The sequence below is a fragment of the Osmerus eperlanus genome, chromosome 9, assembly GCF_963692335.1.
Source record: "Osmerus eperlanus chromosome 9, fOsmEpe2.1, whole genome shotgun sequence".
Classification (NCBI taxonomy): Eukaryota; Metazoa; Chordata; class Actinopteri; order Osmeriformes; family Osmeridae; genus Osmerus; species Osmerus eperlanus.
This window is the reverse complement of record NC_085026.1, coordinates 16,816,126-16,884,903: the sequence shown is the minus strand read 5'-3', so window position 1 is coordinate 16,884,903 and position 68,778 is coordinate 16,816,126. Positions and strand designations below refer to the sequence as shown.

Sequence of the window (68,778 nt, the reverse complement as noted above, 5' to 3'; positions counted from 1 at the left end):
ATTATGGTGCTGGAATTTCTGCAGCATCAGGAGGCCTCCTCTCTTATCAGTTTAATGCACCATGACAGCACAAACTACACAGCTCTAATGTCTCTCGAGCTCCGTGTCACCTGGCACGAGCTGCAGCTTTCTACCTGCCGTCACGAGCATTCATCATCCTTCATTGCCGTCTCGATTTCACTCAACAAAAAAAATCTACATTACCTCCCCGTACCCCAACTGTGTACTTTGGCCCACAACATAAAAAGAAATCCAAGCTAACACAGGGCCAAAACATCAGTGTCTCAGCGACGCAGAGCGCTCCCATTACTAAACAGGCAAAATATCAAGTCGACGGGGTAGCGGCGCGGGCGCCAAGAGTCTTTGTGATAGCAGAGCGCGGGCACCCACACCAGTCTTCCCATAATCCCCGTCATTTCCACACTCCACATTCCTAGACAACAGCGTTCCCGCGGGGCTACGCTCCAGCCTCTCTGGGGCGCATCACACCTAAAGAGATTAGGACAGGGAGACGGAGACCGGGAGAATTGGGAAGGGTGTTCAGCTGGCACTATCTGAGCAGGCATCCTTCACCGTCGCTAAACGCTGTGGAGAAGGGGCTGGACGTTTTTTCAAAGGCTCCGGTCGCTTGGCAGCGACAAAAGCAGCAGGGCTACTCATGGCTCTTTCTCCTGGGTTCTCCTCTCGCTTTTCATTTTTGCTAAATTCAGTTTCATTCCCCCCCCCCCCCCCCCCCCCCCACACACATACACAGCCTGTATGCAGGGGCTGCACTAACCCACTGAGCAGAGTTTTCATGCTCCAAGACCACATTTTCTGTATCAAACCTGTGATCTCTCCTCTTAAACTCTCTAAAACTGCACACACAGTCACTTGAAACTGCAGAAACTGTATGTGGTCAAAAGGTAGAATATGGAATTCCTGTGTCAGGCAATGTATTAAACACTCATACAACTGTTATCCCACAACCACACTGAAGTGTAAGGTCATGCAGGGTTATCCTAGCTGTTTAGTCTATACATTGTTTCTCAGAGCAGGTTCGGAAACTGAAGCTCTTTTAAGCCAAAAACGTTTATCTGCACTGCAGAAAAAAGGAATCTGATCATGTTTATAAAAGGTGTAGGAGCCATTTGTAAGTGGCATTTCCCCTACACACATCAAAATCTAGGTTTTGTCATCTATGGTTTAGTGAGTGAAGACCCTATTTGTAGGCCAGTAAGTATGTCTGGTTACAATACACATTCATTTTCGCATATTACTGCATTAGTTGATCACTGTAGTGACGTTGTATAAATAAAAACTTCAGACAATTTAATTCTACAGTTACATCTAAAAGTTAACATACGCCATCGTCAAATGCATGCATAATTCATACCAGTAGTAAACTGCAACTGTATTAAGGAATCTAACTTCCTGCCAACCTCTCACCACTGTAACTACAGTAGAATAGTAGCGCTGCAGCCTGATTGGCTGCCTGGAGGTAAACATCAGGACCACATGTCATGGTTAGCCATGCTAAGCTAGCTACCAACCTGAGTCTCCGCCGGGGACAGCCCTCTGAACGCAGGGCAGGTACAGCGCCGCGACACCGGCAACAGTGGCGCCTGTCAGCATCCATTCGCTCTGGATCGACGACATTGTAGTAGCTTGCTAGAGGGAAACAACTTCATTCATTCATTGCAAATGCTACACACATAGCCAAGCTAACGTTAGCTAAATGATGACAACCCGCGGGAAAAGTAGTAGTATACTTGTTAGCTAGCTAGCTGCCAGCTATAACTTGCAACATGCAACTAAAGTGCCGTTTTTTGCTAGCTAACGTTAGCTTGCTAACATTGGCTGGCTAGCAGTAGCTGCATGATCAGATGGGTAACATTAACCGGCAAGATATTCATATCAGCTAACTAGCTATCTATAACTATGACACAAACCAGGCAGAGAGCTATCCTTGCTGAAACCTAGAACATGGTCGGAAAGCAGTCAAATTGGTCGGAAGTCCTTCACAGTGTAGCTGCGTTTCTCTTCATGCTGCAGTATCAGTGCCTGCTGTTGCTAGTTATATAATGATTAGGTAAACAGTTACAACTACCTAGCAGTGTTAGCTAACTGACAGATGTTGAATTGATGCGGTTTTCACAAATGCAACATTAACTCACTCACTGTGTTGATTTAGACTAGAGACCCCTGCAACACGCACACGGACGCGCGTCATTCATACTAGTAATGCAAAGCAAGCAAGCGTCCGCGAAGTTCTGCTGTATTATTCGTGATTTTTAATGTTGCTGTCCATCCGCTGTTTCTTAGTTAAAGAAGACTGGGATACAATATTTTTACTTCCTGGTTTGGTCAAGGGACAGGCTGTGACATTCAACAGGAGCTTTTGGAAATGTGTGTTTAGGCACGAGAGTAGGCTACGTGCTCTCCAAACAATGTCACCCCCTGTTCAACAATCCAAGCAACAACAACAACAAAAAAATGCATTTCAGGAGACGTAGACAAATACATAGACAACCTATTTACACGTTATTTTTGTTAAAAAAAAAAAAGTTTAACGTATTTACAGGTTGATAAACTATTGATAGCTTAATATACGTAGCCATTATGCACTGTATGCACAATATGTCTAATACAAATGGATCATCACTCTTAGGAGTATGCCTTTTTCAACTTTAATCATATTTAATAATTTATCCACGCAAAACTATTACTTTATTTTTTCCATTCAACAAGTTTTAACCTGGGGGAACAGGGACAAGAGAAAGAAAAGAGCGCTAACTGGACAAACCGCCTGTCTCTAAGGTGCCTCTCGCTATCCGTGTTAGAGGTCTAACCTGCGTTTGTGTGTAATCACACACTCAAAGCTGGGAGTCTATTCTCTGAGAATCAGTGGCGGATACAAAATGCATTACAAGGGAGCCAATACACAGGGGCAGCTTAAGAATGTTGACAAACCAGGTAAACCTTTACTCAAACATCGCTGTTCGCCTTATCGGATTTAGAGCCTTTTGAAAAAACCTCCACGCTACAGTCACCACAGCCCTCCATAAAAGCTGCCAGGGTTTTGAAGTATGACTGAAGCACTTTATTTGTCTCTGGGTCCTAATAGCTGTGTTGATACAGTCAGACTGGAAAAGACTACAATAGCCTACATTCTGTAACGATGGTTTCTCTGAAAACTGTCTTGTCCTTGTAAATTCGGTATGACTTTCAGCTTCTTGTCATTTGTTTTCTGTGTAGTGGAGATCATTTGTTACAGTCCTTACTTCTAAACTGTTATAAATGGTATGGTTCAAATGCCTGCTAATGCATTGGATGCCACAGGGTGTGAATAAAACAAGGTGTACAAGCACCTTTCAGTGTTTCACGTGTGTCCAAATTCACAAGTTGAAGCGTTACCCTATTTGGAATTGACCAGTTACTGATAATAATCCCAACCTAACATAAATGAATCTGATCCCTCAGTAAATTGAGCTCTTGGAGAGGTAGAGTGGTGTCAGCACCCAGTGAACTCAGAGATGGTTCTCTAATCCCCACCACCCTCACTGTCTAATCAGTCTTAAACACGCACACAAAGAGACACCCGTCCAACACACACACTCACAGACACCCATCCAACACACACACACCAGCACTCACCCTTGCTTTCGGCTCAGCCATCTCTTCAGTGTGATGTCACTATTAATCCATGCTTGGTTATCCGCTGGGCTGCAGTGCTGGCAGGGGGATATGGTGGTGGAGGGGGGAGGAGGGAGAGTGTGGCAGGGGGATATGGTGGGGGAGAGGAAGAGAAGGTTTGGTGGAGGAGGGTTGGGGAGGAGGGGGGGTTGGGGGAGGAGGGGGGGGGGAGAGGGTTGGGGGAGGAGGGGGGAGGGTTGGGGGAGGAGGGGGGGGGAAGAGGGTTGGGGGAGGAGGGGGGAGGGTAGGGGGAGGAGGGGGGGTAGGGGGAGGAGGGGGGAGGGTAGGGGGAGGAGGGGAGGGGAGGGGAGGCGTTCCAACTGCTCAGGCACGCCAGAAAGCCTCCGTCCACATTACCATTACAAATCCCAGCACACAGAGTAGCAGGAGTCTCCCAGCAGCAGCATTGACTCTGTACTCACCACAGATGGAGTTCAGCAAGCACACAAATTCCACATCTCTCTCCAAACAAGAGGTTTAGAGATATCGTCTAAAGGCGGTCATATCATGATGTAGAATGATATATTGTTGTACATATACAGTATGTAAATACTGTGTCAAGTATTGAATGTTATGGAGACTACCTAATCTTGGAACACAGTAACAAACTGATCCACCACGAACGACCTCTGTAAATGTTCCTGGCTGCACCCAAACTCTTAATAGGAGAGCTAGAGACTTGGCTGATATTAACATGCATGACGGCTCTCATCATAGACATGCAGGAGTAGCATGCGTGTGTGGTGTTCCACATCAGCAGCACAGAGAAGTCATCACAGAGTCTCTGGGATTAAGCAGCGTTGCACGCCCCCTGAAAATGCTCGACGTTATATTGACAGCTTGTCCAAAGATAGGAATTACCAACATGGGCGAGGCCCTGGTTCCATATGGTAGCGAGCTATTAGCAAACATTAGTGGTCTGTAATAGCAGTGGTATTAAATTCACTAATTTGGTAGATGCCTGTGTGTGTGTGTGTGTGTGTGGTGTGTGGTGTGTGGTGTGTGTGTGTGTGTAGGGAGAGTTCATGTGTCGCAGCTCAGGGGATTTGTAGTAGGAAGTGATAAATAAAAGGTTGTAAATGGTGGTGATGGAGGTGATGGTGGTGATGGAGGTGATGGAGGTGATGGAGGTGATGGTGGTGATGGAGGTGATGGAGGTGATGGAGGTGATGGTGGTGATGGAGGTGATGGAGGTGATGGTGGTGATGGTGGTGATGGAGGTGATGGTGGTGATGGAGGTGAGGGAGGTGATGGAGGTGATGGAGGTGATGGAGGTGATGGTGGTGATGGTGGTGATGGAGGTGAGGTCCCTCAGAGCTTGACTGTTCTCTCAGTCTGCCCCCTCCACCGAACTCTGTCACAAACCTTATTAACAATGGAATTAGTCTCCTATCAACCCCTGCAGATTTAGCTTGTTGTGACATAGTGGTTATCAGGACACACTACGGGTGCAACACTCCAAGGCAAGCGCCACACACCAACTCTCAGACGCGTGGCGACTCATGAAGATGTATTTGATCCAACGTTCCTCTCCGTCTTTGTCAATCACACATATCTGTTTTAATCTCACCGTAAGCATGCCTCAAATGAGGTGTAATCCATTTAAGCCTCTTTGAAATAGGCTTCACACTTACATCCATATTAGAATTGTTCATCCTCCCACCATACAGACGCACACAGACTGAACCACACTGTCCACGTGTGCAGCCGGCGTTCACACACAGAGACCCACTGATTACAAACACAAGCAAGGACAAGGTCTCCTTCTTCACCTTCTGGTAGTGGGTGCTAGCCCAGAATACTGACAGAGGTAGGTGGAGAAATATTACTTCACAAGCCTGTAGCAAGCTTACATTCAAGAGTGTGATAATATCAGAATATTGTAAACACTCCTTAAAGAGGGGTTTGTAGTGTGAATGGATCTCAACACAGCTGGCAGCAAAACCACACTATATTCACATAAAGCTCTCATCCTGTTGTGGATAAACTCAGTGGCCTGTCATGTTGAAGGGAGACATATGCCAGCCGGTCTTGTGCCCCTTGATTACAGGGATGTTAGACCAGAACCAGCAGTCGTGTCTTTGTACTTTGTGGCTCATCAAATTCTCATAAAACTAGATGAATGGCAAGGATAAAACAAATCATAATCAACATTTTGCACAATAAAACATAATGGGGTTGGGAATGCAGGGGACCACAAAGGGAGCCCTTGTTTCAATTGCCCAGAGCAGTTCACCTAGTTGCGACCAATTAAAATGAGAGGATTCAATTTTGAAAAACACCAGGAACCTAAAGATAAATCTTGTATCTCAGTTTGCAGTGAAGGCCACTCCCTTACGTGGTTTCTATCATGTTTGATGCCATTTCTGGAAAACAGCTGGCTACTGACAGAGTTAGCCCAAACTGCTCTCTACTGTAGCACTCTGATCCTAAAACAGAGCGGGGGAGGGAGGGGAGGGAGAGTAAAGGCAGGATGGTGTTATAATGTGATGGGAAATACAGAGCTAACAGGAGGAGGGAGAAAAAGAGGCAGGAGGGAGGGAGGGGAGGGAGAGTAAAGGCAGGATGGTGTTATAATGTGATGGGAAATACAGAGCTAACAGGAGGAGGGAGAAAAAGAGGCAGGAGGGAGGGAGGGGAGGGAGAGTAAAGGCAGGATGGTGTTATAATGTGATGGGAAATACAGAGCTAACAGGAGGAGGGAGAAAAAGAGGCAGGAGGGAGGGAGGGGAGGGAGAGTAAAGGCAGGATGGTGTTATAATGTGATGGGAAATACAGAGCTAACAGGAGGAGGGAGAAAAAGAGGCAGCGTATCACAGCATGGATTCCATGTGGGAGCAATCCACTTACTTAAACTGATAAAGATTTAATTAACACAAGACTCTGCAATTACTCCGTAATTAAAGTAATTTGTCCCCTTGTTTGGATGAGGATGCTGTTCCCACAGAGGGGAGAGGTAAAGGGGGAGGAGGGGGGAGGGGGGAGGAGGGGGGAGGGAGGGGGGTATGGAGCGTAGGATGATAGAGAAACAAGTGATCCAGGAGCGTGTCTAACAAGTTTGACCTTTTTTGTCTGTGCTTTATTAAGTACATTTTTTTTTTTTTTTTTATGGGGTTCGTTGTTGTGGACCATCTGCAAGCCTATGGCAGGCCTGTTCTTTACATGTTGTACTGAACTTTTTAAAGCAATAATGATTTAGTCTTATTGAAAGCTACTCCTTTTATAATTCCGAATGATAGGCTTTTTATTTTCTTAGTAAAATGTAACCGTCCATATGACTGACTTTTTCCGAATTATTTGCAATTCCGTTTTTGAGTTTGCTTTTCCTGCACAGTGGTGCTCAGGTGGTCGGAGAAGAATGAGCTGTAAACTTTCGACCAACCCGTTTGACCCTTTTGTGTAAACGCGGGACACCAGTTATGACAGAAAATGGTGGGGTTAATTAATGAGATGTTTGCCGTGGCAAACAGTGACTAATTGCACAAGACAGATATCGCTAGGAATTAATAACATTTATCCAACGCTTGCCACGATCCCCTACCGGTTCAATTTGCTGGGAGATTAAAACGACTGCCAAGTTTACTAAATTAAAAAGCAGGGAAACAAACGTGCGTCTTGTTGTGTTTGTGCGTGAGGAAATGAGGGCGCGTGTGTTGTTACTTCATTTACGCAAAGGGGGAGAAAACACTATCTCTTATTTACAGACGACAATCTGCATATCATTTGCCTCGGTCGCACGCTGGGTTGAGAGGTAAATATCACAGCCGCCTACTCGCAAGAATAAGGTGTCCTATTGATAGCTTGGCGCGCAGCCCCCAGCCACCTGTGGCATTTCGCCTGCCAGTTCACCGGGTCTTGGACAGACAAGAGATGAGGAGACACAAACAGAAATCAGGGTTACACACCATTCTGACACAGTTAGATTGCGTCTCCTGCCAGGATAATAAGGTTTAGCCAGGAATTCAACAAGACAACAACACATTGCACACGATGCCCAGCATACAAGCACCCCATGGTAGGCCGTTCATCAACCATTTACGATCACAGAGAATTAATGATAATTGTGCTCAATCTTGGGTCTCCTTTAGATGTACCACAGTTACATTGTGTTAATGGTTGGGCACCAAACATTCTAAATACAAATACACACACTCCTCTTGACAATGCTCTCTCACAAACTTTCTTTGTAATCTCTTCTCTTATAAACGGAGAAACGACGTCAGAAAGCATCCTGTCAGATTTTTCAGAGAGGTGTGTCATCTCGGTAACTCGTTCTATCTCCTTCCCGTGAGTCTGTCTGTATCTCTCCCTGGCTGATAGGAGACTTACCCTTCCTCTCCACGGCTTTTATCCAGACACGGGCCACGATGAAGGCAGACAGGCATCCTGCTTGAGACTGTCAGCCGGATGAAGGAATCACAGACAATGTCTCCGTTTCCCTCTTAGTGTGTTTGTGGTGTAGAGTTGATGGACACCTCAAACACTGCAGACCGGAGAACCTCGACAGACTTGGCGTTAAGTAGCGTTTTCCCAGCGTCTTTCATGGGTTGTATATCCACCTTGATGGGAAATATAATTAAGCGCGTTTTCTTTGAAAATGACTGCTTTATAACAACAGCTTCAGATTCAGCTTACACAGGCCTACGTGTAAGAGCCATGGTTCTCAGAATTGGCAAATGTAACCGAATTTGGGTATTTAGCTCAAAAACTGAAAGTTAATTTCATGCTTTAGTCATTCCCAATTATCAGTTCATGTAATTTCAGTGGTCTTGAATTTATTTTTTCTGTAAATGTACAAAAGTCCATAAAAATGGCTACTTTGTACATTAAGTAAACTGGCTCTGGTAAGTCATTGTCAGTTTTATTAATTTGCATAACCCTGCCCCACATAAAGCAGGGAAGCCAACCAGTGATCTCCAAATTAGCATGCTGTCACCTTCAGTGTCTCCTCTGTCATTCAGAAAAACAGGCGCAGGAGCAGACACATGAACTTCCTCACGTCAACCGGAGAAATGTTAATTAGGTACCATGGCATCCCACTGCTCCTTCCTTCTCCAACTGCCTAACTGACATGTTATGTATTTAAATCCTTTCATGTTCCCTTATTTTAGAGGAGATGAAGTCACATATGGATGATGGAAAATGTCATCATCATTGTACAAAATACCCACAAGCATACATAATTATTCTACAGTCAAAAAATAAACGGTACATCCGCGTGACTTGGACCCACCCACCATTTTACCAGGATTGCTTGTTGTAAAAAAAAAAAAAAAATAGGCCTACGTATTATTTACTTTGCATATTGAGAAACAATAAGCTATAATTTATATGTTATGGCATTAATGACATCATAAGAGTGATCCAGTTAATCAAATCAAATAGTGTGTATAAATATCTCAAGCCCAAAGGCTTCAATACATTTCAGCCATGCTCGTGCCACGTGCAGATCAATTAAATGAAGTAATAGGCACAGCAGTCATACATCCGTTTATATCCACAATTGTTATTTTTCATTGATAAAATGCAATTTTCTCTCCATGTTGTTTGTCATATAAGATAATTATTGGGGATCTGGCAGCGCTGCACTATTGTTGAGGGAATAGCGCCCTGGTGTGGCGGACACAGGGAATGACACCCTGACAGAAGAGAGGAGGCTTCTGAATGAAGACAGGACTGATCTGATCTGACAAACCGAAGAATGATGTAACTTGTTGGCAACCACCAAAGCCACACTAATATAATAAACTAAAGATCATTTTCTGCCGGGTGGCTCGCCATCTCTAAAAGCATGTTTCCTTTCACTTTTAAAACGGGTTCAGAGACCAAACACAAGCCCTACCTTTTACAGTAAGAGTAAAGAGACAGAAACCTTATAGCAGTGCTATTCACAGTTACCGTTATGTTAATTATTGATCACACCAACACAAAAAAATAGGAGTCGTAAAAAAAGAAAAGAAATAAAGAACAGACTAATGTTTTTTTTTCTTCTGTTTATTTTGCAAGTAGGCTTTGGGGGCATCAGTGCGTGTCAAGGCCTGTATTCAGAGTTACAAAGTCAGAGACAGTCCCGGCGCCGGAGGTCATCACGGACCACACCCAAGTCTTCTACGGGGAATGTTTACGGCGGCTGCTTTTTGTTGTTGGTAGGCTACAGAGCACGTAAAAGGGACCGTGAAGGGAACTGTGTAGGTACTAGAGTAACGCGTACAGCTAAAGTGTTGAAAGGAATGCTACAGCAGGACACGTCTGTCACCCTGCTCCGCAGAGAAATCACAAAAACCAAGCCTCTCTTGCCCTCTCTCTGCCGGGCCGTTTAACATGGCTTCACCCCGCTGAGGCAGCGAGCCCAACGGCGTCTCAGCAGTCAGCCATGCAGTACGTGTGTCACGGGGAAGCGAGCCCGTTTGCACAACGGAGACCCACGTAATGTCTAAATCATTTGGCTTCAACGTTGTTGAAAAGTATAGCTCTAAAATGTATTTTCACAGCTATTGATTGATAATGTAGGCTAACTCTTACATTTGGTGGCTATAATAACTCCGCCGTCAACCTCCTTGCTCACTATACTATTTAGGAATAGCGACAGTTGGTACTTTAGTCTACATACGGGCACGGTCGAGCAAGCCAGCGTTAAGCACGTATTTGTCCGAATCTTCAGTTTTTGTACTTACTTTGTACTTTTCACTAACTTAAATGTCTGTTCTCATTCATAAGCTTATTTGGACCACTTAATCAATTTCCACAATTGGATAAAAAAAAAAAAAAAAGATTGGCATTGTGCAAGATAATATTCTGATCCTCGGCGCCTGGTGAGCCGCACAGTGCCAGCGAGGGAAAGACCAGACTGTTCTCAGAGTTTTGGTTCCAAGTTCGTTTACAGCAACACTTTGGGTTGAAGGAGGCGTCTGGAGAGGAAACAGTCCAGCCTCATATTATTTGGTATAATCCTGTAATGCTGCTGCCTGTGACTGCGCGAGGCTATGCAGTGTACAAATCACTGGATCGCACCCAGCACGAGATAAAGCTAAGAATGGAACAGTGCAGATCGAACGCAGTAAATTCGAGTGCGGGGCGAGACCAAAACCAGCTCACAGGTGTGGATGGATTTGCCCCCAGAGAACGCTCCTAAAACAGGTACTCTCTCTCTTAACTGCTGAACAAGGCCTTGTTGACGTCATGAGACGCCTGTGCGGTTTTGCAGCACGTTGATTAGAAACAGATCGAGCTGTTCTCACTGAAGGAATAGCTACAATTCAGGATAAAGCACAGTTGGTGAGGAGAATCCATGTATTGGAATACATTCATTGCCATCATGGTTCACTATGTTGATTGACTTAGCCTCTTGTTTCTTGACTGGAGAGGGGGGAGCCCTGATTGAGCTCTACAGAGTGTTGACACATTAAACAAACCTGCACAGTTCAACCTACTGCACACAATAGTTAAACAAGAGAAAAATATATTAACATTTTCATTAGAAAACTGTACACGGGCCTCAGTGTAGTAAAATACTTCTTAAAAAGATAAAAATGTGGAAAGGGACCCCCATATCGGCTTTCATATCTTTATACTTACATTGTATTTAAAATTCGAACCCTACGCCTTCACCAAATTGCTTTTTTTTTTAATAGTCTAGCAAAAAAATATTCCCAGGATTCACTGGGCTTCCTAGGCACTGGGATACATCTATGTACACACAGAGAAAGTTTTGTGTTGACTTTAGTCTCAGGTCAGTTCTCCAAGCTAACAGACAGGTCAGTGCCCAGGTTCCATGTTCTTTAGGGCCTTGCAGCCTGTTCCACCAGATGAGCGTCGCAGGCTAGCTCTGACCTTCTCACAGCCAACAGGCCAGCTGTCGGGCACTGCAGGAATCTTTCATCTCAAAGCCAGCAGGAACCAGCGTGGCGAATCCCAGACCGGCCCTGTCCACTGGAAGAATCCCAGACCGGCCCTGTCCACTGGAAGAATCCCAGACCGGCCCTGTCCACTGGAAGAATCCCAGACCGGCCCTGTCCACTGGAAGAATCCCAGACCGGCCCTGTCCACTGGAAGAATCCCAGACCGGCCCTGTCCACTGGAAGAATCCCAGACCGGCCCTGTCCACTGGAAGAATCCCAGACCGGCCCTGTCCACTGGAAGAAGACGGGACTGACGTGATGGTTCATGACGGGTAGTCCAAACAACTCTCTCTCACCCCTTATTTCATAGCCCTTGTACTTGAAATGAGCAGCATCATCAGCAAAAAAGAAAAAGAGGTTTCAGCTCTGTTGAAAACGAAAAACTAATGGCTGTGTGACAGTTCAGTTGAGAGGGTTTGGTTGTCCAGCCTCAAGTCAAGTGTGTTCCACATCTGTGTGTTGTGTTTGTCCCCGCGGCCCTCCAAAGACCCAGAAGAAGTCCAAGTCAAACACAGTGTTATGGACCGCTGCCTCTGGGTTAAGCTGCACGGAGCCTTGGCCCACACAGAGGCTGTGCACACCCCAGTCCAGCTTGCCTGGGGAGGCCTGGATCCCCACCACAGTCACGTGATAAAAAAAAAAAAACAGAAAAAAACAAAAAGGAAACGGGAACAGTTTCACAGCATGTTGGCGCTCCTGCCCTCCCTGCCCCCCACTCGGGGGCCAGGGACAGACCCCCCGCGGATCAGTCGATGGGTCCCTGGAAGATGAGCTTGGCACAGCCCTGGGTGAGGCTGAGCTGGGTGGCGCAGAAGGGGCAGGCGGCGTGGAAGGCGTGCGTGCCGTGGGGCAGCGGGATCTCCGCCCAGTACTTGGCCGACTTCTCCGAGCACACGTGTCCACAGGGCACGAAGGCATGAGTAGGAGCCCCCGTGTCCACGTAGAAGGCCGGCTCGCAGCCCAGCCACAGGGCCACGTACGGCCCCACCGTCCGGCACATGGGGCACTCCCGCTGGGCGTTGGGCTCCTGCTCCGACCGGTGGCCCCAGTCGTGGTAGCCGTGCACGTGGCCGCACGCCAGGTACACCCAGGGCTGCTTGTCCTCCAGGGAGGGCAGGGCACGGCTGCGCTGCAGGCTGGGGAAGGCCAGGGTGTTGAGGCCCACGGGGCACTGCGGACGCCCCGCGTTGATCTCCTGCCGCAGGGCCTCCAGGTGCTTCTGGGTGGGGGTGTGGAAGAGGCCGTCGGCCGTGCGCCACAGCAGGGTGGCTCCGCACAGGTCCACCAGGGAGCCGTCCAGCAGTACGTTGCTCTCTGTCTCCACCTGCAGGGGGAGCCGGGCGGCGCAGCACGTTAGAAGAGCACAGAGGAAGTCCTGCTACTCGCAGAGGCTGGGGACGCTGGCTAGGAACTAGTCTGGAAACAGGTTGGGTGTCTTTGGATATTATATGCTTCACGCGTGAAGGGAAATCTGAGTCAGGTGGAAAATGAGTGGTTTGTTGTGGGGAGGGTGTTTACTCTGAGGGCACACACGTCATCTGCTGAATATAATGCTGAGTCTATTCAGGAGGTGCATCTTAAGGACCTGCCGTGGGACTACAGATGTGAATGAGCTGACGGTGCATCAAAGGATGATATTTACGGTTTTAACCCTTGTGCTGCCTTCGGGTCACATGACCCAAAGGTTCATAACGAACCATCATTGTGTTTACCCAGTTTTACCCAATACAAAAACTAATAAAAATAATTTTCTTTTAACCTTTGCAATGTGGGGGGTCTGAGACAGCCCAACGGTTAAAAGAAAATGCTTCACTTTGTTTTTGTATGAGGTAAATTTGTCGCAATACGACGGTGGGTCACACGGCTGATGGGTCAGAATGACCCGAAGATAACACAAGGGTTAACTACAGATGGTCCCTTTTAAATAGATCAATAACATACAAATCTACGTTTAAGTGGTCTCCCTTGTTAAATTAGCTTTGATGTTTGTTTAAAGAACAATAGATGCTGGATGAGTGTGAGAGGATGAGTGTGAGGATGAATGTGAGAGGATGAATGTGAGAGGATGAGTGTGTGAGTGGATGAATGTGAGAGGATGAGTGTGTGAGTGGATGAGTGTGTGAGTGGATGAATGTGAGTGGATGAATGTGAGAGGATGAGTGTGTGAGGATGAGTGTGTGAGGATGAGTGTGAGAGGATGAGTGTGAGAGGATGAGTGTGAGAGGATGAGTGTGTGAGAGGATGAGTGTGAGAGGATATGAGTGTGTGAGAGGATATGAGTGTGTGAGAGGATATGAGTGTGTGAGAGGATATGAGTGTGTGAGAGGATATGAGTGTGTGAGAGGATATGAGTGTGTGAGAGGATATGAGTGTGTGAGAGGATATGAGTGTGTGAGAGGATGAGTGTGAGGATGAGTGTGAGAGGATGAGTGTGTGAGAGGATGAGTGTGTGAGAGGATATGAGTGTGTGAGAGGATATGAGTGTGTGAGAGGATATGAGTGTGTGAGAGGATATGAGTGTGTGAGAGGATGAGTGTGTGAGAGGATGAGTGTGTGAGAGGATGAGTGTGAGAGGATGAGTGTGAGAGGATGAGTGTGAGAGGATGAGTGTGTGAGGATGAGTGTGTGAGAGGATGAGTGTGTGAGGATGAGTGTGTGAGAGGATGAGTGTGTGAGAGGATGAGTGTGTGAGAGGATGAGTGTGTGAGAGGATGAGTGTGAGAGGATGAGTGTGAGAGCGAGCGCTGCTCCTCACCAGTCTCCCTCTGGTCTGGGCCGAGCGCGTCTCTCTCAGGGTGTAAACGTCTCCACACACAGAGATCTCCCTCCACACTCCTGGCTTCGACTCCTCCGTGAACCCGCCCCTCGGGTGCATCACCAGCACCCCATTGGTCGTCAGGCCGTCCATGTGACCATCTGGGTTCTTCCACTTGGCAGCTTTCTCCTAAAAAGGTTGGGGAGGAGCAAGAGCAACGTCACACGCAGGCAAACACACACTCACAGGCAAACACACACACAGGCTCCTTGCGTAACGGTAGAAATTGTGTTTGCTAATCTAGTTTGCTCTGTGTGGTTAGTTGCATTCCAGGCAAACTTGCATTTTGGCAGTGCGGTGGTGTTCCAGCTTGCAAAACAGGGCAGTAACCATCGTGTCTTTAAATGTTAATGAGCAACTGAGAGCGTCCACATTTCCCATTTACACCCATAAACACATGGAGTGTGTTCCATGGAACATGAAGTTAGGAGATGAACACATGAACGTCAGCTCCCTAGAGAGGGGGAGAGGAGCCAAACCAGTAGAGAAACAATTCCACATCAACAGCCAACCATCCATCCAACCATCCATCCAGCCTACTCTAATGAAAACAGGAAGACCTCCCTCCCTCCCTCCCTCTCTCTCTCCCTCCCTCCCTCCCTCCCTCTCCCCCTCCCTCCCTCCCTGCCTCCCTCCCTCCGTACCCCCAGGAAGATGTTCTTGGAGGAGTCGAAGCCGGCAGCGTAGATGCGGGCGGTGAAGGGGGGTGTGCGCTCGCAGACCACCCTGCAGGCGAAGCGGGAGATGGTGCTCTGGGTGACGGGCGTGTCCTCTCCCTCCTGGGTCCCCGACACCGTGTCCGTCACCACAAAGTCTATAGGGCTCTCCGTGGAGCGGCCGATCTGCAAGAAGCACAGTCACAAGATCAATGAACATGATTAGGTCATGACGTAGCAACTTCACGACAAACTTATAGGAACATGTTGTTCAAACTGAATAAAAAAATAAAAAATAAAGGGTCAGTAACCAATTTCATAGGTTATATAAGTTTTTTGCAAAATGACGGAATGTTCCGGTTACATTTCTATGATTTCTGGGAACTTTTTTTAGACTAGATGACATGTGACTTGGTCAGGTGATCACACACAGCATGACATGTCAAAGGAGAAATATCAGACATAGACAAAAACCTAATATCATGTTTTGCCACAGAGACACTACATGTCATACGTAGGGCATGTAGTAGAACTCGGATCATATTCTGGCCTAGGAAGAACAAAACAGATCATCTTCTCCTTTCACTTCCTCAATCTGCTCAGCTTGCACCAGTCTGTCTCCACAGATCGGCAGAGGAACAGCCTGACCATGAGGCCCGTGTGTGCACAACCGAATCGTCTCTGGTGGTGGCGGAGAGTTCTAGAAACAGAGCTTCATCTATAAACACAACAATCGTTTTTCAAAATGGCTGCCTGGTTGGCGGTTGGGCTTTACCTGAAACATGTCGGTGTCTTTGTCATGGCAGTACTCCACCACCACAGTGTGGTTCCTGGACAGGGTGTAGGAGATACTGTGCTGGCCTTTACAGTGCACCGCCTGCAACACAAACAAAGGACATGTTTCAGAGACTGGATCTGTTCTCACAACTGCAACACAGTGAGGTCCTTCAGAGAAGGATCAAAGCGCTAATACTGGCGACTGAACTTCACGTTGATCATGTCTGACGCTACATACAGCCACAACAACAAAGGCCTTGTGCTTCCTGGTGATGGAATCAGGAAGCTGGCCATGTGACTGAGTACTGTGTCAAAGTCCACAGCGGCTCAGGCTGCGGATCACGATGTGAGCATGCCCAGTCCCCTACACCATCAGGGCCAGTACTGTTGCAATAATCTTGCTAAGATCACTGCACACTACAGGCCAGGGACTAAAGCACTTTGAGTGTGTGTGTGTGTGTGTGTGTGGGGGGGGGGGGGTTGTGTTCCTGTGAACTAACACTCCCATGACAGCAAACCATTAAGTGTCCTCTGGACTCTGGTCAACAGATGCCAGGCTATCAGCTGAACTGCCTAGAGAGGAGGAGAGGAGCAAAACCAGTAGAGACACTTCCACATCAACAGCCAGCCAGCCAGCCTGTCAACCAGCCAACCAGCACACTAATCTGTGATTTCCGCTTCCCAAACATGCGAGTCAGGGAGTGAGAAAGTGGGTCAGAGCAGCAGTGTGCTGCAGTAGCAGACAGAGAAGCTTGTCTGTATTACAGAAGGAACAGAGGCCCAACCCCTCCACCTGGGTCTGGGAGGGGAGAGAGGTTCCCCTCCACCTGGGTCTGGGAGGGGAGAGATGTTCCCCTCCACCTGGGTCTGGAAGGGGAGAGATGTTCCCCTCCACCTGGGTCTGGGAGGGGAGAGAGGTTCCCCTCCACCTGGGTCTGGGAGGGGAGAGATGTTCCCCTCCACCTGGGTCTGGGAGGGGAGAGAGGTTCCCCTCCACCTGGGTCTGGGAGGGGAGAGATGTTCCCCTCCACCTGGGTTTGGGAGGGGAGAGAGGTTCCCCTCCACCTGGGTTTGGGAGGGGAGAGAGGTTCCCCTCCACCTGGGTCTGGGAGGGGAGAGAGGTTCCCCTCCACCTGGGTCTGGGAGGGGAGAGATGTTCCCCTCCACCTGGGTTTGGGAGGGGAGAGAGGTTCCCCTCCACCTGGGTCTGGGAGGGGAGAGAGGTTCCCCTCCACCTGGGTCTGGGAGGGGAGAGAGGTTCCCCTCCACCTGGGTCTGGGAGGGGAGAGAGGTTCCCCTCCACCTGGGTTTGGGAGGGGAGAGATGTTCCCCTCCACCTGGGTCTGGGAGGGGAGAGAGGTTCCCCTCCACCTGGGTTTGGGAGGGGAGAGATGTTCCCCTCCACCTGGGTCTGGGAGGGGAGAGAGGTTCCCCTCCACCTGGGTTTGGGAGGGGAGAGATGTTCCCCTCCACCTGGGTCTGGGAGGGGAGAGAGGTTCCCCTCCACCTGGGTTTGGGAGGGGAGAGAGGTTCCCCTCCACCTGGGTCTGGAAGGGGAGAGAGGTTCCCCTCCACCTGGGTCTGGGAGGGGAGAGAGGTTCCCCTCCACAATTGAGATCAAGCGCGCAGATTAGAGAGCAAAGGCAGGGTCTGAATGGGGGGCTGTCTGGGTGGCAGAGGCTCCGGCAGGGTCTGAATGGGGGGCTGTCTGGGTGGCAGAGGCACCGGCAGGGTCTGAATGGGGGGCTGTCTGGGTGGCAGAGATCAGCTGTGCTCATTATCTGCCGTGAGCACCAGGGTGCCGTCACGTGTGCCCCACTCAGCCTGCTCACAGCTCATATGGGAACACTGCTATGGGGGGGAGACGAGGCTTGTAGAGAGGGGGAGGGAGGGAGAAAATACATGTAGAGGGAGAAAATACACGTAGGGGGGGGGGGGAGAGAAAATACACGTAGAGGGGGGGAGGAAGGAACATTTAGAAAGAGGGAAAAGAAAGAATAAACACATTTAGAGATGGAGGGAATAAAGGCATTCAAAGAGGAGGTAGAGAGGAAAGTGTGTACTAGAGAGAGAGAGGGAGAGAGATAGAGAAAGGGAAGGAGGGTAAGAGAGAGAGAGGGATAAAGAAAATTGAATGAAACAGACATTACTGACTGAGCTGCAGCCTTGTTGTCGCTAGCACAGAGCTGCCGGATTCCACCATGTCAGCAGTGCTACAGCTAAACAGGACCGCCAATGAGGGCCAGGAACACTCCAAAACACACTTCTATTCCTGTCCGCCTCTGAAGGAACAGCTATTTTCAACAGCCTGTGTGTGAGTGTGTGTGAGGTCAACTTCCTCCAAACTTCAACCTACTAATCCAGAGCTGGTGTTGGCGGAGGCAGGGTGTTGGGGGGGGGGGGGAGGGGGGAAGGGTGAGCAAGGTCACCAGCCGGAGAGCTTCCCCTCTTCGGTGAAGCGGTGTCCTCGAGCGGAGGGATGTGGTTGGTTGTGACACAGCCTGGCGCCGTCTGCCTCTCAGACCTTCTGAGAAACAACTCCTAACCCTTATCAGCTAGCAGCTAGCCCGCATAGCTCTGCCCCGAAGATAACCATCAACACACGTTCGTCACACTGGGGGGGGTGGGAGAATCAGAGTGTGAGAGAAAGGACAGAGAGAGAGACAGAGAGAGAGACAGAGAGAGAGAGAGAGAGAGAGAGAGAGAGAGACAGAGAAAGTGAGAGAGAGATACATAGGGAGAGACAAAGAGATAGAGACAGAGTGAGAGAGACAGAGAGTGAGAGAGAGAGACAGAGAGAGAGTAACCCAACCCCATAAGGCCTTGGAGCCAGGGGAGTGAAACGAAAAGGAGAAGTGTTTTGGTTTTGAAGTGAGCGCCTGTGAGAAGTGCCGACGTCAGCACACCCTCCGGCTTGTTTGGCCATCTTTGCTAGGAGACCAGAGTCAGGAATGTGAGAGGACATACATGCAGTCCTGGAACTGGCCATTCCTGGCAGACACTCTCCCCAAGACAACAGCTAGGAGGAGGGGCTTACACCAGCAGCTTACCTACTAGACAACGACACACCAACCCAGAAAAAAAAAATGCTCGTTTTCGCTGACTACAATAGCTCCTTCAGGTGATTGCTTACACAGACTCTGGACAGGTGCATGAATCAACACCGGTGTCTGTTGACGTTTCTTGAAATCACACCTTGTTCCTGAAGTGTTTACCTTGCTGGCCTGGGGAGTGGTCAGGATGTGGACTGTGCTGGGTTTGACACCGTTGGCCTTCGTCCTTCTGTAGAGAGCAAACCTGCTTTTCCTTCGACCGCGGTCCCCGTTGGGCAGGGAGCCATTGTACCTGAGACATTGATATAGAGAGAGAGAGATACAGAGAGAGACAGGGAGAGAGAGAGAGAGAGAGATACAGATAGAGACAGGGAGAGAGAGAGATACAGAGAGAGACAGGGAGAGAGAGAGATACAGAGAGAGACAGGGAGAGAGAGAGAGAGAGATACAGAGAGAGACAGGGAGAGAGAGAGATACAGAGAGAGAGAGATACAGAGAGAGACGGAGAGAGAGAAAGAGATACAGAGAGAGACAGGGAGAGAGAGAGATACAGAGAGAGACAGGGAGAGAGAGACATGTGGACACAGAAAGAGAGACAGAAAGAAGGGAGAGGGAGGAGAGACAGAGTGAGATACAGACATATAGACACAGACAGATATAGAGGGGGACAAAGACAGAAACAGACAAAAAGGTTAGTCTCAGTATAGTAGGAACTTTGTTTTAGCTTCACGGAAGAGGCCGAAACACAGTATCTTTGGGACATAAAGATAAATAAAACTCTGGAGGGAGTGCCCTGGACTGGGGCCCACATCCACTTTGGTCAGAGCCATCATCGCTAAGGCAACCATCCATATTAGTCCCGTAAGGCAAGCATCACCTTGGATTACAAGCGTTACATAACAGACTTTAATACTGGTTCCTGTGTCTGTCGGCTCCTGAACCAGACCTCCAGCTGTTCCTGTCCCGGGGCAGAGGGAGGATGTGCGTCAAGCAGGCTGGCCTTTCCAGGACAGCGCAGACAAGCTGGAACACTGACTCACACGGTTCCACCACATGCCAGAATAGGTCTCTTTCCCCAAGCGGAGTGGAACCCGAACCGACTCGATCAAAAATACCCTCCGCAAAATGTCTTCATCGTAACAGCTACTCTGCAGCGAGTGTTTTCATTTGGTCTATGTTTAGGAGCCTTGTGATGGCAAGGCTTCAGCCAGATTCTCTAAAAACACAACCTTCCTCCACGGGTATGGTTGTACCGTCCTATCAAACTAGGGGGAGTGGGTAGAGCACTTGTAGAATAAGAAGCTGTAGGTGAAAATCCTTCCTGTACTGTGTATCCCCTTTGGATGAAAGCGAAAGACAGATGAAAATCATCATACATTAGAATATAGTCTGAGATCATCTTTAAAAGGTTTTTTGTTTGAGGAAGTCAAACACTTCCCCTCGTCTGCCTTTCAATGGTGAGTTCGTGACTGAGAAGTAGGCTACCTTCCAGTCCAGTCATTACTAGTCTCTCTCTCTCTCTCTCTCTCTCTCTGTGTGTCTCTCTCTCTCTACCAGCTGGTCTCTGCAGCTGAGACACCCCATGCTCTGCTCCATCCAACACACATGGCTCATGCCAACTGATGTTGTGTCCTTGGGCAAGTCACTTCACCCTACTTGCCTCGGGGGAATGTCCCTGTACTTACTGTAAGTCGCTCTGGATAAGAGCGTCTGCTAAATGACTAAATGTAAATAAGTAAGTACAGTCCACCCGCGCCGACTACTAAACAGCGTAGCTGTTTAGTAGTCGCGCTTGCGACTACTAAGCTCCGAGTTCGAAGCCCGACGTGGGCGAAGCTCTGGTGTAACTACCCGTTACCCAGCATGCCTCAGCAGTGGCTCCCCTGGGTGACACGCGACACACACGGTGAGTTCTTTGTGACTGACAGCAAGTCTGTTTCACCTGAACCTCTTGTGTCACGGCTCTTTCGCTAGAACAGCCTCTTTAACGCTGAGCGGCGGCTAATTGTAATCCCTTTCCCTTCTGACCTGTGCCAGACAGGGAATGGATTTAGAACGATACTCAGCAGGAAGGATTAGAGGCTTTCAACTGTCCTCTAGCTCACACACACACACACACACACACACACCATGTGAAGCATGTAAAGGGAGGTGAAGGCAGGGCGATTCGTTAGTGATAGTCCTGACTAGCAGCATGACTGGCTGGGTCATAGACAGGTCACGTAGGAGCGAAAACGCCAGAGAAGTCCAGGCCTTTTAGGCTTGCATGTCCCCCCCCCCACTCTCTACAACTGTCCTGTCAATAACAACAGATGATAAAAGGCAAAAATATATAAAAAGCCCATCTGTAACCACGAGGGCTCGGTGGAGCTCTGGTTGTCACGGCTGCATCGCCACATCAGCTCCTTGCAGTCTCAGGTCAGAGATGAGCGGCGGCAGCGGGGGTAGTACCAGTGTACCGCTGGGGTCCCCCACAGCAGAAGCCAGCCTGTGTCCCCCACAGCAGAAGCCAGCCTGTGTCCCCCACAGCAGAAGCCAACCTGTGTCCCCACAGCAGAAGCCAACCTGTGTCCACACACAGCGTCTTCTCAATAGGACCAGTCTGCTGGCAGGAACAATGGACAGGGAGATGAGGGAGAGGCGGAGGCACTGATCAATCCCTCCTTTCATTCCCCAGGACCCCCCCACACAGCCTCCCTGCTGGCCGGGGCCAACGGCACCATGCGCTGCCAGGGGAGGTGGGCACAGTGGCCCTGACTCCACCGGGACTGGGGCCCCACCGGCCCGCAGACGCTCGAGACAGCTTTGCGTCGCTTCCAAACTTATCAAGAGCAGTGTTTGTTCTCTGGGGGTACAAATGTAAGCGCTCTAATGTGTCAGGATTTAGAGAGAGAGGGGAGAGAGAGGGGAGAGAGAGAGAGAGAGAGAGAGAGAGAGAGAGAGAGAGAGAGAGAGAGAGAGAGAGAAGGGGGGGAGAGAGGGGGGGAGAGAGACAGAGAAAGAGAGACAGACAGACAGAGAGTGAGTGAATGGGTATTTAACCCTTGTGTTATCTTCGGGTCATTCTGACCCATCAGTCATTGTGACCCACCGTCGTATTGCGACAAATTTACCTCATAAAAAAACAAAGTGAAGCATTTTCTTTTAACTGTCGGGCTGTCTCAGACCCCCCACATTGGAATGGTTAAAAGAAAATTATTTGTATTTGTTTTTGTATTGGGTAAACACAACAATGGTTCGTTATGAACCTTTGGGTCATGTGACCCGAAGGCAGCACGAGGGTTAAGGAAGGGGGAGGACAGAACCATATTCTTGTAGGGCCTACATTAATCTTTCAAAAGCACCTAACCCCAAATGCTTTTAACAGATGCCTCATAGATGAAATTCTCAAAGCAGCTAACTCGAGAGAAATGACTTATGCATTATTTCGTACCTTCCCCATCAATCTTTTATAATGACACCGTACCATGAATGTAGAACAAGGCTAACTTTCTACCACAGGCTGGACGAGCAGCCTAACCTAAACATGGTCCAGCGACTGAAACACTTCTGTTATTCTTTCATTAGAAGCCAATCAAACTGGGGCCTTGTGATAGGATAGCCCTTGGGCTCTGGTCTGGGAACAGTATTTCAGGTCAGCCTTTACCTTGGGGTGAGTTTGTCATGTAAATTATTAATAATATTCAAATATTACTTGGTAACAGTCCTGAAACGGTTTAAGAAGTAAAGATTTGAACGACTAGAGAGAGCAAAAACCTTCACCTGTTGTGATCACAAGCTTTTTGTGTGCACGTTATACTTTCGTTGAATGTGAGAAACTAGCTTTTCAGTATCCACCTAAATGTTTGAGAAAACCCCGAGCTCTCCTCTCTACCTTGAAGTCACAAGTCGACTGTGGCTCGGTGGCTTTTCTTTTTTTAACAGTACGAAGGACTGGGGGAGGGGACAGCAGCACTTCCGAATTCCTAAACCTGACTGCAGTCGCTGCTGCTTGTGTACAAAGTTGAAACAGAGAGCGCGCAGACCTTGGCGCTGTAACTTTATAGGAATTCCACATTTACACGAAGGACTTTTCATGTCCGCCTCAGGTTTACCATCAACAAACGTTATCAGTTAGTGTTCCCGTGTCGAATTATCGACCACGACTGCGGGCAAAAAAAACTACAGTTGGGCGTTTAAGACTGGGATTTTAAAACTTGGGCTACGCTTTCCTGATTACACACGTGCCTGATTTGTTAAGTGAGAGCATGAATTTGTCGGAGTGGTTCGAGCCATTACAACATTCTGCTTGTGTAAACAAATCATTTATTCCTGGGCCATTGTTGACAGTAAAACACAAATTACTTAAAACGTCTCAAAAATACATTTTCAGACAAGGAAACGTGCCAGCGGTTATAAGAACTGCAAACGTGTAGTCTACATCAACAAACTTTTTCATTACTTTAAATGTCAAATGTATTTCGTTAAACAAGTTTATATTCAATACAATTATTTATAAGTTATCTTACCCTAAGACTACCAGCTCTCCGTATTTCACTGGGTCTTTGGTCAGGGCGCAGTGCTCCTCTTGACTTGGCGAAAACATGAGGCTTTTTCCTCGGTACAGCAGGCTCCTCTCGATCTAATGCGCTCGTCCCAGTCGAAGGGAGAGTAGACAGGAGTTCCCTTCAAAAAGCGTAAGAGATTACCATTTTACTCTACAAATCCCATCTAATACGTCGCGTCACTGGGCAAGTCAGTTTTCCTTTACGAATCGTGGAATTAAAACTTAGTTTTAGAGGAAATTACACCCACCACTAGTCATTAACGTAATTTAGCGGTTCACTCCGCTCTGAAGCAGATACAAAAACAGCCTTGAGCAGGGCGGAGCATACCATCCTCAACTCTTTTACTTTTTATAGGGGGGACATGCTATAAAATGTCGACAACAAACTTTTTAGACTTCTAATCTATTTGAAGTTACCTTTAAATATATATTGATAAACAGTAACTACAATCCAGTGAAGCACTCTAAATCGCTATTTTTCATTTTTTTTTGTCAAAGAATAGATCATATTTTAGCTACACATCCCTCTTGCGTGTACCTCATATGGTCGAGGCTGGATTTGAGGCGGCACCTTCTATTATGTAAACAAAGGCTACAGTCTAGGGACAAGCAACATAGCTTTCAATACTTATTATTAACCATTCACCTAGTTAGTGGAGTCGTTAAGAATATGTCAGAGTTTATGAGAGTTGATTTCGTGACTGAAGTAACGACAGACATGTCCAATTGTCTCCAATTGGATGCCAAAATATGTCTGTAAACATCTGTTGTGCCAGAGGACAACAAAATCAGCTGTTTGGTGGGTCATTGTTCAAACTCGCTGTCAGCAATACGGCCTCATCCGAACGCATAGGCTACAGTAAACACATGGAAAACACTGCACGCCTTTTTTTGCTGACCTTTTATAATGTGTGGAGGGGCAGCTGGGTGCAGAGTAGATTGGGGTCTGTTGCCAACGTTCACGAAGTCATCATTTTTGATGATGTAACTGCGGTTTCACAATGTCTGACTACGAGCAGGTTCGTTTTTTCTGTGCTTTCCAGCCAACTGATGATGATAAAATGTAAATGTAGTTAGTCAAGGCTCTTGCTGTAGCACTGTATTGGCCAACACTAACAAGCCACAACACAGTGTCTTTAACTCAACCAGGTTCATTTGTAACCCTTTCAACCTCCAACCCAACCCCCATCCCAGGACACTTTATGGCACCATTCTCTGCCTGTGAAAACAACCACACAGGAGTCAAAGTCTCCATATGCCTTCACTAGCTTGCCCTGCAGAGGACTACACAGCTAACGCATACCTTCTTTTATATAAAATCTAACATATACGTCTTGAAAGAAACATTTGACTAAGATAAGATTTAAAAAAATATATATCAAATGTAATGTAAAGAAAAATAACTCAAACTAAAACCATACACTCCTATTTGAACCCAGACCATATGTCCAGAAACACATCCCCAGGACACCATCCCCCCCAATATTCAAATCTGGTCTAAATGTCCCCCCCAATATATTGATATAAAAATGTGCTACTCTACGACAGGCAACCACGCACGCTGTCTGATCATAAAAAAATTAATTAGTCCCCCCCAATGTTGACTCCAAGGCTACGGCCTTGGTTTGACACCTTCTTTACATCACTGTCCCTGTCCTGTTTTCACTAGGCTCAATGCTGTGAGCTCCCCTCCGTCCCGGAGCTCCCCTCCGTCCCGGAGCTCCCCTCCGTCCCGGAGCTCCCCTCCGTCCCGGAGCTCTCCTTCCCTCCGCCCCGGAGCTCCCCTCCGTCCCGGAGCTCTCCTTCCCTCCGCCCCGGAGCTCCCCTCCGTCCCGGAGCTCCCCTCCGCCCCGGAGCTCTCCTTCCCTCTGCCCTGGACAGGAGCAGGAATCCCCCACCCCCCACCACCACTGGTCCCCCTGGCTGCTACGGCCTTACATCTAAACGGGTGTCCAGTTTCAAAGCGCAATAACACTTTGCACAAAAACAAAAGGTGTGGGGGTGACTCTGGGCCTCTCCTGGGATTGCTCTACCATGCGTACGGCATCGTCAAGCAGCTCTGACGGCTCCGGGGCCTAACACTGGGTCTTAGAGGTCGCAGACTTTCTAATCTTATCTGTCCATCTGCAAGTAATACAGACAGATTAACCCGCGACATTTATAGGTTCCTGTTCCTACGCGTACACACGGCCATGAATAGTAACCGGGAGTTACCGTCAGCATGATATGCTGGTGCACAGGGACCGAGCTATACTTGCCATCAGCGTTTAACCAAACTGCAGACTAGGCCCTGAGCAAGCTGAAACAGCTCCGGTTCTAATGAGGGTTTACAGACAGACACACGCTGTGTCTGTCTGTTCTTCCACACCCTCTTTCATCCACAGGGTATTGTCTCCTGTTCAAAGCCATTTCCATATAGCTCCCTTTTCATATCGGGCTCCACTCCCACACACACACGTACACCCGCAATCATACGCACATGCAAGCTCCTATATGAGGACACACACACACAGACACACAGTGGAGTAGAGGATCAAAGGTTCTGTAGCACATACCACAGTGATAGATAGCAGATGGAGGGAGGGAGGGATCTGCTATGGTGGCTGTGTGGTTGTGTGTTTGAGGTGTGTGTGTGTGTGTGTGTAGATCTATGTTTAGGAGGAGGAGGCTGATGTTACTAGGCAGGATGCATGAGCAACAGAGGCTCAACACAGCAACTGGATTGCACAATAGGGACTAACCATGTCAGTCTGGATGGCACAGTGAGGACAAAGCAGCATTTTACTTCCTCACCCACCTCCCTGCCCCCACCTCCCTGCCCCCACCTCCCAGCCCCCACCTCTCAGGAGTGGGTGAAGCGAGGCAGCTGGAAGTGAACACAAAAAGGTCCTTAGGAGTCATGGGACTGTGCGGGAGACTGTTTTACATGTGTGCGTTTACTCAAGCCTTTGCAGGCTTTGTTTTCCTCCAGAACTCCGAAGCTTCACATGGAGTTCATTTACTTGGTTCTTTTCCTGCGATGGCGTACGAGTTTTCCCAGTAACTGCCATGTGCTGCATCTAGAGTGAGTAACATTTCACAAGAAAAGAAATGACGCTCTTCAAAACCAGCAGCAAACGTACCCCACTGGGTCTGGTTGAGGGAAAGTGCATCACTCTGCTTCAAATTCTTCAGTAAAAGCAAGAAACTGCAGCCAGTAAGGACCCATTATGGCTCCAATTACGGTGAGCGTAAATCTCACAAATCGTTAAAAAAAGACGATACATTTCTTCTGCGTATATTAAAGTGTGTATATCAGATCCCAACAGATGCAGAAGGCATGTGCAGGAGAGGGGCCACAGCAGAGGTCAGCGTGGGTTCTGTTGCGCCTGTGGTGTCGCTAGAACTCCCTGATGGAGTAGACCTGGCTTCCAATCAGCTGACTGCAGCATGACAGTGGGGGAGAATGGGAGGAATGTGCCCCCACCCATACACACACACCCCATCTAAACAACAGACCTCTTGTTGCTGGCATGTCCCCACCCTCCTGAAGGACCTCAGATGTGCCTCCAGGTGATTAACCGACCACAGAAGAAGAAATATCGACTTCATACAATACTGTCATCCATCACAGTCATTCGCTCCAACTCCCTCCTCCTACTTTTGCTTGGGAATATCTCTTGGACACAATCCTGCTACAACCTGCCACAACAAAAGGCCTGAGGAAGTGGAAATTGTGGAAGTTTCCACAATGCTGACTGGAGGGCAGTTGTTCTCCATAAGTTATTACAGTTTGTGGCAGTTGCCCCACTTCCTGTTCCGCCCACAGTGGTGGTGATGATGAACGCAGGGATGAATGTCTGGCTTGCACAATGTTTCACAAGACTTGGGAAAGAACAGCAAAGTGTTCTGTTGACATCCTGCAACAATAAAAAAATACACGCCAGACTCTCTGAATTACTGTACGACGCATTTACATTCCCGCATAAAACAGTCTCACGACATGTTGCTGGAAGCTCGGGCTTGAAATGCAACATCAAAAAGGTACGGAGTCAAGTTTTAAAGAATGTTCCATTGAGTCACAATCATGTTCTCAATCATGCTACTTATTCCCTCAAAAGCCTTCCTGCGTGCACTTCAGCTACAGTCTCCAGACATGACTTGGTACAGTGGCGCCTCCCAGAGGTAAGAAGAGGGAAGTGAATAAGAGAATTAAGTGCAGTAGGGCTGTACACTGTCAATATCTAGTTTGACTTTAGTTTGTACCATTTTATATTGTACAGTTGTCAGTATTTTGTCATAAAATATTGCATATTTAAGGACTGAACGCACATTTTTAAGATTCTATATGTTTATTATATGTTTACGGCATACACCAGCCCACCATAGTATATTCCATGTTGGTGTACACTTACTTGCCGATTAAACTTGATTCAGATTCTGTGGATAACAAGACAGTTAGCAAAACAACACAGAGCATCCGTCAGATTCATCAAGCATCCCTTTTATTAACGGTCACCTGTTACAAAAAGAATGAAATATTCAGTGTTAATGAAACCAGCAACAATATATAGCAAGTGTTGATTACAGATGATATGGGACGCCTATTCCTAGAGTAGTTACAGTAGGATAAACCTCTACACTGTAGGCCTGGCATTCTGCTGCTCCTAACAGGTCACATGACCGCACGGGTCACATGACCGCACGGGCCACATGACCGCACGGGCCACATGACCTTCTCTCTTACTGGAGCAGCATTTCAACACACGCATACACGTCCTCTATGTATCTCCATGGTTACAGTTACTTAGTGACCCCTCATTCATGCTGGGACACACCCTGACCACCCACCCCCCCCCTAACCCACCCGAAACTCAGCCAACAGAATGCATGGATCTATGAAGTCATGAATGCATGGATCTATGAAGTCATGAATGCATGGATCTATGAAGTCATGAATGCGTCCACGTGTGTGAGACTAGTCTGAATGCGAGCGAGGAGCTCACCGAGGCCAGCAGGTTCTAACAGGTACGTTTAAACAATACATCATTTACTCTTTAACTTAAAAAAGGTTGGAAAACCCCCAAGTTCATTTAATGATTCAGGAAATTCATTTTCCCTCTTGACAAAGAAAACTACAGATGAAAACTACCGCTGTATTCAAAGATTTTCCGTCGACAAAAGCAGGAGGAGTGTAGTAAACGGGAGGGAGGGATGACGGCAGGAGGAGCCGTGGAGCTGCTCCGTCTGTGCTTCAGGAGGGGGAGGAGCACCAGGGGGGCCCCCTGTGGAGGCAGCGTGGTCTGGTCTGGGGGCCGGAGTGTTGGGGCCTCTGCCTGCCTGACCCTGGCTGAGGGGGAGGCCAGGGGTGGAGGCCAGGGGTGGAGGCCGGGGGTGGAGGTAGAGGCCAGAGCAGATGAGATGGGTGGGGGGGGAGGGTGCATCGGGATAGAGGGCCAAAAGGAGGCTTCCCACTGTACAGCTGAAGCAGCAGGAGAGGGGGGGGGTGGTCGTGCTGATGTGGGGGGTCCAGGGGGGCTCGGTGGGGGGGGCCACCCCTCCTATAACTCTGGAGAGTCTTTGTCCGTCTCCTGTAGGACAGAAGGAGGAAGCACAGAGGAATCACTTGTACATGTACAACACAAGATAATGTAGTCACTATCAGAGGGGGGGGGGGGGGGGGAGCAGAGCTAAACCCGTCCCCTGTAAGGAGGCAGGACAGTCCTACCCCCTCATGTCTCTTGGTGAGCTGACGGTTGACAGACTGGAGCAGGTGCTGCAGGTCCCTCACTGTCTGGTTCAGCCCCGCAGTCACTTTCTCCTTCCTGTCTATCTCCTCCTGGGGGGGGGTGGGATATGTAATTTTTTGTGTTAAACAGCCTTATTTACATTTGTTTATTCTGCCAAAGGATAGTAATGATTACATTATGAGTAAGGAGAAGAGGAGGAAGGAGAAGAAAGAGGAGAGGAGGGAGAAAGGAGGAGAGCAGGAGAGAGGTCCTACCCTCTGTGATGAGAAGTTGTCGTTCTCGATCAGGTCCCCCTGGCCCGTCTCCTTGAAAATCTCCTCCTGGATCAGGTCCAGGGACTGCTGGGCCTGGAGGGAGAGACCGTCAGAGAGAGACCTGTGTGTGGGTGCGGAGACGTCCCCGTGTGAGGGTGCGGAGGAGACGTCCCTGTGTGTGGGTGCGGAGGAGACGTCCCCGTGTGTGGATATGGAGATGCAGTCTGGCTGGGTGTCTTACCTTATAGAGGTCACCTGCCACCTTCTGCCTCTCGCTCTCCTCCGCCTCCAGCTTGGACAGAGTCTCCGTCAGCTGGGTCTTCAGCTACACACACACGCACACACACACGCTGAAATTTCCATACACACTAAGGTGCTAGTCAAATGACAGGAGAGGATCTCTCATGTGCACATGACAGACTGGTTTTGACCTGAAGATCTAAAAACGTAAGTCTGAAACTTTAAAACAGTCAGGCCTGCATTTCCTCTTTTTGACGGTAAATATGCACTGACATTGGAACCCGTGTTGCACAAGGTAACGACCAAAACAGTTAAAGAGCTTTACAGGACAACGAGAGAGGTGGCATGACAGAGAGACAAAGACAAAAGACAAGTGCGTGTGTGTGTGTATCAAGGAAGATGGAATAAATCTAAATTATGTTTGCAGTCACAAGGTGGAGAACAGAGTTGCTGAAGTGAACAGGAAGTGGATCCCCAGAGATGACCACCATGAAGCCTTTGTAGGGGCAGCAGTGTTTTCAGAAAGCCTGTTAGGTGTGGAGGTGTTTGTTACAGGTGAGAGGGGGAACTCAACAGTAGCCAGTAGAAGAGCCTCAAGCAGTTTTGTTAGCATCAGTTTCAACACGTCAACCATCCACAACTCCAGTTTCTGCTCGTGTCTCGACAGGATCGTTCTTTAAAAAGGTTAAGAATGCTTAACCTTTAAGAACGTTCCGGAGAAGTCTCCCTGGTCCTGTGTGTGTGTGTGCGCAGCGTTGAGGTCTGGGGTTGTGGATGCTTGTTCCAGTAGGTGTGCAAGGAGGCCTGGAGAGGCCTGGTGGTGAAAGGCTGAGGATAGGGAGGCTGGAATGAGCGCTACCTATATGGGGGAGGATATGGCTTACCAAGGTCAGCTCCTCATTCTGCCTGACAGCCTCTGTGTAAGAGCCATCAAGTTTGCTCTGCAATTCAGTCAACAGATCTTTGAGCTGAAATGAAGTTTGAGATGATGTTTATCACGGGGGCGTGTGTGTGGCCGAGTCCAGGGAGATGGCTACATGTTGGAGGAGGGTCGCTAACAGCAAGTACCCAGGCAGCTAGGGGGGGCCCAGCTAGGGGGCCCAGCTAGGGGGCCCAGCTAGGGGGGGCCCAGTAGTTTCTTCACTTCAGAGGACATGGTTCTGAATACACATAGCTGTAGATATTGTCTCTATGGCACCATGATCACAAATGTTTCCCCCTCTTGACGAGGCCTAGTTAATATGTGCACTGAAACAAGCCCAGAAATGGAGCCTTATTATTGTGTGTGACTGTCATGAATGTAATTATCATCCAACAAGCATGCATGCGCTTGTGTTGGTGTGGCAGATAAGTCGGTGCAAGCTACTACGTGAAGTGTAAAACCTATCCATGTGATCGTAAAACAATCACCTAATGAAATGTGAGCATGTCATGTCCCTACGTTTCCATGTGGAAACACATGGAATATAAACACAGACAAATGCTACATGCACAGCCACCCACAAAATCACTACTACTATACCATTATGATGTCACTCACTATGACAGAGAAGCACTACTACTGTGCCACTATGACATCACAGAATCATAACAACTACACCAATAGGTGTGTTCGACTTCATGCAGCGCCGGTGTCGCCGGCAGCCCGGCTGACTTTAGCAGCCAATGGCATTCTCAACTTCAAGACAGCCGGCTGTTGTCGGCGATGCGAACACACCTATTATGACACTGTGACATCACAGGGAGGAGTCAGGACGTAGAGCTGCTCACCTCTCGGACCTCCATCACGTAGGTGGCGCTCTCGCGCTCAGCCCGCTCCAGCTCTGCCTCCAGGTGCTGCTTGTCTCGTCTCACCTGAGGAAGACCACGTCAATACAAATACAACCTACTGCATCACAGCACTGGGAAGTGTGTGTGTGTGATGATCCAGTGTGTGTTGCGAGGACCTACGTTTTCCAGCTCTCCAACATCGCCCAGTCTTTCCACTTCCTGTTCCAGTGTTGTGACTTTCACGCTCATCTGAGGAAGACAGGAAGAGAGGGGGGGGGGGGGGGGGGGTGAGTGTGTAAACCTGATGTTGGATCACTCTAAAGAGCATGAAGCTCTCTCTGGCTCTAACCACCTGATGTTGGATCACTCTAAAGAGCATGAAGCTCTCTCTGGCTCTAACCACCTGATGTTGGATCACTCTAAAGAGCATGAAGCTCTCTCTGGCTCTAACCACCTGATGTTGGATCACTCTAAAGAGCATGAAGCTCTCTCTGGCTCTAACCACCTGATGTTGGATCACTCTAAAGAGCATGAAGCTCTCTCTGGCTCTAACCACCTGATGTTGGATCACTCTAAAGAGCATGAAGCTCTCTCTGGCTCTAACCTCTTTCAGCTCCACCTGCCCCAGTTCCAGCTTGACCTTCCAGCGAGACTCTTCCTGCTCCACGCTGTTCTGCAGGCGCTGCAGGATGCCCTCCTGTGGACACAGCGGGTATTTCACCTCTGTCCCATCCAGGAAAACCATTCCTCTCCGACACAAAACACCCTTCCCCTCAGACAAAACACTCTTCCACGCCTGACACAAAACACCCTTCCACTCACACACAAAACACCCTTGCACTCAGACACAAAACACCCTTGCACTCAGACACAAAACACCCTTGCACTCAGACCAAACACCCTTCCAGTCAGACCAAACCCTCTTCCAGTCAGACCAAACCCTCTTCCAGTCAGACAAAACCCTCTTCCAGTCAGACAAAACACTCTTCCACTCAGACAAAACACTCTTCCACTCAGACAAAACACTCTTCCACTCAGACAAAACACCCTTCCACTCAGACAAAACACCCTTCCACTCAGACAAAACACCCTTCCACTCAGACAAAACACCCTTCCACTCAGACAAAACACTTCCACTCAGACAAAACACTTCCACTCAAGACATAAAAGCGTTCCCCTGTCTCACCGTCTCTGCCAACACTTTCTTGTACGTCTCACAATCTTTCTGTAGAACCTGCTGGGCCTCCTCTGACTCCTTCAGCTTGTCAGCAAGGCCCTGGAGGACCCACAACACACAGCAGAGGTGAGACCACCGTGGTGGCGCCAGGAGAAAGCAGCTGAACGAGACACGTCAGAGGAGACGTGAGGGAGAGAGCAGCGGGATGCTAGCTCACCGTGAATTCCTCTGCTGCAGGAGCAGGGGTGGCCTCCGCTGCAGGAACCTCGGACGCCGCACTCTCAAACCTCTGCAGCCATTCCTGGTGGTCCTGGGAGGAGAAGGAGAGGAGAAAGGAGGATGAATATTCACATCAGAGGGCCATGGAGGAACAGGAGAAGGGAGGGGTGTGGTTGGGGGTCGGAGACAATGGGAGGCCTTGTGGTTCTGCTTGCCTGTTGGGTGGGCAGAGGGACGTGGGGCAGCAGTCTGTGGAGAACCTCTCTGCACTCCGCCTGGGCTGAATCCAGACCTGTCTGGCTCTCCTGCAGGGGAGATGAGGAGGAGGGAGGGGAAGATGGAGGGAGGGAAGAGAAGGAGCACAGCGGAGATTTAATACCAACTGACACGGAGCACTCCCTCACTTCGGACATCTGACCAAAATCTCCTCTCAGACTGAGATTCAGCCCTTGCATCATCGGGGTTCTGGGAACCCAGACATTTACGAAGCACTTCAAAACAAACCTTTTTCAAACCTTGAAAAAGACTTAAGCGATATCATACCTCCCCTCTCCAGGAGGACCACAGCCTGATGTGTTACACATCCCTACCGCCTTCCCCCAGAACCACCTCCACTCCTCAGCCCAGCTCCCCAGCCCAGCTCCCCAGCCCAGCTCCCCAGCCCAGCTCCCCAGCCCAGCTCCCCAACCCCCCAGCACAGCTACACGGCCTGTCCTGGAGCACCCTGACCCGGTCCCCTCCACACCCCGGATCAGCAGCCAGCTGTCACCTCCAGCTCTCTACACATTAACACTGTGGGCTGTGTGGGCGTGTGTGTTTCCTGATGGGGTTCAACAGGTGTTGAGGAACTCCTAGTCAGTGACCAGAAGAGCTTCCTCTGCTACTGTAGCTGGACAGCTAGGGACAGCTGTGACATAGTTCAGACTGTACCCTGCTCTGTGTGTGTGTGTGTATACACACATACACAGGGGCAAGGGGCCGTGGCAAAAATACACCACTCCACCACAGAAATGCTAAGTGTCTAATTCTTCACCAGATGCTTTGTCGAGACATCCAGCTCTACATGTATATAAGGCTGGGCCTGGCTGGTCAGAGTAACTCTGAAGAAGTAAACAGCTGCGTGAAAGCATCAACATCTACTGACTAGTGTCCCTGCACTGGGGGGGAACACCCACAACCACCAAGCTCAGATCATCATTACAACACATGACATGTACACACCAACAATCAAACCTGAACCCACTGACCATTATCAGCCCGCAGAAATTACCTCTGAGTGAATATATACATACAGGAAAGATTTTTTTTAAAGTAATCTCTCTAGACCACAAGATGATTGTAAAAGACAGTTGAACTGAACAGACGAAATATTGATCATAGCAGTGCTGATGACGGTATGTAGATCACAAAGCAAGATGGCACGCATGCTAGATTTGACGACAGGTAATGTATGAGTCACAGGATGCCACAGGGAGCCAAACAGCTAATGGACGTCATGAATCTCAAACTAATGACAATCTAGGTGAAACAGGATACAGGTCCCACTGCACACTCATTTCCAAATATCAGTTTTTAATCTTTGTCGTAGGCTTGGAGTAACCGCTAGGCAAAAAAAAAAAAGTTGCAGTCGAATGAGTCTGTTAAAAGGCTGATGGATTCTTGAGCTGCGTCTTAGCAAGCAGAACACAAATTAAGTCGCGCTAGCTTCCAATCCAAACTAATTAGTTAGAGTCCTGAGGGAGGGCGGGGGGGGGGAATAGTACACTGTAGCAAAACAGCTTCACAAACTGCCAAATGTTTAAGATACGGTGTGAGGGGGTGGGAGGGGGGGAATGAGTATGCAGCACTTGTATGAAGGATGTAACAATCTCACTTGCTGATTATGGAAGAAAAAATTTGCAAGGGAGGGGGTGGAAGAGAAATGCATCAGACTTGAGTCTAGAGTGAAGCAGACTGGGAGGGGAGGGGGGGTTTCGAACCTTGGCGGTCTTGCTGAGTTTCCCCTGCAGCATGGTCTCAGTAGCAGATAGAGCCTCCATAGCACTCCAGTTTTTCTCCCGAAGCTCCTGCTTAGTTTCAGAGACACACCACTTTCAGCTCAGCCTCAGAGAACAGGAGCCAGTGACCCAAAAACACAATATAGAGAAGGAGGACAGGGAGCTGGAGAGAGATACTTCCATCTGCTGCTCTCGGTCGGTGGGGATAAAGAAGGCTTTTTGGCTTGGTCAGGTCAGACGCTACACCTGCCCACCTGGACCACTACATTTACATCTACATTTTAGTCATTTAGCAGACGCTCTTATCCAGAGCGACTTACAGTAAGTACAGGGACATTCCCCCCGAGGCAAGTAGGATGAAGTGCCTTGCCCAAGGACACAACGTCATTTTTGGCACGGCTGGGAATCGAACTGGCAACCTTCAGATTACTAGCCCGACTCCCTCACCACTCAGCCATCTGACTCCCTAGCCCTGACTCCCTAGCCCTGACCACTACCACAGAGTCAAAGGAGGAAGTGTTTACCACAATAATCTGATTTTCCTGAGTGAAGAAATCCTCTGAGGACAGGATTCAGCCACAACGCGTTACAGAACAGAATCAATGTGAGTGGCTGGAAAAAAAGTAATCTACTTCAATTAATTATACACCTCGTCAACAAGGTAGCACTTTCTGAGAAGACGTGATTGCTGTTATGCCCTGAAGTATCCACACGCACAGACATGCACGCAGGCACACGCATTCACGGGCAAAGCCTGATTCAGATAAAGACCTGACATCTTAAAATGTAAGGCTCAAGTGGGCCAAAGAACTAAACTACACATGTTAAAGGAGACACTTCTCCATGTCGGAACGATCCCCCTGCTTGGATATGGGTCCACAGGAGCACAAGCTAGAGGCAGCGAGAGGCTGAGATGAGGCAGCCGAAGAAACACAGGACACTGGATGCAGGGGGTGAGGCTGGGGGGGAGCCAGAGGGGGAGGCTGGGAGGGAGGGGAGGCAGGGGGGGAGGGGAAGCAGGGTCTGGGGCTAAACAGACAGCGGCAGGGACGTACGTTGTTCTTCTTCCTGTGGAGCTCCAGAGAGTCTCTCAGCTCCTCAAGGTCAGCCTGCAGGCCAGACACCTGCTTCTCCCTCTCCTCAAGGTCAGCCTGCAGGCCAGACACCTGCTTCTCCCTCTCCTCAAGGTCAGCCTGCAGGCCAGACACCTGCTTCTCCCTCTCCTCAAGGTCAGCCTGCAGGCCAGACACCTGCTTCTCCCTCTCCGCCAACCTGGGGGGGGGGGGGGGGGGGGCAAAACCACGTCAGGAAACTGCAAACACCCCCAGAGGGACAGTAAAACAAGGTGAGCAAAACAAGTTCTGGGAGATGATCCAGTACTCACGCAATCAGCATCTCTGAGCTGGGAGCCTTTGTCTGGGACTCCTGCTTTGGGGTCAAAGGCATAACAAACCAATGTATGTCATGTATTTTTTATCTTATCCTGACATGAATTTGAACAGTGAAGCATCTGTTCATTACCTGTTGCTGCTGTTGCTGCACCTGTAGTTGTAGCTGCTGTTGTAGCTGCTCCTCCTTGTCACTCATCTCCCTGGCTCTGCCCTCCAGCTCCCTGGCTCTGCCCTCCAGCTCCCCGGCTCTGCCCTCCAGCTCCCCGGCTCTGCCCTCCAGCTCCCTGGCTCTGCCCTCCAGCTCCCTGGCTCTGCCCTCCAGCTCAGCCTGCAGACTCTGCACCTCCTGCTCCCTGGAGGCCAGCCTGCCGCACAGGAGAAGCAAGGTTCACTTCCCACAACTCGAGGACCGAAGGGGGTAGGTGTGTGGGTAGGAGAGGGAATGCTGGTGTGTGGGGGGAGGTGTGTGTGTGGTAGGACTCACTGGGCCTGCAGTTCCAGGTCTCTGGAGGAGGTGGAGCTGCTCTCCTCAGCCTGCTGCTGTTTCAGCTGCTCCGCCTCTGACTGCAGAGCTGCAACCTGCTGCTCTAGAGCCTGGAACACACACACACGGTCATACACTGCTTCGGACAGCACAGACTACAAACCGAATTCCTCGATTTCGTGCAGGTACATCGTTCACAATCCAAACATGTCAGTGAAGCTGGGAGTTCCATCCAGCAGGGTGTGTCTTGGTGCGATGGAGCCTGGAAGGGAACCCACCTCCACAGCCTTCTGCCTGGTGGAGTTGCTGTCCAGGGCTGTCTGGAGGCTGTCCTCAAGCACCTGGATCTGATCTTCCCTCTCCTGCATCCTTAAAACAAAACCACACTTCTAGCCCTCATAGTTAAACAACACCACACTGCTAGCCCTCATCCTTAAACACAACACCACACCGCTAGCCCTCATAGTTAAACAACACCACACCGCTAGCCCTCATCCTTAAACACAACACCACACCGCTAGCCCTCATCCTTAAACACAACACCACACCGCTAGCCCTCATCCTTAAACACAACACCACACCGCTAGCCCTCATCCTTAAACACAACACCACACCGCTAGCCCTCATCCTTAAACACAACACCACACCGCTAGCCCTCATCCTTAAACACAACACCACACCGCTAGCCCTCATCCTTAAACACAACACCACACCGCTAGCCCTCATCCTTAAACACAACACCACACCGCTAGCCCTCATCCTTAAACACAACACCACACCGCTAGCCCTCATCCTTAAACACAACACCACACTGCTAGCCCTCATCCTTAAACACAACACCACACCGCTAGCCCTCATCCTTAAACACAAAACCACACCGCTAGCCTTCATCCTTAAACACAACACCACACTGCTACCCCTCATCCTTAAACACAACACCACACTGCTACCCCTCATCCTTAAACACAACACCACACTGCTACCCCTCATCCTTAAACACAACACCACACTGCTACCCCTCATCCTTAAACACAACACCACACAATCACTCCTCTAGCTCGTCACACGAAACCCGACAAAAGTTTTAACTACAATGAAAAGCTGTGTGCTCAGGAACTTACTTGCTCTGCAACTCGTCCACGATGGAGTCGGACGAGGACTGGAGGAAGAGAAGGGGACAGGAGGTGAGCGGGAAGCAGAGCTACATCACAGCAAGGTCAGAGGTCAGGAACACAGGATGCAGCTTTCTCCTACCTGTTCAGGTATTTGGAGCCTCAGAGCCTCCAATTCTTGTTTCAGAGCCTCACTCTCCACCCTCACTGCCTGCAACAACAACACACAGCACTTTCAAGCCTTCGGTTCTGGGAGATAAATTCACCACCGTGTCTGCAGACAAGCTGATCTCAGTAAAGCTTTGCTGCAGCGTGGACGGTTTGTGACAGTCTGATTGGCAGCCGCAGCTATCCCTGGAGCCCCCTTCCCTCTGCTCAGCCAATCCCGATGCTCTTCCTCACCTTTAGCTCCTCCTCCTTGTTGGCCACCTCGATCAGGCCGGCCTTCAGCAGGTCCTCCACAGTCTTGATGTTCTCCTCTCGCTCCTGGACGCTGTTGGGAGAGAAGCATGGGGATGACGCAGCGAGAAACTAGGGGGAGAATGTTTACAATGCTGACTGAAAGCAGAAAATCACCCCCGCCCCCTCCTCCTCCCCCCCTTGTGTTTGAAGTGCTCTTTTGTCACACACCTCTTCTGGAACTGGTCGAAAGCCAAATGAGAGGCAGTCTGGGAGAGGGAGAGGGGGGAGAGAGAGAGGGGGGAGAGAGAGAGGGAGACATGAGGGAGAGAGGTATAAATGATGTAGAGAGAGAGGGAGGGAGGAGAGACACAGAGATAAAGAAGGTGTTACGAGATGTGCATTCTGAGGGGTCGATGGCTGAAAAGGTTGATGTTGTAGAAAGCGGTTTCCACTCTGACCTGGTCAGAAATCTGAGCCTGCAGATTCTGGAGGTCTGCTTTCAGTGACAAGTTCTCATTGTGCATCCCCTGAGAGGAGAGAGGGAGGGGAGAGCGTGGGATGAGGAACCGTGGGGGAAATCAAGCTTTTTGAAGTTCACCATGTCCCACAAAACATCAAACTGGCATTTAAAACCACAAGAGAATCTCTGCTTCATGGAGGCTCTGCACGGTTCATTACAGCAGGAATGTGCAGCGCGACCAAAGGTCTGAGAGAGACACAGAGAGAGAGAGAGACAGAGACAGAGAGACAGAGAGACACACACAGAGAGAGAGAGAGAGAGAGACACAGAGACAGAGAGAGACAGACAGAGGGGGGGTTAAGGTATTGTACCTGCATGTTCGTCTCTCTGCTCGCCCCACTGCTTCTCTCAGCGTTGAGGGAGTCCTCCAAACTCTTCCTCTGCTGCTCCTTCTCAGCCAGCCTGAACACACACACACACACACGTCAGGAGCCAGGCGAGGGAGGGAGAGAGGGGGTCTTAGAGGAGGTTCTACTTACAGCTTCTGGAGCTCCTCAAAGTGGGAGACGTGAGCAGCCTGCAGGACAGAGGAGACACAGGAGTCACCACCTCATACACACACACACACACACACATCTCATACTACCTCACACACACACACCTCATACCTTTCTCTCACACCTCTCACACCTGTCTCTCTGCTCTACATACCTGGGAGCTGACCTGGGCCTGCAAGGCCTCAACCTGGACTTGGAGTCCCTTGTTTTCACTGAGGAGCTCCTGTCATGAAACAAACAAAACCCTCATCATATAACCAACAACAACAACAACAACATGGTAGGTGTGAGTGCTGGTGTGAGGGGCCCAGGGTCGCGCTCCCCCTGCCCACCTGGAGCTGGCCCTGCAGGGCGTCGTCTGGGACTCTGTGCTGGGACGTTTCCAGGAGCTGCAACACCTTCTGCTCCATCTGCTCCTTGGACACCATGGTGTCTGTCAGGCTGCTGTGCAGAGTCTGGATCTCCTGGTTCTTGTTGTTCATCTCCGTCTCCACGGCCAGCAGCTGGTTCTGCAGCTCTGGGAACACACACACGCTGGATGAAAGCCACATACACATGGTCATCACCTGAGTGGAAGCCTGGGTTCTCTGCTTCTCCTCTGCCAGGGTGGAGGCGAGGGTGGAGGTGGGGGTGGAGCCTGCCTCACCTTGCTTGGCAGCCTGCAGCGCCTGCTTGTCAGAGTTGACCCCGTGGAGGTAGTTCTGCAGCTCGTCCCAGCGACGCTTCGTATCCTGCAGCTGAGCCTGATGACAGGAACCACACAGTCATGATACAGCGCCTGGTCTCCCCCCCAGCACTCCCCCCCCCAGCACTCCCCCCCAGCACTCCCCCCCCAGCACTCCCCCCCAGCCCTCCGCCCCCCAGCACTCCCCCCCCAGCCCTCCGCCCCCCAGCACTCCCCCCCCAGCACTCCCCCCCCAGCCCTCCCCCCCCCAGAGGTATGGAACACACAGGCCTACTGCCGCTGGAGGAAGTGGTGCTTTTGCCGAGCACAAAGACTCCGACAGCCTTCACTTCCTGAACCGACAATCCCCTGCTTCCGTGCTCTTCTATAACCCTTCCTCCCTCCCTCCCTCCCCCCCACCTCCCTCCCTCACCGCCATGAATACATCCATAACAAACATATGAGTCATGTGATGTGCCAGGAGGCAGTAGTGGGCCAGACCTCCAGCTGCTTGTAGTTGACCTCCAGGGACTTCCTCTGGTGTTCCTCCTGTTGGAGCTTGCTGGAGCTCTCTGCCAGCTCCTTCATCAGGCCCGAGTACTCGGACCGCAGGTTGTTCAGCTCCGCAGACTGCCTGCCCGTCAAGAGAAACACACCAGTTACACCCACTAACCACACCTGGGACGGTGGGGTTCTTTCGAGAGGAATTTGAACCTGCGAGCTCTTGATGTGTGGGCAGAGGCTCTGATAAACAGCAGGGGGGGAGGGGGGTCATGTGACTCACTTGTTCTCCATCTGATTGGTGGCTGAGCTCACAGCGTCTCTCAGGATTTTGTTTTCCTGCTGCAGACGGCTGATCTGACTGTCCAGCTGCTCTCTCACCTGCTGGAACTACACACACACACACACGTCAGTCTCTCCAAGCCAACAGCGTTGCACCGCGCCTCTCCACAGAGCTGAGACAGGAGGTCACCTTCATTTGCATGTCCTGGTAGCTGCCCTGGGCCTTGGCCTGCATGACGTTCATCTCCTTCTCCAGGGCTCCGCGGTGCTCCCTCACCAGCGCCTCGGCCCGGACGCTCTTCTGCTTCTCCAGCTGCAGCTCCTGACAGGGAGAGGCACAGCCACGGGTCACATGACAGGGAGAGGCACAGCCACGGGTCACATGACAGGGACAGGCAGGCACAGCCACGGGTCACATGACAGGGACAGGCAGGCACAGCCACGGGTCACATGACAGGGACAGGCAGGCACAGCCACGGGTCACATGACAGGGACAGGCAGGCACAGCCACGGGTCACATGACAGGGACAGGCACAGCCCCAGACACGGGAGATGCCTGTTGAATTTTTCCTGTTACTTTAGGACTAGGCTTAATTCATGTCTGAGAAGACTGGACCTTTAAGTCTGGGAGAACAGCATGTGTGACGTGGGTCGGTAGCAAGGAGGAGGAGGGGTGGAGGGGGAGGAGGAGAGGGAGGAGGTGGAGGGGTGCTGTACCTGGCTGAGCTGCTTGACCTTGTCCTTGGCTATGGAGGCTTCTTCCTGCAGGGTGTTGAGAAGTCTGTCCTTCTCCTGGGCTGACGGGTCGGCCTTGACGGTGGACTGAGGAACACAGAGGAGGACACGGTTTGATAACAGCAGGACGGATGGGGGGGGGGTAAGATTTGACCGACCACAGTCTTTCCTTTCCCTGGCTCCTCTCCCTGGCCCCTGGGGGCCCCTGGCTCCTCTCCCTGGCCCCTGGGGGCCCCTGGCTCCTCTCCCTGGCCCCTGGGGGCCCCTGGCTCCTCTCCCTGGCCCCTGGGGGCCCCTGGCTCCTCTCCCTGGCCCCTGGGGGCCCCTGGCTCCTCTCCCTGGCCCCTGGGGGCCCCTGGTCCTACCTTGTGCCAGGCCTCCAGGGCGTTGGGGCTCTTCTCCCTCAGCACAGCCACCACGCTGACCACCTCTGCCTCCGTCAGGCCTCCCAGCCCAGCCAGCAGCTCCTTCAGCTTCACCTCAGAGTTCTCTGTAGAGAACACACACCCACACACAAGATGTTAGACCCAGTCATACAGGGATTGAGACCACTTCTCAGGGCTAGAAATAAGGACTTACAAGCTGAGGAATGACACCACCGTCATGTAGGACGATAACAGGTCTCACCTTTATCAGCCTCCATCTTCTGCTTCCTGCCACTGCCCTTGGAGGAGGCGTCGTCGTTCTGTCCTGCCTGGTGATTGGTTGGGGCGGCAGAGTCAGTCTGGGCGTCATCAACGGGGGCTGGAGGAGGCATGAGTCAGTTAACAACACCGCCTCTCCCTACTGCCTCACCATCCAACAGCTGTGCACACCGAACACACACAACATGCCACAAATACACGTGCACACACACACAACACGCGCACACACACACTTCTCACCATGTTCAGTCTTCTGCTTCTTGGCAGAGTTCTTCTTCTTGCCCGTGGTGGTGGTGGGTGGGGGGGCACCATCCTGGGCCTTGGTCTCGGCCACAATTGGAGCCTCCTTCTTGGCCGGGGCTGGGGTGGGGGCCGGGGTGGGGGCCGGGGCCACCTTGGTCTCTGGCTGGCTCTCCTCCACTGGACAGGAACAGGTGGGAGAGCAGTTTACAACGGATGATGCGGATATTCATTCATTCATAATGTGGACATTCATTCATAATGTGGACATTTGTATCTGTAGCCCCTTTTGAACACTTTAATATTTTGGGTGTTGTCGATGTGCTCGTGGTTAGTTGATAATTCCCTGGCTTCTTATTGGCTCCTTTCTTTCATGACCACAGGACACCCACACACCCACACACAAACACCCCCACACACCAGCCTCAGCCTTTTGCTTCTTCTTCTTCTCCTTCTTCCCAGAGGGCTGGGGGGGCGTCTGGGCGTGTTCGTCAGGCTGTGGCGGGGTGGGGCTGTGCTGCTTGCTGACAGCCACGGGCGTCTCCGCCCTGCGGCCCGCAGCCTTCGACCCGTTCACCTCGGGCTCCTCGGGGGCACTGGCGGCGCCGGCCGCTGCCTTGGCGGCGGCCGCCTGCTGCTTTTTCTCCTTCTTCTTCCTCTCCTTCAACCCTGAGGGGGGCTCCACGGGGGCGGCCAGAGGGGCGGGGGCCGGGGTGGGCGGGGCCACGGGCTCCGGCTCCTCCTCCTCCTCCAGGGCGGAGCCATTGGCGGTGTCGCCCACCTCGAAGTCCCTCAGGTCCTCCTCCGACTCTCCTCCCCCTCCTCCTCCTCCGCTCGCGTCCCTCTTCTTGTTCTTTTTCTTATCTCCCTTCTTGCGTGTGTCGGGTCTGGAGGGCGGCAGCTTGAGGTCGCGTTTCTGCCGGGCGAGCACCTCGTCGTAGGAGGTCTCCTTCATGAAGAGCCAGAAGAAGAGGAACATGAGGGCGATGACCAGGGAAGGGGCCAGGACCAGCAGGTACTGGGAGTCGTAGATGTCCATCGCCATCCTGCACGGGAGAAGAGCAAACGAGAGGGGGAGGATGTCAGTGTCCAATCACGGCAGGACATTTAATCAAACTTGAATAGTTGTAACAAAATCCAATACAACCGAGTTTACAATGGTATTTTACTGTCAAACACCTTAAAAGGGCAACATAACCTCAAGTAAATACTAAAAATCCTACAGTTTATTCTCATGTCCCTCCATGGCCCCCTCCCCAGCCCTCTGGCATCCACTCTCTTGCCAATCTATTTCTATAGCTCTTTTTACAAGCAGTCTTACAGGGCTTCACAACTGCTCCTCAACCAACCTAACCCCCCAGGAAGGCCAGGAGAAACTCCCTGGTAGAAGACACGGGCAGAAACGTTGTGAGGAGCCGTTCAGCGAGGGATGCACGACAATGCAGATAACAGCATCCTGCTGTTGAGGAGGGGCCTCAACAGCAGGATGCTGTTATCTGCATCACTCCGTTATCTAGCACGTTATGTCAAGACCCGGGCGTTCCAGCGCTGCTGGAGTCCCCCAAGGGCACAATCCAACACGTGGCAGCACAGTGAAGGGAAGATTAAGAATTCCCAAGATTAAGAACTCTGCCATGAGTCAGACATGAACACCTGTGTTTGCAGAGAGAACTCCACTTTTCCCTCACTATGAGATGGCATCTCTACATGCTAGAGCAACACGTGTCTCTCCCAGTCTCTCTCACTCTCTCTCCGTGTGTGTGGAAGAGCGAGGCAGATTCATGACCGCTCTGTATCCTGTTCTTCCCTCTGCCGTGTCATCGCTCTTCCCTGTGGTATGATCCCATTAGCCTCCAGCACCCTGGCCGCAGAGTAACACCACCTGTACAAAGCCCTGGGCTAGCTTAGCTCACCCTGCCTGGCTAATGAACGAGTACAGCATTCAGTAAATTGGTACGACAGGACATCCCTCCCTCCCCACCACCCCACCCCCGCATCCTCATGGTTTGACAAGCTCCTGAGCGATCGCTCCCCTTTCTCAGGGCGCCATGACATTCTAAACTCAAACTGGAGGGGCTTTGCGAGGGGCAAAAATATACCCAGGTGTTAATGTCACCCCGTGCTGCAGCTGCACATTTACGCCGGCCTGGTGAGAGGCCTGAGTAGAGCAGGGCAGCTTTCTCCTTCCATCACAGGCCTCCTCCTGCCCCGTCAGCCTGCTGGAACCCACCTTCCCCACCAGGCAGTGGAGCCTCACATATGCTCACCAGCGCAACGTCAGTCACTGAAAGGAATATTCATCGTTATGTCTCTGACACCACGCTCCCTGTGGGTCCTCACAGTCCCTGGAACAGGGCTAGGTTAGTATGACTGGAGTACAGACGGGGCACAAAATAAGCAGCATCCACCAGCCAAATGCTGGTAAAACACACAAGAGGCTAGTAAGTAAGTTCTCTACATCCACCAGCCTAAACAGATACGGTAATCAACTGAATGGCTGGTCAGATTTCTCTACAACATTCTCTAGCCATGTGAGCACCCAGAGCCCAGGACTGTCTCCTAAATCACCAATCTCTTTATCTCCTTTCAACAAATGTTGAACGGGCATTCGGTCAGTGCAGTGCAGGGTCATTGTGAGCGCACCGTGGTGCTCCACCATGCTGGTGGTGACCATGCTGATAATAGCCTCCTGCTCTGCAGTCCCAGTGATGTCAGCAGGAAAGGAGGCTTGGGCTCCTATACCGGGCCTCTAAGGTAATTTGGATTAAGCAGATTACCCATGATAATACATTTAAGAATAACTTTCTGCTGCAGTGCCTCTCTCTCTCTCGCCCAACAGGCTTGGTCTCACCGTTTGAAAACGGGCTCATAAACACCTCATTACTTCAGGTCTGACACACACGGCATGTGTGCATACTCACTCCCTGACACACACACACACACACACCCACACAACTAGAAGGAAGGTAATGAATACACGTCATAGCATTAGCTCACTAGCTAATTGTGCGAAATGACTTAGAAGCTTTGGAAATTCCACAACGACAAAGCAGTTCCTCTCAGCGACAAGGGAATGTCTTCGCTGAGCCAGCAAACATTCTCTGACCAGGCTCTTGTCGAGCAGAAAACGGACTTCATTGTATGTGGTCTTGAGTTTAAAAAAATGTTTTATATACATTACCTCCCTTCTGCAAGCCTACCCACACCACTGGTCTTGCAAGGCCTGTCACACTGAACATTCCTAAGGGCACCATACGTTATTAGGCGTGAAATCGTCGCAAGCAGCGAATAGCGAGGAGATTGTCCTCTTAGGTGTTAAAGCTTTCCATAGAATGAACAGTGATAACACTTGTCTCAGTTGAATAACATTTGCCTATCTGCTGCCTCACTTTAGGTCTACGGCCACGTCGGTAGGATCAGCAGAGGGTTAAAAAGAAGAATAGAAAGAAGGAAGAGAACATTTTAAGGCGTGTGAAAGATAAACTATGCAGTGAACGATAAACTATGCAGTGAACTTGCCGAATAACACGAAGAGCGAGGTTGCGACACGACTGTTTGGTGAGGCCTACACAGGGGGCAGATTCACGCTGAGAATACAGGGTTGCAGACACAAAGCAGCCACACAGGTCTACATAAACGGGTGCAAAAGCAAACAAGGATTAGCAATAGGCGCTAGCCCTAGCACTCTCAGCGACAACACAGAGAAGGGAGTCTTCCTGGGCTATTTACTCAACATCAGTAACACCAGGGTGACGCCCTACTTTGGACAATCAGGGTTGAGACCGCGAGACCCAGGGCAAGAACAGAGGTCCGTGTTGGACAGGATGGGTGGGGTAGTTCATGTCACACCCGCAATATTGCTTTCTGCCTCAGAGGGAAGGTTGCGAGCGTTACCGAGTGCAGCCAGAGTCCAGTTCCAGCATTGAAACGAGACAGAGACAATGCTCTCTCGGACCAGTGGCTCCCCGGAATCTGAGCCACTTGGCTGGCCAGACCCCATGCTTTGGCTGGGCGCACAAGCAGGGGACCCTGGTTTTACAAAAAAAAAAACGATTCCAAAGACAAGTGAAAGCATGATGTGTGAGATACACCCGTGTTGGGGGCAACGGGTCGACTGTTTACACAAGCCAAAGCGCAGCATGTACCATCAACATGGAGATATGGAACTGACGTTTCTCCAGAGTGACCTTGTGGATGAGTTAGACATTCAGGAACAAGCGTAAGTCACAATTCATAACTAGCCAATGAGGAGAGACATAAGGAGCAGGCCACACCGGTAAGAAAACGGCTATTCGAACTCCCTCAATATCCAGGTTGAGCCATGAAGTTCACTGCAGTGTAGGAGTTGATGATATCTCACACTGCTCCTAAGTGCAGCAGTTGGCTAGTATAACAGTAGCTCAGCCCAGTGTGGATAATATACTCAAATAGATCCACCTCCTCGCACTATACCTGCAACAGGCCTCAAGCAATAGCGAGCTGGCCACTAGCTGTCCTCAAAGAAGATTAATAAAAGAAAATATGTACGCAATAACGTCTGCACTGAATAACCACCTTGCTACCTAGCTGTTGTGTACTCTGATGTAGTATGGAAGGAGGGTCCATTCTGAGGTAAAGACGGCAGAAATTATAACCGTAGGAGTGAGCTGATTCCAAAGGAGCCCGGAAGAGTCTTGCTCTTGCCAGCACTGAGAACTACGGTTTTCTGTCATGTATCACCGTTCAAAAGGCGTTCTGCTGCCAAGGCGAAGGGAGTGGACGCTAAGAACATATCTACGTATCTATTGTTTTGAGGAAATTACTTGAGAGGATGACCCTTGTCACCGATTTGACTTTGATCAACAATAGAACACCATCTTTGAATCGCCTTGTTAAAAAGTTACAGATGACAACTGCTAGGGGCAAAGTTTTAAAAAGCAATCTACTTTAGAAACTAGTTAACGACAAGGGCCACTCAATCATGCGTGCATTCTGTGGATAAGTTGCATACTATGTTAAAGTCATGCTCAAAAAATGTTGCCTTTCCAAATCATGTTATTTGGGATATTGCCAACCAAAGCAATACACATTTAAAAACAAAACAATTGACAGCTTTTGACAATTTTTCTGTGCTATGCTCACACCATGCATGCCAGGCTTGGCTTGCTACTAATAATATTACTAATAGCTAGCTAGCCGCCGATGTCAAGTCTTTATTTAAACGGGTGCACATGTCGATAGCTTACTAGCAAGCCCGTGTCGGGCTATCAAATGTATATTCCGGAAAATATCACTACCACAGTACCGGTAAGGTTACCAAAAAGATAAACTTCATGAACTTTCGCTACATAGCCTACCAATGCCATTTACGACTAACTGCAAGATAGCTAGACAGACAATTTGGGTAAATACAATCGTTTAACGTCGAGCTAGCTTATACTAGCTTCACATAGTTAGCACTAGCAGGCTAACCTGTACAGTAAGTACCCAAAGAGCTTCTCCTGACCACTGACGTTACCAAGTCCATCATGGCATGTACGGGGATAGCTAGCAACAGCTAGCTGTCAGTGGGCTAATATCACTGACAAGAACATACATAATCACAGACACAAGCCCCCATTTTGCAGCGATGTGAAGGCATGCGTTGTGTCGCTAATGGTACTAGTAATAGTCAAGACAGTAGTCTAATGAAAGAATAAACTTTCCATTAAAAAGCACAATGGACAGGCAATTCAACGAAATACCTCGCTCAAAGCAATGACCCAGCCTTCTTCTCCCCTCCCTTTAAATCTGTGTCTTACGTCCTGATTTTCCGGCATGGCCTTGAGGGCTAGTGCCAGGCCTAGCTAGCTAGATGAATGGCTTAGCAAAGACTCAAATTGTTAGCAAACATTAGTTTAGCTACATGTAAACTGTCAAGACTGTCGCTAGTCCACCTACCTGACGTATTGTATTGTCGCGGTTAGCTATGTAGCTACCTAGGGAAATAAAAAACGAGACGTTTCCTCCGCTGTAGATAGCAGCGGCTCAAGTTCCCAAAGCAGCTCCTCCAACCTCCTGCTATGTCCGTCTGTCTTGTGTTTCGGTTACGCGGGGGCGGGCCGGGAACCGGCCGTTCTCATAGAAAGCTAGGGAGGGGACTGAACGGAGGGAGGGGGCTCACGCTGGATGTGGGCGAGAAAGAGTGGGTGTTCCGTGTCCACACGACCACACCCATCAAATTATTATTATTGGAGAACATAATTTTCGTTACAAAAATAAAAATAATAATTTTCGAAAACATACATTGCCGAAGACAAACTTGAATAGTACAAAATACAATACAACAGAGTTTAAAATCGTATTTTACTGTCAAACACCTTAAAAGGGCAACATGACCTCAAGTAAATACAAAAAATCCTACAGTTTATTCTCATGCCCCTCCATGGCCCCCTCCCCAGCCCTCTGGCATCCACTCTCTTGCCAATGACTCATTCCTCCTCCGTCTCCATGGACACAGCCTCTCCCATGACCTGCAGCTCTGTTTCATAGCGTGTCTTCAGGCCTCTCAGATAGATGCGCAGGCTGTCCGGGTCCAGTCTGGAGTTCCTGGCTGTCTGCAGGAGACGGGTGGCCAGGTGGTATACTGCTCTTTGGCAAAGAGTTTCCGGATTGGTGTGCTGCTTGGTCTGGAACAAGGGAAGGGGATGCACAGCGGGGTGTAGGGGGGAGGGATGTGAAGGAAGAACATGAGCTGACATGTTGTTTATTTTTGTTTTAAAGAAAAGCAGGATTAGAAGGGAAGGCTGTACCGATAGCTGCTTGCTGACTCTGGAAGCGATTGTCTTCGCTTCTTGAATTACAGAATCAGGCAGAGCCGTCATCTCTGCGGCCCTCAGACCTAACATGAACACTGAGGTAAATATTCTACCTTTCGAGAAACACAGTCACTCAGTGTTCATCGTCATTCCCCTAGTTACCTACCATAGTTCCTCTCTTCGGAGCAGCCTTGACTCAGTAGATAGGTATAGACCACGCTCTCTGTTCCGGCCTCTGCGGAGCGTGTGTGCTGGACCTCCATGTGTTGGTTTTCAACGTTAGGATACAACGTCTCCAATTGGCAGAGCTCCAGAAAGTGCGTGGCAAACAGAGTGAAGGCCTGAGGCAAACAGGAGAACAAAGAACACACACCTAACTCTGGGATGTTGGGTGCTCTTTGATCCTGACAGACTGCTCACAAACGGTTTTGTTGGTGAATCAACAGTGCTATGGATTTGGTCGCGCGACCCTACTCGTTTACGGACACATTTTGTTCACTTGGAGAGCAGCAATTCGCGTACAGAACAGCTAAGAGAAAGGCAAACAGACCAGTCACAACATGACTTCCTGATTTGATTTCAGCTCCACTGCACGAGGCATTTTAGACTTATCAATACAGAACTGTGTTCCAGGCTGAGCAGAAAGGCCTGGGAGTAAAATCTAATCGACTGAGTCATTTGTTAGTGTCATATTAAAAATGTTTCCTTCAGGAAGGAGTAGGGAGCTGGGTGGGGTCAGCGCACAGTACCTTGAGGCGGAGGAGGAACTCACAGACAGCGTGGCAGAGGCCCACGCCCTCCTCAGCACTGGTGCCACGTCCCAGCTCGTCTATGATGATGAGGGATCTGTCACTCACGTTGTGGATTATATATGAGACCTTAGGAGCACAAAGGCACAAGATTAAGCATTTTATTTTACACTGTTGAAAAAATAAAAAAACAATATCAAAGCTTTACGCTGGCCAGTGTTTTTTTTACATTTAGTCATTTAGCAGACGCTCTTATATCCAGAGCGACTTACAGTAAGTACAGGGACATTCCCCCGAGGCAAGTAGGGTGAAGTGCCTTGCCCAAGGACACAACGTCATTTTGCATGCCGGGAATCGAACTGGCAACCTTCAGATTACTAGTCCGATTCCCTAACCGCTCAGCCACCTGACTCCCCCTGCACAATTGGGCACAGAGATGTCTGTTTTTTTTACCTCTTTCATTTCCACCATAAAGGTGGAGGAGCTGGTCTCAAAATCGTCATCCACCCCGATTCTGGTGAAGATCTGGTCAGCGATCCGTAGAGACGCATACTCAGCAGGGACATAGGACCCTGAGGGAGATTACACAGCCATTAAGCAGCCGAGGACAGATCCACTTCCAGTGGTTACAGGATGACCTCATCTGAGGGTTTTGATCATGTTGGGCTGGATGTTAGGTAGGCATACCCAGCTAATGTTCGCCCCCACCTGGGATTAAACCTTCCACCTCCGACTCCTTAAGCACGACCACAACCAGCTATGCCAACGAAAAGCTAGCCATTCACTAGCACTGGTGGCCTGTATACATACCTGAGGAAATAGTTCTACATAGGCTAGTTAGACGTCTTCACCCACCTATCTGAGCCATGATCTGGCAGAGCGCCACCTGTTTGAGGTAGGTGGACTTGCCGCTCATGTTGGGTCCTGTGATGATGACAAAGTTGCTGCCCTCGGAGATGTAGCTGTTGTTGGAGACGGGCTGCTGGCCGCCGATGCGCTCCAGGATGGGGTGACGACCCTGCTTGATTGCCAGGGTGTCTGTGAATTCTGGACGCACTGCAAGCAGAGGGTCAGTCACAGAGGCACAAACCAGACAGATGAAACACTTAAAAACACACTGTTTTTAACTGAACAACGTTAAGTGTTGTTCAGAATTAGAATCAGAATCTGAATCAGGTTTATTTGCCATGTATGTTATACAAACACGGAATTTACTGTGGCAGGGAGGTGCAAAACACTAAACATATACGAATCTTAAATTAAGTAAACGTACAAAAGTTTTACTATTTCTAAGAACTAAACAATCTAAGAGTACAACAATTTAAATATAAAATAAAATACATATAAAATAAGAATAAGAATGAGCAGCGTGAGTGGTCAACATAGTGCAATCAGATACTAAGGTAAGGTTGTGCATACTGTAATTGCCAGTAGGTTTTAATAAAAATGCTATGGAATAAAGGGGTTCAGATTTTTTCCCCCCCAGCTATTTACTATTATGATGTGAAACGTTAATGGTGTACAGTAACCTATAGTGTCCATTGCCGAAAGGCTTCTTGGGCACAATTGGGCACAGAGATGTCTGGTTGAATACAGTGATGGTTATGTAACCGGGGTAATCTGAGAGGGGGTGCTGACTGCACTGGGGAGGGAAGACGATCAGCACGTGTCCTTGGAGAGATTCTTTCAGACAGCTGAGAAGCGCTGTTCACCACCCATGTGTCTGAAGGGGTGGGGCGGGAGGGGGGTGGGGGAGGAGGGGAGTGGGGGAGGAGGGGCCTGGACAACGGAGTTCACCATTGGAAAAAAAACTTTGCTTAGAGAAGACAACGGCTTCTTTGTCAGTCCGACAGCACAGGGTGTTGATGCTGACACACTAGAGCCCCTGTCACTGCTGGTTGCCATGTGAGGTTCATGAGAAAGGGGGGGGGGGGATTCAGACCAAGCAGGAGAGAAGTCCAAGTGATGTGGAGTTTGGGGGAGGGGTGGGTGGGCGGGTGGGGCTTTCAGGGGGTATACGATGAAAGCCAGAACTTGATACTGTGTGAATGGTATGATTGCGGGGACTGGACTCACCGTAGTCTGAGATGGTGCAGGCGTTGGCTAGAGACAGCAGCATGTCTAGCATGGACACAGCATCAGAGAGCTTGTAGAGGCAGTGGATGTGCTCATGGACAGTACCCAGCAGCTGGCAGACCACCCTGGAGGCAGACAGGTGAGGACGATCAGAGACCACCACTTTGTAGAAGCCACACAAACAAATAGCCCCATCTACTGGGAGAGAATGGGAGTCCGTCCGACAGCTCTTCTGTTTGTGTACTACAGCAGCCATTCCTGACCTTTTCTACTTTGCGGCCGCCCAACACAAAAGAATTCCCATCCAAAAATTCAAGTCGAGAAAATCTGAGCCAAGAAAATTTTAGGCCCCAAAAAATTTGCCCCAAAAAATTGTTGAATGTGTTGCTTTTTAATTCCCATCTTTAAAATGTTAACATTAATTTATGTTAAGTTATTTTTGTAGACCGACACACTGGTGTAGTCTGTCAGTCATCACTCACACATAAGACATGTGGAAGATCTCTCTAAGGGCCTCATCACAGCGGTCGTTCATCTTCATCAGGTCTGCCGTGGTGAAGCTGTAGTTGTTCTTCTGCTTTGTGACCTGAGATAACCGTCACGGCAACGTCACGGCAACATCACAGCGTGTCAAGATAAGGCACTTTGGGTAAATACAGATACAACTGTCCTGTTGTAGTAACCGTCACCTTGATGAACGCTGCTGGGAGTTTTCCATCTGGCAAGGCCACTCCCTCCATTTTCATCTGCATGAAGAACCCTCTGGAGGAGCTGAAACTGGTGCGCGTTGGCAAGCTGTGCTTCTCCCCCACCTGCTCCACCAGCGCTGGGCATCAGAAGGACACTCATACATCCACTGTGGTTTCAATCTCTGTAAAACACGATTTTTCTCCCCTGGAAACCGACTAATGACATCCTTTTTGGGCCGTCACCTGCAATGTCATCCACGATCTCGGTGTAGGCTCGCCGTGCGATGTCCAGGAACTCGTTGATGTCGGGGCGAACGGCGTAGCACTTCTGAGTCCGCATGGTCAGGCTGCCCTTCGCGTAGCTCGTGTCCTCGTTTATGACCGTCTTGACCTGCTCCAGTATCATGTCAAATCTGAGGTCCAGATATAGCAAATGAAGGCATGGGACTCTGTAGTACGGGTGTACACCCATACAGTATACACTATACACTGTATACTATTCATACAGTAGGATATCGAGGGGCTATTCATACAGTAGGATATCGAGGGGCTATTCATACAGTAGGATATCGAGGGGCTATTCATACAGTAGGATATCGAGGGGCTATTCATACAGTAGGATATCCAGGGGCTATTCATACAGTAGGATATCCAGGGGCTATTCATACAGTAGGATATCCAGGGGCTATTCATACAGTAGGATATCCAGGGGCTATTCATACAGTAGGATATCCAGGGGCTATTCATACAGTAGGATATCCAATCCCTTTTCTCTAACGCTGTTTGTAAGACACAGAGGTCTGACCTGTTGTCTTCCAATGAGCTGCTGTACGCCTTGAGCAGAGCCGTGTCACAGTTCTTCAACACCATCTGTTCGCGTGATACAGTGAGGTTGTATGGTTGACGTTAAACCAAAGCTCCCCTTAAAATACAAGAAGTGTTTCAAGATTTTGTTTTTAAGTGGGAGTCCATCTGGTACTCACCCTGAGAGGGGGGATCAACTCCAGTGTGTGCTTCAGCTGAATCACATGTGTAATCTTGGACTCTGCCACTTGAACCTTTGCATCGAGAGCCAATGTGTTGATTATTTCAATGTTCTGACTCAGACTTCCCATAATCAGAAAACGATAACAGAGGGAACGGAACTGTTTTTAAATCTGAGTGAATTTAGAATATGTGCGCAGTAATCTAAAGTAAATATTTACCGTTTCCTGCTTGGGGATCTGGACCAGAGCAGAGAGCAGTTGGTCTATATCCAGAAAATGTCCAATGGCTTAGGAAGGACACAGTACAGTTAACATAACGTACCAAACAGCCACTAGCCTTGTGAGGTCAAGTCAGCATGTCAGACAGCAGCAAAGCGCCCAAAGCGCCCCTGTAAGACTTGATGCTGACCGTTCTTCAGGCCGAAGAAGAGATCCTCGTTCTGCAGCAGCTCCTGTACGGTGTCCAGACGGATGTTTAAGGTGTCAACATCCACAAGAGGCTCCAGGATGTTGGAGCGCAGCCGTCGGCCTCCACCAGGAGTTTTAGTGTAGTTCAGCACGCCTAACAGGGTGTGCTCACTCCTACACACATCAGAATCAGAATTCGGTTTATTCGCCATGTATGTTATACAAACACGGAATTTACTGTGGCAGGGAGGTGCAAAACACTAAACATATACAGATCTTAAATTAAGTAAAAGTACAAAAGTTTAACTATTTCTAAGAACTAAACAATCGTTAAGCACACACATGCATGCACACACACATACGCACACACATGCATGCACACACACATGCATGCACACACACATGCATGCACACACACATACGCACACACATACCTATAACAACTCTGTATGGGTCAAAATAAGTAAAATACTATACAGCAAATGAACTCAGTGTTCCTTTCTAATTGAGTCAAGCCTTTGTACCTGTGGTCCCTGTTATTGACTACAAGCTCCAGGTTTGAGGCAGATGCAGAGTCGATCATGGCAGTCTGCTCACTGCCAGTGAAGATCACTTTGAGGGACTTAGGAGCATATATGGAGTTCTGAATGAACTCAAAGTATTTCAGTAGAGCGGCTGCAGCAGCCAGACAGTAGTACCTAGAACACAAATAATAACATAACTATAAAATAAGTTAACCGTATTAAAACTGTGTGGTATTTATTCAGAGGTGAGGGTTGCCTTATACATGGGTGGGTCATGTCCTATCCATTTTTTTTAACCAGAAAATCTGACCCCCCCCCCCCACACACACACACACACACACACTTTATTTAGAAAATTATATTTAACAGCTTCATCCTGTCATTAAAGAAAAGCTGTCCCACCCACATTAGAAAACAAACCTCAGCCCCTGTGTCTACTGTGTGTTTTGCGGGCTCTGAGAGTACCTACTTAGCTTGCACCTCCATAAGCACAGTGCTGAATTCAGGGGCACACAGCTGCTGAATGTACTCCAAACCTTTTCTCTCGTTGAAATATTTCCTCTGAATCGCCGTGAAAGCTACCGCCTGAAACGCAAACGAGGGGGCGCAGTTTGACGTGAGGAACGTTAGAACAAACGCTGCGTGCGAACGCATCGGTACCTGGAAGTTCTCCGTGATGAGACTGTAAAGCTTGGTTCCTTTCCCCTTCTCGCTGGCTGTGTCTGGCATGAGGAGTTCCAGAGGAACCAAGATATGGAGCTTGGTGATGACCTGGGAAGGGGTCAGAGATGTTTGGTTGGCCAAGTGCCAGGTGTGCAATGGGCAACAAGACAGTTCTGAGATCCTCTGGATAGGACTGCTGTTATGTAACTGAGTTGAATTGGTTCAACTCTCTCAGTATAAATACCTCCCATCCGCACCATCGAAGAGCTAGCTTTTGGGTGGCGTAGCTGCTTAAAGCAGTGTTTATAAAGGTGGTGGTCGCGTTGTCAGAGGACCAGAGTCAGAGGATCAGAGTCAGAGGATCAGAGGATCAGAGTCAGAGGATCAGAGTCAGAGGACCAGAGTCAGAGGACCAGAGTCAGAGGATCAGAGTGTGAACCCCAAGACCAGGACGAGGCTACACTGACAAGTGACGCGACTACCTTGCTTACATTTAATTCATTTTATCGGCCACTTCTATCCTTCTTACGAACAGAAAGTACAGCGGAACATCAAGGATTAGAAGTGCAAACAGGTCTACTGTCATCTAGTCCAGCCAATGAGTTAATCACTTTCTACCTTGGCGTAGGTTCCTGTGTCTGCGAACTGAGAGAGGATCAGCTCTGGGCATTTGAGGTTGATACTAGCCATGCCTATCTCTCCCCTGGCCAGGCCTCGTCCCTCCACCACGGCCACAATCACAGAGGCGCCCACGGCCGAGGTGGCAGAGGAGCAGGTGGCCACTGCAGAGAAGGAGATGAAGTCAGATACGGTGCCAATAAACAAACTTAATGAACATACTCTCTGGCACTCTTCAGTTTATATGTATGATGTTTTTGGCATTCTTGTATTTTTTTTATTGCTATGTTGCTATTTTTTCAAAAACTTCTTGCTATGAGCTTTTTTTTGTCATTTTTGCCACTAGTTTTTCCATTTATGTAGCTGTATGAGCTTGCCATTTCACAAAAATGTAATTGGTACATGTGTATCAACAATGGACATGACAATAAATCTATGACTCTGACTATATCCACTGGTGAGTTTGTTTACTTCCAGAGTGTTCCGTCTGTGGCGTCCGGGCAGGGTGTCCGCTTGCCGTCCTTAGTCTGGGGGTGGCCGCTCCGGAGCGGAAGGACGAGCTGCTGAAACCGGACGAAGGGACGGATTTACCCGTCCGCCCCTGCCTGAAGCTCCGATTCACTTGACCTGAGAGTCATATAGGTAGCTAATGAGCTGAGGGTTTTATTTATTTTTACCAATTACTCATCATAAGGCTATCTGCTAATAGACAAAAATATACATGTATATGTGATTTTTCCCAAATAACAGAAAGGAATTAGCTAGCTACCAAGCCACTTGCTTGCTTGGACTCCAAATTGGTGGATTAACGCCAGCAGCATCAAGGAAACTAGACTAGATTTGCCAGTCACGACATGACCTTACTGGAGAGGACTGATGTTGGGCCTGCGTCTCCCGCAGCAGTCCCTGGCTGTGCTGCTGCAGGGTGCGGGGGATTTGAGCTGGAACTGGCAGCATCAGGAGAAAGTGAAGATGTTGTTTCACAGCCATGGCCGTGAGACAAAGCTTGTCCGAAAGGTGACACAAAGCTTCCCCCGGAGTCTGAACTGTAGCCAGGTGTCACCTCATCTGTGCTGCTTCTTAGCATTTTCAGAAGTAGGCTATAGTTCCTCTTTGGTTCAACTCGAAATTTTATGACAGGATATATAGCCTACTAATTTATAGGACATGTAATCATGGATATACCAAATAACTGATTTCACTTGCATAGCAACAGCTGGCTAGATAGAAGGTTATTTCCCGCCACATTCTCTTTGAGAACTGCACGCGGGTATCGCAACACCTGATTCACGCGGCAGATGTGCCGGTGAATAGAGCCATAAAAAAATATTTGAGATTATTTCTCTTCCAATGGCTCTGGGTGAGTACGGTTTAAAACGTTCAGTCTGGAAAATGTAACAACTTCACCGGTAGGGGCTTACTGGAGACGCACTGACACTGTAGGTAAACCTGCAAAATTCAAGATGGCGGAGCACACGGTGGAAGACGATAACTATTTTGTCAGAGAAATTGAGAAAAATGACGGATCTATCTTGAAGATGAAGCAGTGCTTTAAAGGAGATGTGGGATGTGTGGTGTGGGATGCTGCAATCGTGCTTTCAAAATATTTAGAAACTAAACAGTTTTATGATCCTAAAACGGGTGTAAACCGATGGGTTCACAAAAGTGTTTTGGAGTTGGGATCAGGTACGGGAGTTGTCGGTCTAATGGCAGCAACGTTGGGGTAAGTTATTATACTAAACTAATTAGCAAAAAATCAAGAGCGAAAATTTACGACCGTAGTATAATCATTATATACTAACACAAGGTAGCTATCGAATTAGCTAGCTCAACCTGCATCCTTGCTAACTGGGTAAGCAGCCAAGAACAGATGTACCGGTATCGGTACTGTATGTAACATAATCGCAACATTTACAACCACTGATTCGACATGAACTACATTCTTTTTAGAGCTGAAGTCACCGTTACAGACTTGGAAGATTTGCAGTCCTTACTCGAAGTGAACATCCGAGACAACCAGGCACTCGTCAACAGTGGATCCATCACAGCCAAGGTACTAAAATGGTTTGTACTTTTAGCTGCTTATAGTCCATTCATTATTTGCATGTACATAGCTACAGTTAATGCAAGCAAGCTTTTTGAATATCTCTCAGTAGTACTTTGCGGCCATCACAATGTGCCATAATGTAGGATAGAAAAATAACTATGGATTGTCTTCAAATCATGAAAAATCCCTGTAATAAACCGTATTTCCTGTCTGTAAAGGGGTGAAAATGTGTCAGAATTCCTGCCTCATCCTCATTTTATCTTGATGGCAGACTGCATCTATTATGAACAGGTGCTGTACAACTCCTTACAACACACTATTACTGCTGCTGCATACTTGGTTCCTTCCTGAACGTGTACTCCTGCTGTAAGACCCATGTGAACCTGGTGGATGACATGATCTGTTGTCCCACAGTCTGTGAAGCCTCTGGTGGAAACTCTGAAGCTCCTGGCTGGTCCGGACACCTGCATCATCTGTTGCTACGAGCAACGCACAGTTGGCATCAACCCCGAAGTGGAGAAAAGTTTTTTTGAGGTTTTGCATAACGGTTAATCTTACTAGCGCTATTCAAACATGCATGTGCTTTCAACTGTTCAACTTCAACCCTTTTCCAACGGTTGTTCTGACCTGTCTTCAACAGATGATTAACAAATCAAATGTCTAACCGTTTTGTAAGTGTAGGAGTGACTGCAGTGGTTTTCTCTTTAACGACTTGCTTCTCCTCTGTGTGTTTTCCTTCACGTATAGCTGCTGCTCAGAGACTTCCTGTGTGAAGAGGTCCCTTCGGAAATGCAGGACCCAGAGTTCAACAGTCCAGATATCCGCATCTTGCTTTTAAGGCTAGCAGCCTGATCTGTGTGTGTGCGTGTGCGTGTGCGTGCATCGCAGCTCATGGAAGGAATTTCATTTACTGTAATCGATATGTAGAATCAGATACGGAAAAAATCTGCAGACTTTCTTTGAACATATATGATCTCACCTCAGCCAGAATGAGATGGAGTGAGGTCACTCTACAGTTCTGTCGGCGCCGTGGGTTATTTTTATACCTCTATACACGGAGCTTCAACATCTCGTGTTATGCTGTACGAAATACACGACAACAAACAAGTTCCATAATAAAAGATCAAGAATTACATAATGTAAAATGTTCATTGATTTCTGCTTGTGTTACTTGTTTTGCATAAATCACGGGAGGGAAGTTTTATAGACGGGGGGGGGGGGTTGACAGTCGTTTCTGTGAGCAGAACAATGAGCACTTAGCTCAGAACGCGTGTGGATAGTCCAGCACTTACACACCAGTGAACAGCATGGAGCAGTGAACAATAAATCGCTGCTCTTGCGCAAGGTCCCCTGCTCAATCTATTGTGCGTGATAAGAGGATTACTGAGCCACAGGGCTGGGAACGGCTACCTGGCCTGAAGAAGGGGTCTTGAGGGCGGGGATGGTTCGGGCTCGTCTCCTGTGACCCGCTCTCAGGATTAACGCCCACTGCTGGCCGTAGGGCACCGACAGATGGGCCCTGAACTCACAACACTCAGGTGTCAGCTGAAATGACCACAGAACAGCTGATGAGACACAACCCAAGTCGTAGTAGGTTCAAGACCCCACGTTTAGTTGTTTTTGCAACACGTCCTTTGTGTGGTGTAGTGTGACCGATATTCCTGATTGCCGAAGTCTGTATGTTTAACGTTTTGGCACCAGGGGGCAATAGTCGCTCACGATAGAAATCCTAGGCTGAACTTGCTTGTCCGATCTCTGATCATCACATTTTAACATACTACGTTTTGAGCTGAGATGTTATTGAGATTAATTCTAGGGAAGACAGTTATCTTTGCTCACACTAGAACCCCACTGTGTCCAACTCATTTCCTCATTCCTATGCGATCCAACTGTTCTGAGGTCCGTCGGATATGCAAGCATCACCAGGAGGCCCGAACACTGCCAGCAGAGTCTGGCTCTCCATGCCCAGGGGGAATTCCACCTCAAGCCCCAGATTAGTGGGAAGATTATGGACCTTTCTAAAGCATAAACCATGAAGCACGCCCCATACTCCCACAGACATGCAGGGGCCTCTCAGTCTGTCCTGCTGAGCTGTGTTTCCACAGCGGGGCTGTCGTGCAGTGGGCAGGCACTGCCACCCATATGCTCTCTTTAATTGGTCAACTAAATGAAAATGCTCAGACACAGAAGACTGAGGTCAGCATTGGGGGACATGTAAACATAGTATGATTCAATCAGTGTGACTGGTGTAAGCATGTAGATAGTTAAGAATGGGGATTTTACAGATCATAATACTAGTATCAGAATGATAAGCTTATTAGCGCAAATAGTGCCATCACTTTGCAGGGAGTCGAAGGATGGATGACCAAACCATGTAAGGTTAATGCCTGCTTAAAATGCACTAGGATTGGAACACCATCTGTGATGGTCCATACCTCAGCCTACTACCACGTTAAACTCACCTCACTGGCAGTTTGTTGATCAAAGGATTAAAACCTATTATAGAAACATGGTAACAGTGACAAATAATGGTATTTTAATGATTAATCTAATATTATGTAAACAGATTCATATCAAGGGAAGGGGAGTTACGGAATAAGCAGTTCTAATCCAATTGTAAATGATTAAACCCTAGACTCACTGAGATCATGTTTAAGCCTTTTTGCTTGGATTCCAAGGGGCGCTTCCATGTCTGAATTGAGTTAACCACTTAAAAGACTCTGAAATCTCTGTTAAAACGGTTTCATCGTCGCTGTTGTCTCTCTACCTCGTGTTCCCAGTCTCTTATACGAACACACACAGTTTTTCCCTTTTTCTCCGTTATGATAAATATACCCACGAGACCGATTCTAGCTGACTTACTATAAATCACACACTAACACTCGCTCCCTCGAAACCTTTCTGTTATTCTTGTCTGATAATAGCCATGGCCTCCAAGTCCCCACACTCAACAGGAAAAGGCAGGAGGATGTAGCAATTGCACGCAGAGATTAATTGCCGTTTGTTGCAATGGCTATAAATAACCACAACAGATCATTTGAGATAATTACTCTGTGTTTCGTTCCTGCAGTCTCTATCCAAGTGCAACTGGACTGTGCAGATCAAAGCAGCAGAGCTCCCTATTCTGTTCCCTCCTTTGCCTGGATATGTTTAGCCTAATTACTTTGACAGAGCTGGAATAGAGTTCCCAGCCCCCAGGGTGGTGGGGACAGGCACCGGGAGGGGAGGCGGGGGTCGGGGGACAGGCACCGGGAGGGGAGGCGGGGGTCGGGGGACAGGCACCGGGAGGGGAGGGGAGGCGGGTGTCGGGGGACAGGCACCGGGAGGGGAGGCGGGAGGCGGGGGTCGGGGGTCGGGGGACAGGCACCGGGGAGATCCAAAACACAAGATCAGCATTTCACACATTCACTCTCCCTCATCATCTTACGTCCCCGTATGAACCTGCTCGTCTGCTCTATTTGGGAAAGGTAAGCTTCGTGACTCCTCTCCCACGGTTGGGTGATTAGGCTAGCACTATGGGGGAAATACAGAAGGGCTTTCTCTGAATGAGGACGCCTGCAGTGATGAAGGGAGCTGTGAAGCCTCGGCACCCTCAGAATCTCTCTCCATGGGAGAGTAGTTCTGCCGTGACTCCTCCTGTCTTCCTGACCGGGGGAAACATGCGCTGCTGACTGAAACGCCTGTATCCCCAAGAGCAGAACCAGGCCCTGCCAACAGATGGCGCTACCAGTAGACGGAGCCTCAATGTACAGAAGAACATCCTTTCCCATCGACCTGTACAGTGACCTCTGTGTATGTTGTGACTCGTACAGAGTTGGTTCTGGACAAACAAAAAAACTCAAGGACATTTTAAAAAGTAACTTTTAGTTTGAGTTGGTGTTCATGTTGATGATTGTAGGTGTATCTTTTCCTCTTTCTTTGGTATGTACTTTTTCTGGTATGTAAAATGTGACACGTATTTTGAGGGTGCTGTGAGTGGTTTCTTACACTTTAGGTGTTCAACTTGATAACCCCAGCCAGCCCTGCACAGTCTCACACCTCTGCACACACGCTCCCTCTCTGACATGCACTCCTCCCCGAGGACCTTTCAAATATGGCAACATGAAAGTGGCCTCGCCCAAACTGCACTGGTGCAAGGAAGGGTGGAGGAGGAGGAGGAGGGGGAACGAGAGGAAGAGAAGGAAGAGAGGAGAGGGAAGGAGGAGGAGGAGGAGGGAAGGAGGAGGAGGGCAGGGGAGGGGGAAGGAGGAGGAGGGGGGAGGAGGAAGAGAAGGAAGAGAGGAGGAGAGGGAAGGAAGAGGAGGAGGAGGAGGGGGAGGGAAGGAGGAGGAGGGGAGGGGGAAGGAGGAGGGGGAGGAGGGGGGAGGAGGAAGAGAAGGAAGAGAAGAGGAGAGGGAAGGAAGAGGAGGAGAGGGAAGGAAGAGGAGGAGGGGGAGGGAAGGAGGAGGAGGGGAGGGGAGGGGGAAGGAGGAGGGGGAGGAGGGGGAAGGAGGAGGGGGGAGGAGGAGAGAGCCTGACTCCAGCAGGGCCTGTGTTCTGTTCTCTGCTGCAGCCGGGTCCAGCAACACAGAGGAGCCTTTGTGTCATCGTCATCACGCTGCCAGGAGCCAGGAGACACTGCTCCAGAAAAGAACACTCATTTTCTCGCCCACTTGAACGAGAGGCTCAAGAATAGAAATCCAAATGGGGTGATTAAAAATAGACTCTGCCAAAGTGTGACTCCTCTGAAATCACCAAAGTCCTTACAGAGCATCCACCTCCACCTCGTCTCATCTCTCCTGTTGACAGACCCATTTCCTTAGTCTTTCCAGACACAGTAACACTGATCCACAAAACGTTCACGAGGCCCTGAAATACTCCTGAAACGACACCAGATGTTGCATTCTAAATCGAGCTCACATAAAAAATCACGCACATCTATTTTGACTTATTACTGCTGTTGAATTAAGAAGCAGATTGTTTGCTGCACTCTGTTGTAAGGAGGAGATGGTACAGTGCCAATGGAGCAGATCCCGACGGCACAGCTAGCCGACAGAGCCTCAGTGCTGACTCCACCCTCTGCACAGCCACATGGGGGAGGGGGGGGGGGGGGTGTTGGGACAGCTGGGCTGCAGATGAGGGGACAAGCATCCAGCACTACAGGAAGACACAACCCAGGCTCCACAAACAAGCCCCGCTCTGCTCTCCCCCCCCCCCCCCCCCACACTGCCATCAGTGTCATCTGGGCCCTAGTGACTGTCCATCCAGCTCACTGCCCAAGGACACAACGTCATTTTTGCACAGCCGGGAATCGAACTAGCAACCTTCTGATTACTAGCCCGATTCCCTAACCGCTCAGCCACCTGACTCCCTACATTTACGGCGAATTTCAGCACACACAATGACTAAGCAGTGTCAAATCTGTCATTTGGCGACGGGGGTGATCAGGACGTGTGGGATCCATGGAGCTGGCTGCGTGATCAGGAACGCACGCTGTCCAATGAGAGGCGTGGAAGGTCACATGGCAGTGACTGCTGTCCCTCTGGCCCTGTGGTGACGGTGTGTTAGTCATCATTAAGTAGTGTGGTGCTGTTAACACTAGGGGGAGGCTAGAGAAGTGTGTGTGTCTCTGCAGAACGTTTTCCTGAGTCATTATCCCTGACCAGGATTCTGTTTTCCTGTTTTCTGGTGGTGTGTGTGTGGATTTCTACAGCAGTTCTGTGGTAGAGGTTGTTGTGGGCATGTGGGCATGCTGTGTCACTGTGAATCCTGACACTGGTGTAATTATAGAGATCCAGTCAGGCATGATGTGACAGTGTGGTGGGGATCTGATATGTCAAACAAAACTCCAGTGTCATCTGTATCCTGGTTAACATCCGTCCGCCAATCATCAGTGCATTGCTCAGAAAAATGACAGAGTTGTTTAACCTGTTGGTGAGAAGAAAAAAAAGATCTTTGGTTTGTAAACGATAGTGAGTGCTGAGTTAAGAGTTGTGTACCACAAATGAAGAATCTATAGGATTCCACTCATACAGACGTTTCTGTGTAGAGATATGGCATGGGAGAGGTCATTTCTATGTACTTACTGACTGACTAAGCCAAACAAAGATACAGAGCAAACAAGGTCTGCCCTCTGACTCACAAACCTGATACTGAGAAAGAGAGAGGGAGAGAGGGAGGGACGGAGAGAGAGAGAGAGAGAGAGAGAGGGAGGGAGGGAGGGAGAGAGAGAGAGAGAGAGAGAGGGAGAGAAACGGACAAAGAAGGAGGCACAGGAAGCTAAATGAAGACAATACGAAAGTGATTTAAGTTCTCTGGAATAGGGAACAGTATTCAGTCCCCAGGGGCGCGAGACTGGCGTCTGCAGTAACTCACACATGGCCTGCTTCCCCCCCCCCCCCCCCTCTCACACATGGCCTGCTTCCCCCCCCCCCCCCCCCCCCCTCCCGTACTGTCCCATACTGTACCGTATGTGTCACGGCGTGAAGCTGAGGATTAAGCACATCCCCAGCCTCTCTGTGCCACACAGCTGGCAAAACACCGCTCTCACCGCACACAGGGGCCAGAACTGTGGGACAAATATTAATCATGTTTTTCTCTGTGCTCACTCTCTCACACGGCTGTGATAGACACACTGCAAGACCCCCAAGGGGCCGAGGACAAAACGTCAGACTTTCACATAATGGGATATAAATAGAGGCCCCTGGGTGGCAGTGGAGAAAAGCGTGTCATGTGACTCATAAAGGATCGCTGTTAAAACGGAACAATCAAGATTGTGGGTCAATGCACACGATTCCACAGCTGCCATCAAGACTGTGTGCCATACTCGGCCGTTGTTTGGTCTGCTCGTGGATCCGGTTCAGTGTACTCTTCAGAGAGCAGAGACTAGCATTTCCAGTACACACCAGTATGTATTCATTCGTCCAGTGAAAGACCTCCTCCACATGCCTACTCTCTCCCTTGCAGAACATAACCTTGGGTCTGAGATATGGGTGGAATGCACTCTGAAGCAGGACCCAGCAGTCACCCAGGACTCAGCTGAACCCAAGCACAGTCTCCACCAGGACTGAGAACCAGCACAAGCCTGCATCCTTTCATACTCTAACAGACAAATTCATCTGAACCCAGAGGAAAGTCCCACAATTATGTGCAGGCAGCAGCAGATGTATGTATCTTTGACAGACTTGGCCTGCTGCAAGAATGACAACAAGCTTAAAAGTTTTCGGCAGGAAACCCTAACCCAACCCGTAACCACTTCCTGCCTAACAGCGGAGCACCTCTGCATGTGAGTCTTACTGACAGTGTAGCCTTAGAGGTAGAGAACTCAGAGCAGGGATTAGCAGAGGGGAGAAGTTCCTTCTCTACAAACAATAATGGATGTTTTACTGTCCTTGAGGGAGAGCTTAGTGGAATGTGGTTTTGAAGAGGCCTACCTCTACCATTAGGGAGATTGTAAAGTAATCTGTCTTAATAACAGTGTGTGTGATTGTATGCATGCGTGCGTGCGTTTAAACTCAGTTATTATCTCCCTGGGTGTGGTGGCTGAACTTAAGGCCTACATTGAGCCATCACTTGGCTGCTATTTCAGTACACTTACATTCAAATCTGAGAACAGGGCAGAAAGGTGTGACACTGTTGAACAGATGAACAACAGTCCTAGCCCACATCACTGCCTGTAAGACCACAGGGGGAATTCGTAGAATACTCTTTTACTCTTTTAAAAGAGAGTTGAGTTTGAGAGTCAAACTATTTGTAAAAGCAAAGCAAAGTTGAACCTAGAAGTGTCGAGGTAGCTCAGAAAAGTGACTCATTCACTGTGCTTCAGATTTTCGAATCTCTTCCTCTTTCTATGAAACAGGGAGGAACTCCAAAGCCAGCAGTTTCAACAGAATTACCTCAGTGTTGCTTAAACCGTTCCACAACGATCCCAGTGGGTCGTTGCCATGGTTTCCATCAAACAAACAGGACTTTCTGAATGCCCGACGAATTTGTCTTTGCACATTCCTGAGAAAAACCAGTGATAGGGTGTGTATGGGCAGCGCCTTTAGGATTTAGCAGCACTCTTACAACAGATACCGTACAGGCCTGCTCAGTTCTGGGTGGTGCAGGTGATGCGTTTACTGGCAGACGATCAAAGGCTTGGAAACATTAGTTGACAAGTGTGTTCAAGGTTTGATTCCTGTTTCACAACCCTGTCTTTTTCTCGCACCCTGTGACATTGGCTCTTTGTAGCCTGCTGTAAGAAAAATAACACATCTTTGTATTCACTATCCCAGTCAGACAATGCATCATCTAGCAACAAACAAGCGAACAACCATCTCCCTTCGTCATCACAATAGCGTGAAGCCCCTTCCCATCTATTACACTCAGGAAGTCAGCGGCAAACCTATGGGGAGTTAGCAGGAGGCCTCGTCTTGCCAGAGGAATGGCCATTAACTCGAGTGAGTTATTTTTCTGAAATGGTACCTAGCTAGCTTTAGTTAGCTGCTGGGCTAAGTTACCTAGCATTATACCCGTAGCAATGCTACTGCCGTGTTAGTGTTACTTGCTAGCCTTCTAATTAGTACATTAGTTTTTGTCTATCGGAAAATATTTAATTGGAATGTTCGAATCGCATATTTGGGACGCTACAGCCAGCTTACTGCCTTTTCTGAGACATGCGACTGTCATGAAGGTCGGGAGGGTCATTTGGCAGTGTGGCAGCAAAGGGGCCATAACTGCCCAGTTAAACTGCAGTCAGAGGCTAGTGGAAGCTCCTTACCAAACTCCTGCTGGGAGAAAGGTCATAAAGACAATGTGTTCACACATGCCGTCACACAGACTCGTTTATTCGAAGCAACAAAAGAAAAGAAGTAAACTGCTTGCCTGTGTTGTCGGATGATTTTATGTATCAGTTCAATAAATCAGGTTTGCTTGTGGTGTGTGTGTGTGGGTTGTGTGTCACATATCTCCTTAGCATCAGCTTCGATTGTGTCTGAGTCACCTGACCTGTCTGACGGAAACCGGGGTGGTTCTAAAGCAAACATCCTGAGGACAGCGATAGCTCCAGTGTGCCTCTTCTCACAGAAAACGACTCCTTGACCTGCATGGCTGTGTGGATGAGAACAGAGATATCTTCCTCTCGTCTTCAGTTGCTGCATGTCTTTACATGTCCCCACTCCAACCGTATGCTACCAGGAGTTTGTGCCCGCATGCTGTTTATAAAGCAACACTCCTCATCCACCTATGGTACAGGGACATCTGGAACCTAAACAAATCAGTGTTTATGATGCGATTTTATGGTGTGTTCCTTCTAGTATTTGTCACATATTCTGAATTCGCAGAATAAAGGGCACAGTGTCCTGTAGTCTGTTCTGCTTAAAGAAAAGCTCTTAAATCTGGTGAATAAAACAAACTGATCTTCTGTTGCCCAAAACACGAGGGCCTGTCCACATCTAACACCATCAATTCTGTCTCTGTCAGTACTGTAAACATGCCCCTTTATCGTCCTCAATCAGCCACAATGGAAGGCTTATTAAGTCAAACATTCCTCCACTGCAGTTCCTGCGTCTGCCTCTTATCTATCTGTAATAGAGAACTGTTGATGGTGAACTGCAGAAATTTAAGTTAAAGTAATCTGCAGTTGAACAGAATACAGTTACAGAATTTCTACCGCCACACGCATGCACACCAGTTTAGGTTTACAAAAATAAACGAGATGACGTGGAGGTTAAACACACTGGGAGACAGAGAGATCCAGATGTGGAGTAACACAGAGAGGTGGCTCCTGGTCTCCCCTGTGTCGAGCAGCTTGCTGGGGTGCTATCCTACAGAACGGACTCGATAGACCCCGCCTAACCACTGCAGTTTAGAACAGGGATCGATAAATACCTTGGGAGAGGACTACCTTATCTCCCTCAGAGGAGCTGCCAGGTATTGACTCAGTGGGATACTGCAAGTCCTCTGTCCTTCACCACCGGCTGCAGAGAGATCAGACTCGTACTCATTATGGAGCGAGATGTCACACACACACACGCCAGCAGGAGAGGGTATGGCCTCCTCATCCATCAAGATATAACCCCTGTCTCTGGTTCGAGGACGTGATACACTCGCCCAGGGGAGCTTAGAAAGTACAATTGTAAACCACTGAGACATTTTGTCAAAGACAGGCACCTATTCTGTTGTGGTCTGTAACACTACTGTCCTTTCTCTGTGCCTTTCCAGGCCAAAGACCCCATTCTTCTAGTCATTACCTTAGTAACGACTGTGCTATTTTTAAACGAGGCCACAACTCAACATCCATGATCTCTATACAACTGACCTTTCTCCAAATCTACCCCTTACTGACCACAAAATTAAGCTGTCCTTTGGTAGGCCAACTGGAAAACACTCCCCTCCAACTTCTTCTAAATCCACTGTGGGACTTCCTTTAACCCTTGTGCTGCCTTCGGGTCACATGACCCAAAGGTTCATAACGAACCATCGTTGTGTTTACCCAATTTTACCCAATACAAAAACAAATAAAAATAATTTTCTTTTAACCTTCGCAATGTGGAGGGTCTGAGACAGCCCTACGGTTAAAAGAAAATGCTTCACTTTGTTTTTGTATGCGGCAAAGTTGTCGCAATACGACGGTGGGTCACAATGACTGATGGGTCGGAATGACCCGAAGATAACACAAGGGTTAAAATAAAAGATGGGTTTGACATTTTGGTTGTAGGGCATATAGCACACTGATGCTCTGCGTGTCTTGCTTTGCATGCTTGTGAAAGGGAACCTGGTAGCCACAGTCAAATGAATAATGGGTTCTGCAAATGCTTGGCAGGCTGGTCGCCTCCTTTCTCTGCATCGTCGAAAGAGAAGCTCTAAGGAGTAGTGATATGTGACTGAGCTCCGGTCCTGGAGTAGATATCGAAGCAGGACGGCTCCACTGTGGTTTACAGGTCTCTCCAGAGTAAGCATGGAGCTACTCGAGCTTACTGATTCTGATAAGAGGTTGAAACAGA

The 68,778-nt window shown here is 49.1% G+C and overlaps 5 protein-coding genes across 11 annotated transcripts in view; 1 reads left to right on the top strand and 4 right to left on the bottom strand.

The window, feature by feature from the left end:
- Positions 1 to 2,403, bottom strand: part of tmem260 (transmembrane protein 260) — a 32,107-nt gene extending 29,704 nt beyond the window's left edge. Inside the window, exons 1-2 of the mRNA XM_062470098.1 lie at positions 2,161 to 2,403; positions 1,533 to 1,646 (exon numbers count right to left, since the gene is read on the bottom strand). Of these exons, the coding sequence (XP_062326082.1) occupies positions 1,533 to 1,646; positions 2,161 to 2,212 (166 nt within the window). The 5' untranslated portion in view covers positions 2,213 to 2,403. The remainder of the gene's footprint in view (positions 1 to 1,532; positions 1,647 to 2,160) is intronic.
- Positions 2,404 to 9,651: 7,248 nt separating this feature from the next.
- Positions 9,652 to 23,732, bottom strand: peli2 (pellino E3 ubiquitin protein ligase family member 2). Its single transcript, XM_062470012.1, has 6 exons — positions 23,383 to 23,732; positions 19,037 to 19,166; positions 15,820 to 15,921; positions 15,033 to 15,230; positions 14,329 to 14,517; positions 9,652 to 12,897 (listed from the first exon to the last, which is right to left on the bottom strand). The coding sequence occupies exons 1-6, from the start codon at positions 23,457 to 23,459 to the stop codon at positions 12,319 to 12,321; spliced, it is 1,275 nt and encodes a 424-aa protein (XP_062325996.1). The 5' UTR covers positions 23,460 to 23,732; the 3' UTR covers positions 9,652 to 12,318.
- Positions 23,733 to 27,882: 4,150 nt separating this feature from the next.
- Positions 27,883 to 48,402, bottom strand: ktn1 (kinectin 1). Of its 5 annotated transcripts, none has more exons than XM_062469909.1 (36): positions 48,198 to 48,402; positions 42,699 to 43,324; positions 42,279 to 42,458; positions 42,022 to 42,138; positions 41,760 to 41,884; positions 41,377 to 41,481; positions 40,850 to 40,981; positions 40,661 to 40,767; positions 40,378 to 40,510; positions 39,859 to 39,955; positions 39,545 to 39,729; positions 39,367 to 39,435; positions 39,195 to 39,232; positions 39,027 to 39,117; positions 38,654 to 38,722; positions 38,424 to 38,461; positions 38,196 to 38,286; positions 37,936 to 38,004; positions 37,803 to 37,840; positions 36,960 to 37,050; positions 36,682 to 36,791; positions 36,328 to 36,562; positions 36,191 to 36,234; positions 35,862 to 36,078; positions 34,789 to 34,875; positions 33,025 to 33,114; positions 32,808 to 32,900; positions 32,600 to 32,689; positions 32,018 to 32,110; positions 31,594 to 31,662; positions 31,414 to 31,497; positions 30,528 to 30,611; positions 29,645 to 29,728; positions 29,404 to 29,496; positions 29,128 to 29,238; positions 27,883 to 28,990 (listed from the first exon to the last, which is right to left on the bottom strand). In XM_062469909.1, exons 2-36 carry the CDS (start codon positions 43,321 to 43,323, stop codon positions 28,961 to 28,963), a joined length of 4,014 nt encoding a protein of 1,337 aa, XP_062325893.1. In that variant the 5' UTR covers position 43,324; positions 48,198 to 48,402; the 3' UTR covers positions 27,883 to 28,960. The 5 variants fall into 5 exon arrangements, with proteins under 5 accessions (XP_062325893.1, XP_062325896.1, XP_062325894.1 ...); XM_062469912.1 differs by having other exon boundaries at positions 36,191 to 36,231; XM_062469910.1 differs by lacking the exon at positions 48,198 to 48,402 and adding an exon at positions 48,002 to 48,022.
- Positions 48,403 to 48,585: 183 nt separating this feature from the next.
- msh4 (mutS homolog 4) lies at positions 48,586 to 57,109 on the bottom strand. Of its 2 annotated transcripts, XM_062469935.1 has the most exons (20): positions 56,632 to 57,092; positions 56,239 to 56,394; positions 55,768 to 55,931; positions 55,147 to 55,257; positions 54,956 to 55,071; positions 54,487 to 54,660; positions 53,964 to 54,136; positions 53,774 to 53,841; positions 53,552 to 53,626; positions 53,374 to 53,438; positions 52,812 to 52,981; positions 52,569 to 52,705; positions 52,362 to 52,465; positions 51,880 to 52,004; positions 50,659 to 50,859; positions 50,257 to 50,375; positions 49,804 to 49,932; positions 49,221 to 49,395; positions 49,049 to 49,137; positions 48,586 to 48,925 (listed from the first exon to the last, which is right to left on the bottom strand). In XM_062469935.1, exons 1-20 carry the CDS (start codon positions 56,852 to 56,854, stop codon positions 48,728 to 48,730), a joined length of 2,772 nt encoding a protein of 923 aa, XP_062325919.1. In that variant the 5' UTR covers positions 56,855 to 57,092; the 3' UTR covers positions 48,586 to 48,727. The 2 variants fall into 2 exon arrangements, with proteins under 2 accessions (XP_062325919.1, XP_062325920.1); XM_062469936.1 differs by lacking the exons at positions 48,586 to 48,925; positions 49,049 to 49,137 and having other exon boundaries at positions 49,267 to 49,583; positions 56,632 to 57,109.
- vcpkmt (valosin containing protein lysine (K) methyltransferase) lies at positions 56,278 to 58,963 on the top strand. 2 transcript variants are annotated; one of them, XM_062470052.1, is made up of 6 exons: positions 56,278 to 56,784; positions 57,211 to 57,490; positions 57,718 to 57,831; positions 58,033 to 58,105; positions 58,229 to 58,348; positions 58,562 to 58,963. In XM_062470052.1, exons 2-6 carry the CDS (start codon positions 57,231 to 57,233, stop codon positions 58,664 to 58,666), a joined length of 672 nt encoding a protein of 223 aa, XP_062326036.1. In that variant the 5' UTR covers positions 56,278 to 56,784; positions 57,211 to 57,230; the 3' UTR covers positions 58,667 to 58,963. The 2 variants fall into 2 exon arrangements, with proteins under 2 accessions (XP_062326036.1, XP_062326035.1); XM_062470051.1 differs by lacking the exon at positions 56,278 to 56,784 and having other exon boundaries at positions 56,808 to 57,490.
- Positions 58,964 to 68,778: the final 9,815 nt, after the last annotated feature.

What these genes read in the sequence shown, in the direction of transcription:
- msh4 (XM_062469935.1), bottom strand. Translation starts at nt 56,854, where the DNA reads ATGCTAAGAAGCAGCACAGATGAGGTGACACCTGGCTACAGTTCAGAC. An exon ending in CTTCTTCGGCCTGAAGAACG is followed by an intron (nt 53,842 to 53,963) that starts GTCAGCATCAAG and finishes GTCCTTCCTAAG; the next exon opens with CCATTGGACATTTTCTGGAT. An exon ending in ATCTTCCACATGTCTTATGT is followed by an intron (nt 52,005 to 52,361) that starts GTGAGTGATGAC and finishes GTCTGCCTCCAG; the next exon opens with GGTGGTCTGCCAGCTGCTGG.
- peli2 (XM_062470012.1), bottom strand. Translation starts at nt 23,459, where the DNA reads ATGTTTTCGCCAAGTCAAGAGGAGCACTGCGCCCTGACCAAAGACCCA. An exon ending in GGAGAGCTGGTAGTCTTAGG is followed by an intron (nt 19,167 to 23,382) that starts GTAAGATAACTT and finishes TCAATGTCTCAG; the next exon opens with GTACAATGGCTCCCTGCCCA. An exon ending in CCAAGAACATCTTCCTGGGG is followed by an intron (nt 14,518 to 15,032) that starts GTACGGAGGGAG and finishes CAACCTTTTTAG; the next exon opens with GAGAAAGCTGCCAAGTGGAA.
- vcpkmt (XM_062470052.1), top strand. Translation starts at nt 57,231, where the DNA reads ATGGCGGAGCACACGGTGGAAGACGATAACTATTTTGTCAGAGAAATT. An exon ending in CTAATGGCAGCAACGTTGGG is followed by an intron (nt 57,491 to 57,717) that starts GTAAGTTATTAT and finishes CATTCTTTTTAG; the next exon opens with AGCTGAAGTCACCGTTACAG. An exon ending in ACTGCATCTATTATGAACAG is followed by an intron (nt 58,106 to 58,228) that starts GTGCTGTACAAC and finishes GTTGTCCCACAG; the next exon opens with TCTGTGAAGCCTCTGGTGGA.
- ktn1 (XM_062469909.1), bottom strand. Translation starts at nt 43,323, where the DNA reads ATGGCGATGGACATCTACGACTCCCAGTACCTGCTGGTCCTGGCCCCT. An exon ending in AGGCTCAGATTTCTGACCAG is followed by an intron (nt 38,462 to 38,653) that starts GTCAGAGTGGAA and finishes TCCCTCTCCCAG; the next exon opens with ACTGCCTCTCATTTGGCTTT. An exon ending in ACAACTTCTCATCACAGAGG is followed by an intron (nt 29,239 to 29,403) that starts GTAGGACCTCTC and finishes ACCCCCCCCCAG; the next exon opens with GAGGAGATAGACAGGAAGGA.